A 60,948-nucleotide genomic window follows, 5' to 3' on the forward strand; every position below is an offset into this window, starting at 1 on the left:
GCGTAAGCCGTACATTTCGCAACAAGCATCAACATCATGTTGATCTACAATCTTTCCATAATTGTGTCCACCAAATTATTCCGACAGAAAGTAAATTAAATCGCATTTACCATTTGGTATCTCAGGACTCTTTTGTTTATGTATGGTTAGTAGGTTTCAATTCACCGCTATTCTGTTAATCTCGGCCTGAACCAAGTGAATGAAACATAATTTCAATCATTCACATCACCATACTCGTGACTGTCTTTTTTCATCTCTGAAAAAAAGAAAATCCACAATTGAATTCATTGACGCCGTGTGGTTCCCCTCCAGATCTCTATTCATTGAAACGTTTTTTTTCCCGGAAATACAACTTCTATAGGATTCGACATATTATTTGTACCACTGTACCTTTAACATAACGGAGTATTTGTGTAGCAATGCTAAGCGTCTCCAGTGCTTCAAGATAATACATGGCGATGACTGCAAAGGTTGTTGTTACTTTGTGACACTTCAAGTCTTAGTATCCTAATAGCACCGTGTATGCAAAAGTCATATGTTTTCACTTTATTGTGACCATCTTCGTGTTATACATTACTTGAACCCTTTATTATTGCGTCTTTTCATTATGTGGGCTTTCCAGTAATAATTCAATCAGGATCAATGGTTTTCTTACAAGATTGAACTCTGAACCTATGTTCATTTATCAAGCGTTTCTACATTGAACGATAGCCATTAGCCAAAGCATTGATCGCTTGTCACAATTCCATTGGAAATATAATCAAGAATAAAATTGTAATAGGGTGTGTATCCAGTTCGACGTCATACGTATGTAATGTATTAAAACGCTGCTGTATAATCTATCTTATGAAATTTATAGTAGTTTCGTTTTTGTTTAAATGAAGCCAATTTAGTTGCTAGAATATGGAACGCCATAGCTGTCTCATGTTGTTACATTTCGCTTTATTTTCCCCGAAAAGCGTCTTATTATGTATAATAGTGGTGTTGGCTTGCCATCGTTTTATGAGAACCTGTCTTAACGAAGTCTTATTAGGTCAAATATTCGTGTTATCTTGTCAAAACGTAGTGCTGACTTGTCTAAACACAGTCTTGTTATTTCAAAACGTCATGTTATCATGTCCAAATCAGGTGTTAACATGCCCAATGGAAGTCTTAATATGTCTAACATGCACGCCATCTTTTCGAATTAAGATTTCAACATGTGTAAACACTGCCTTGCTAAATGTGGTGTTGAAATGTCTTGAAATTGTCTTATTATGTGAAACAGAAGTGTAATCTTGTCGGAACTTGGTGTCATCTTGTCCAAATATAATCCTGGTTTGTTATGACACTGTTGTGTTATGTTATACCGTCGTTTTTTCTTGTCCAAATGTGGTATTGACTTGTCTAAACACCGTCACATTTTGTCAGACTGCCATGACATTATGTTCAAATTCGGCGTTATCTTGCCTAAAGAATGTCTTTTATGTCAAAATAGAATGCTGTCTTGTCCAACTGTGGTGGTAAATTGTCTAGAAATTGTCTTATTATGTGAAACAGAAGTGTTACCTTGTCGGAGCTTGGTGCCAACTTGTCAAACTCATGTCTTATCATGTCAGCTAGCAGTGATATCTTGTTCAACATTTATATTGACTTGTCTGAGTATTGTCCTGTTTTGTCAAACTGTTATGTTGCTTTGTACGAGTTGGTGTAATTCTGTCTTATTGTGCCAAAAAATCATGCTGTCTTGTCTAAAACTGTTGTTATCCTGTCTAAAAACACACTTACTATGTGAAATACTAGTGTTGACATGCCAATACATTATGTTTGTTTGTGTAAACGTTATTTTATTTAACATAAGGCAGCTATGGCGTTCCATACTATGAGATGAAAGCTTTAACGTAGACGGAGTTTGGTTTGCATAGAGCAATATCGGCTACTTTGTTGGTATGATGGTAGAATACTAGTATATAGCTATCTTGTTGCTGAGGAAGCCAATTACGTTGTATCTTAATTAAAATGTAACTAAACCTAAGTATTTAATTATGACTAGATATATTCAAATAAATATTCAACTAAGAATTTAAGATTTTTGTTTTGTTTTGTTGTAGTTAAGGGCAATTGCACAGTATTTCAGTCATATGACTAGTGTCTCTGGATTCTGTACCAGTACTAATATCTTCTCCACAAGCTAAGCGAGCGGAAAATAAGTAACAAGATGTCTGTTTAAAGAACAAGAGCACCAAAAACAGGCCCAGAACACTTAAAATTACTTAATACTTTTAAAAGAAGTTAAAAGAGGCATAACTCTATAAAGGCATCAATGGAATCAAAGTTCCAAGTTGTTATGCATACAATTATGTCATAAAGTTTTGGAAAAAAAATGAAACAAATGCGAGGAGGAGTTACGTTAACAAAGTAAAGTATTTCACAAAATCAGGCGTCTCGTTAAAACATTCTTTTGCAAGCCTGTACAGTAGTTGTCATTTCATAAACAATATAATTATGTAAGACTGTTCACAATTCAACACTTACCAAAGAAAACTTCTTTTCTCACTTTTTCTACCCCTTCTGTACGCCGCAATGGCTGCACGTAATGAAACTGGTCTAATTGCCGCCTTTTTTAGTTTACATCTGACATTAGTCATAAGGCATAAGACAGAACTCATAATACATAAGTCATCAGTCATAAGACAAAATGGCACTAATGGGCTTCCGTAACTACATATACTGTTGAACTATCAAGAATTTATTTGATAAAATATCATCGTTCGGCACATTTGGCTTTGTACTTGTCTGATAAATCATAAATCAATTTCTTGTATTTTCTTTTGTAAAGAGAGTCACAGGTAGAAGATGAATGTCCAATATGTTTACCATCAATGGATCTCCATAAGTTAATCTTTGTCGTATAGCTGGTTACACAGGCTAATGAGTCATACACGTTATATTCAAAAAGAATGACAAGTCAACATGTATATACATATAATAAGGTTTTTATTTCTTAATGTGCACTATGGAACATGACATGATTTATGAGTATTATAGTGCAGGATGCATATGGACTGACCTTATGTCAGGATGATTAATATATGTAACTCTAAAACGTGTGTATTTATATACATTATAAAATGTCCTTAGGACAGGTTGATATTATATATACTATTCTCAAATGTCAGAGGGGGAGTTCGACTTTGGTATTCCACTCGTTCACTTGTGTGTTTGTATTTGTATATTAAAAGTATGTAACATCCGTGAGTTCTTCCTCCGTTATACGACAACGGTTGATTTGGTGCCGTGACCAGGATGTCGAAGCGACGATTTTGCACAGCGGGACACAACGAAGTACCTGAAATAGAAAATTAAAGGTGAGTGATCGTTTATATACCTGTAGTTTGCTAATTTTGAAGATGTCAGATCAAGATATAGCTACAATTTTTGAAAATTTGTCAGATAAATTGAACAATATTTCAACTATCATAGGTACACAGGGTTTATCAGAAATAGTACAAAATTTTGATGGAAATTCTAAATATTTTAATGACTGGATAAAATCTATAGAAAAATATGCTATTTTAAAAGGTTTGGATGATAATAAAATAAAATTAGTCGCATTTCAATCAAGTAAAGGGACTGTAAGCGATTTTATATGTAGATATTTGCGTGATAATCACCGTAATTCGTGGGAACAATTAAAAGAAGAAATAAGTACTAGATTTGGGGAAATTAAAGATTTACATCATGAATTTTATCTTTTGAGAAATTTAAAACAAGATTTGGGAGAAAGTGTTCAAATTTTTGGGGAAAAATTTATTAATTGTGCTGAAACCGCTTATGAAAATTATAAACTAGGAAATAATAGTTTTATTGAACTTCAGTTAGTAGAATTGTTTACGGATAATTTAGCGCATAATTATTTAAAACTTAAACTTATGAGAGAAAAGCCAAAAACTTTACAAGAAGCAATTACTTGCGCAATGAATGAACAGAATTTCAGAGCTAGATTTTCTGCCAGAGTAAAATTTTCTAATTCTCAAAATCACGCAAAATACAATAATTACAGAGCAAATAATTCTAATCATTATTATACAAGAAATTTTTGCGTGTACTGTAAGAGACCAGGTCACCATGTTCGTAGTTGTAGATTTAGGAAAAATGAAATATATTCTGTATTTCACCGACAAAATTTTTCACGATTTAGGAAAAATAATAGCAATAATAGTTTGAAATCAAAGATTAAGTGCTGGAAATGTAATAATTTTGGTCATATTATGCGTGAATGTCGTAAACAAAATTTTTACGACAGAAACAAAATAAATTTTCAGGAAAACTAGCAAGTTCCTGTCACAAAGGGGTCATTGACAGGAACGATAAAATACCAAAATTTAGTATAGCATTAGCTGGAAGCCCTAATTCGTGTTTGATTAAAATAGAAAACTATAAATACAGATCGTTAGTAGATTCAGGTGCTGAAGTTTGTCTTCTGCATCGCAGAATATATAGAAAATTGAAGAATCCCCCTCAACTTATAAAACAGAAAATAAATTTATGTTCAGTTGACGGAAATTATTTACATATAGATGGTTATATAAATCTAAATTTTCAAATAGGGAAACAGAAACAACTCAAAAATTCTATGTTGTTTCTAAAATGAATAGAAATATTATTTTAGGCCGTGATTGGTTAACACAAAATGGCGTTAGATTATATTTTGATTTAGGCTGCTTAAGAGTTAATAATACATATGTACCCCTCGAAGAAGATATTCATATTGCATCAATTGTTAGATTAAAACAGGATGTTATTCTGAAACCTCAAACAGTTAATGTGTGCACTGCTAAGTTAAAACAAAATCCAGGCTTGGAAAATGATAGATTATATGAATTAAAAAGTATAGAAACTGGAATGATTGCTTCTGAACCAGGTCTTATGATAACAAATTCTGTTATGAAACTTTCGGCTGATAGAAGATTTCCTATTATGATTGTCAACAATACGCATAAAACTATAAGATTAAAACGAGATTCAGTAGTTGCTAAAGTTTCAGAAGTTGAGAGCATTAACTCGGTCACAGAGGCTCTTCAAACAACTTCCCCTCTTAACAACGATTTCGAACGTGATATTCATACACCTTCAGAGCATTTTAATATTGTTAGAGATTTATTAAGGAAAAATAGAAATATTTTCGCCAATAAAGATTCTGAATTATCACAGACAGATACTGTAACCATGAAAATACCAACAGGTAATCATCCTCCAATCAAATTACGCCCATATCGCACACCTTTAAACAATAGAAAATTTATGAGTGACGCAATCGATGAGATGTTAGATGCTAATATTATAAGAAGAAGTCATAGCCCTTATTCATTTCCTGTTGTTATTGTCGGAAAACGTGACGGCAGTAAACGGTTTTGTGTTGATTTTAGACAATTGAATAAAATTACAAAGCCAACATCATATCCTCTCCCATTAATTGACGATATTTTAACACTACTAGGGTCTTCAAAATATTTTACAACACTAGACATGCGCTCAGGGTTTTGGCAGATACCCGTACATGAATCAGACAAGGAAAAAACGGCTTTTACGACATTCAAAGGACTTTTCGAATATAATGTGGTTCCATTTGGCCTAGTTTCTGCCCCTGGAGTTTTCCAAGAACTCATGTCACATGTCTTACAAGGTTTAGAGGCATTTGCTGTCAGTTATCTTGACGACATTCTAATATTTTCGAAGTCATTAAATGAACATTTATCACATATACAGACAGTATTTTCAAAGCTTAAAGAGCATAAATTAAAACTTAAACTGAAAAAGTGCAGTTTTATTCAGCAACAAACAAAGTACCTTGGTTTTATAATTGATCATGAAGGTATAAAACCAGACCCAGAAAAAGTAAAAGCTATTAGGTCACTTCCGGTACCAAAATGTGTTAAAGATGTCAGATCTTTACTTGGTGCTGCTGGTTTTTATAGAAGATTTTGCCCTAAATATTCTAAAATTGTTGAACCTCTAATCAATCTTACAAGAAAACGTGTTTTGTTTAAATGGACAAAAGAATGTCAAGAAAGTTTTGAACAATTAAAGAAAATGTTAACACGTATTCCACTTTTAGCATTCCCAGACCCAAATAAGCCTTATATTCTATACACGGACTCCTCAGATTTAGTGGTCGGAGCATGTTTAAGTCAGACATGTAACAAAAAAAAAAAAAAAAAAGTATTGAACAAGTTATTATTTAATATCAAACATTTCAAACTCGTTCTAACAAATTATAAAAATCTAAAATCTAAAATCAACTTGACATCTGTTTTACCCTTAAGGTAATATCCGGTCAGAGATGTCCGGTCAGAGATGTTATCTAATGACTTTTTATTACTTTATCTTTAAAAGAAAAAATCACCTTAAGTCATATAATCTCTGATTGGTCAATTGTATATCGTGCGTAACCTTTTCATGTTTGAATTCATTTTAATAGAAAAATTTGGATAGATACAATGTAGCACAGGTAAGTTTACTTTTGATATTAGTTTTAAAAAGTTTGAATAAGTAAAATAATAATTATTGTTAAATGTTCGATTAATCTTTATGCAAAAAAATACAAAAATAATATGTTAAAGTAACATAAGGTAAATATTGTAGCTTTATAAGTTTTTCAATAAATATTAAATTTCCTTTATTTCAGACAGGTTGATATTATATATACTATTCTCAAATGTCAGAGGGGTAGTTCGACTTTGGTATTCCACTCGTTCACTTGTGTGTTTGTATTTGTATATTAAAAGTATGTAACATCCGTGAGTTCTTCCTCCGTTATACGACATCTTTTTCAATGTTTTCTGGGTCTTTTTTCTTCTTAGTGACCTATGTTCTGAACTAGTGCATGAATACGTTTACTACTCGTATTGTTTACTACTCGCATTTACCTGAAGGAGAAATAATTTATATTTTATACAGAATAAAGTTTCACACATGTTTTAAAAATGTGTCAGTCTTGCAAATATCTTGATACTTAAACTTTAACAGTTAATACGATTGTTGTGCCCCGTCACCTATTTTTTCATCTGAGTACGAAACCTAACCTTGTATGGGAGATAATGATTCAAGTTAGGAAAAATACAGTACTGTCATACTTTTCAAATCGTCTTCTGTTTCACTATCAGATTTACCTCCAACGTCCAAGAAGGGTGCATGTGATGAAACTTGCCCTTTTGCCGCTTTTTTGTCAAGTCATAATACATAAGACAAAAGTCATAATACGCAAGTCATTAGTCATAAGACAAAACTCCTAAGACAAAATGGCACTTATGGGCTTCCGTACTTATGTGCATAAGGCATTTAATTACGAATGGAAACTGAAAGAGTAGAGTTGAGAATAAAAAACTGTTAAAGTCAATATTTATTGTCTTCAACATTGAGATAATACGCATTTAAAAAATATTCAAAGGACCTAAATGATCGTGCTATCTGATAAATATGATAACTTTTTGTTACACTAAAACATTAAAGCAGCACGCCTCCAGACTCACGCTAATTTTCATGAAAAACTTGAAAATGTATTTGAATGTATAATATTGTGAAATAACCAAAAGGAAGCAATTTGCGCATTATCAATGGCACTTACACCCACGTAAATTACCAAAAAGTGGTCAAAATATGCATAAATAGTCCTTACTACGTTAGTAACGCAGTAGAAATATAGTTGTAAACAATGAAAAATCAGTCATTAACCGCATAGAACATGTAAAATATTACTTGAATCTTGAAACTTTTTGCTTTTCCTAAAATCGTAATACATATTTCTCAAGTTTGATTTTAATGAAATTATTTTGACTCATCTGGAGGCATGCAGCTTTAAAGCTGTTGTGTTTTGTATTATCGTCATACAGATAATTTTAAAGCATATTTTCCTTGATTACATCTCATGTTAAGCTATGATGAAACAAAAGAAAAATAACAAAGAAAACACTTGTTAAACATTTTTTAATAACAATTGAGACACCTGGCTATGTTTTGTTTTTCTAATAATTAATAACTTTTGAACGTTTTAAAACATTGTCAATGTTAGACTTCGTGCAATTTCTCTTACATTCAATACATGTACTTAGTGTTATTTTCATAACTATAGATACAGACAATAGAAGAACAATTAGCTTAGATATCCCCTAAACCCCTTGTTATATAAGTCTCTGGCGGCCCTTCGGTCAAAGACCTGCACTCGGCGTACACTCAAAATAAGCCAAGGTACGACCCTGTGACGTTTGTAGTCAAATCTCAATAAATGTTTAAATCAGGATTTGTCTGAATGTTAAGCATCGGTCTGTAGTGAGATTTCGTAAAATCTCTGGGTTTTTTGAGTCCGTTTAGTGACATTTTCTTAGTACGCATTGTATGTTTTGGACACACCAGAACCCACGACGGAAAGAATATCTCGATGAAGACTGCATAGAAATCCACATCAAAAATGGGTAATATAGAGGAGAGCCAGGAGGGTAGAATCACATTTCGATTTTCTAAAAAAAAAAAGATTGAATTTTATACAACTGTTTAAAAAGTTGAAAACTTACCCAGCGATTGACCTAATTTTACAGTCACATCTGGTGTTATGCTTCACATCTGGAACAGCGGAAATTCACATATACTTTTTTACGATGCTCATTTTTGAGATACATATGGGGTTCCACCCCCGTGATATAGCTAGCTGTGAAGGTCCCTTAGACATTGGTTAATTATATCTGGGGGTTCCCTTTGAAACAAAAGTAAAAAGGCACAAGAGAGGGAAATGCACATGGATTTTTTACTGATTAATGAAATTGCGATATAACAGTTATACTTTATGAAACTCGTAAGTTAAGGGGGTATAACAGTGCCCGGGGCGACATCTCGGGATGTTTCTACAAAAACGTTGTCTCGGCCTGACGGCCTCGACATTTTTTTTTTTTTTTGGGGGGGGGGGGGGGGGGTGGCAGAAACATCCCTCGATGCCGCCCCAGCCACTTTTATACCCCTGTAACTAACTCGTTTCATGTACCATAACTATTACATACTACAAAAAAGTTTTGTTTTTTGTGGGTTCTATTTTTATTGTGACATTATAGTACTTGCTCTTTACTATTTCAACTGTGGCAAATATATCATTAGTTAGATCAAATGAGTAAGAACGAATTGTTCTCAAAACATCACCATTTTTGAAAAGTAATATTCATACATGTATGTGCAGGAGTCTTTTCTGATGGTAGCTGTAACCAAACCTTGTGACACTGGCATATACGGAAGATGCCATAACCTGGCTGCAACGTCTATCACATTTCTGATGACCCTTATGGTAAGATACATGGCATGGTAATATTATTTTGGCACAGTATTCACACAATAAAATTAGAAAAAAACATGGAAAATATTGTTTTCCTTTTTTCATTAAATTATATATTATTTGTACAACATTTATTGTTAAAAACTTTTTTAATTTCATCTAATTTGTAAGTATATTACATAATTATGTAAAGAATATTTTATATTATATTCGTTATGCACAGGAATCTTAAGATCAAATAAAAAAGCGTATAAGAGTGTAGCATTTTCTGTCCTAGGACTAAAGCTTTGTATAACTAAAAGTGCAAATGGACATGAAATGTTTAGCTGGAATATCATAAGTTCAAAAGTTTCCTGATTTTAAAACGGTTATATAAACCCTTCAAAATTTTATAAGAAGTGCCAATTAGAGCCAGTTAGTGCTGTCCCTATTAACAAATTTTACAAATCTATATTGACAATTTTACTGTCAAAAACATACCTTTTTTGCATTATTTTATGTATAAGCCAGTCAACTATGATGTAAAACACAAATTTACAACAGTTTTTCTATTATTTTTTAAAATTTGAAATATGTCCCTAAAATTTATGTTACTCCTGAAACATAATCAGTAAAAGTAATAAACGATCCCTAGCTAATAAAAAGAAAACAAAGCCTCTAATATAAAGAGAACAATTTGTTACAGTACAGGCGTGTAGTATCAAAGAAAATTGTTAGTAAGTGATTTTATTTCCTTTTAAATGATACTTTTATGGGGGATTTAACTTCTGCTATCATTATAATTTTTATCTTTATAATTGTAATTCAAAATTTGACAATAATTTCAGATTTTTAAAATATTTGTTTTATAATTTATAAGTGGTATAGATTTCTTTTACCTTATCTATCAATTACACTATTGTGTTTAAGTATCAATTGAAGCCTTTAGAAATAGAATCGCTAAAAATATTTAAAACCACGAAATTGAAAGTATTGCAGGCTCAGATTGAAAGAGAAATAACTTTTACTTTCCTTATAGTGGTCTTACCCACGGCAGAGAAACGTACGCACTCCACGGTCCTTTAAAGTGCAAGCTACTGTCCACGCCTCTCCAGTGGAGATAGAATATGTTAAGTCAGCAGATAATTCTAAATCAGATGGAAATTGTATGTCAGTAGAAAAGAGGTAAGTCAGCAGAAAGTAGTATGTGTAAGATGACAGTAGTCGTTGTAGGTTAGATAGTAATTAAGATGAAAGTTGTCGGTCAGTAGAAAGTTGCTAGTCGGTACAAAAATGTACCTAAACTCAGTCAATAGTTTTATGTCCGCAGAATGCAGTAAGTTAAGTTGGAGTTGAAAAAATGTGAAAATCGTGAGTCAGTAGTTAGTCATTAGAAAGTTGTAGCAGAAATTCATGTCAGAATGTTATAAGCTGTAAGTCTGAAAATGTAGTTAGTCAGTTGACAGTAGGTAAGTAAGATACAATTAGTTAGAAAGGTGTAATTCTTTTAAAGTCTGGAGATGTTGTAAGCCAGCAGAAAGAAGCAAGTCATTTCAGCGTTAAGTCGTCATTACAGCAGAAAGTCAGCAGAAAGAAGTAAGCCATTACAGCAGAAAGTCAGCAGAAAGAAGTAGTAAGACAGCAAAAAGAAGTGGAAAGGCAGTAGAAAGAAGAAAGGCAAAAGAAAGTAGTAAGTCAGCAGAAAGTAGTAAGATAGCAGAAAGAATTAAGGCAGAAGAAGGTATAGTAAGGCAGTCAAAGAAACATGATCGATTTATAAGAGTGATGCCTATGTAAAAGTTCAATGTTGTCTGCTAAATTAGAAATACAGTGAATATAAGTGGGTCCTGGCATCTTAAGATTGTTGATGACTATCAAAAAGTACAAAATTGATTTAGAAGACTTTGATAATCATTTAGTGTTTGAAAGTATTTTGTTTAATGTGATTGTTCCATTTTTCAAAATTCTTTCAGTTTGGTACATTTAATCGGCACCAAATTATCATTGAATACTGTCCAGGTAAATCAGGGTTCCAAACCCACACTATTAAAGCTGACTAACAAACACTAACCTATTCTTTATACCTTTTGTGCAATGTGATGTTCTAAATTTCAACATTCATGAATGCCTTTCCCCATAAACTTTCTCCAGCAATCTTATTTAACCATGCATTCAATCATTTATTAGCATTTAAGATCAATCATTTATTAGCATTTAAGAAATACTTATTAATATAAAACTAGGTGAGAATAACTGTGACAGTATACTTGGATTTTGTCACAAGATGAATGTCTTACATTTAGTATCTTCTTGTATTAATGAATTTAATATAAGTTTGATGAAATTGTAAAGAACCATGCATGCATATTTTTGTCACTGCTGTAACAGAAATGTCTTTCCTGTAACTCATGTAACAAGATGTAAATGACATTATTATTTAACCACGGTCTTGTCAGATAATAATCAAACACTACATACTAGTCATAGCTTCCAGACGACATTTTATCTTAAGATAAAGTAAAATGGAATTCAATAAAAGTTTGGTAAAATAACGAAGTACCATGCATGCTTATTTTTTGGCACTGCTGTAACAGAAGCGTATTTCCTGTAACAGTACCTGTCACTCATGTAACAGCACATAAAAATGTAGTTTTTATTTTACTAAGGTCTTATCAGATGGTAATGAAGTAACAGCCCATAACATTTCGATTATTTTTACATCTTAAGGCAATAAAAATTTACATAAAATGCACTAATTTAGAATTATATAAACTCAAAAACTCTAAATATTTACGTTGTAAAAATCCATGTGTATTTATCATCTAAAATTTATATTTGGTGCCTTTTTGATATGATTTAATTGTTCTTTGAAAGAATAATACCAAGCCTGTTGAATGATACATGTGTATGATTTGTAGAGACTGTAGATCGCTGATAAATGAGCCGCGTCATGACAAAACCAACATAGTGGGTTTGCGACCAGCATGGATCCAGACCAGCCTGCGCATCCGCGCAGTCTGATCAGGATCCATGCTGGTCGCTATCAGTTTCTCTACTTGTTATAGGGATTGTAAGCGAACAGCATGGATCCTGATCAGACTGTGCGGATGCGCAGGCTGGTCTGGATCCATGCTGGTCGCAAACCAATTATGTTGGTTTTGTCATGACGCGGCTCAAATATAAAAGTGTTACAGGATCATTGTCGATGCTTTTCGGCATTTTAAGCTTGCAAATATATTTTTTCATCATTGGGAAATATTGCTTATCACACCACAAAAAAATTCATCCCTCATAGATCATCTAAAAATCAAAGATATTCAAACTGAAAATGTTACGAAATATAGAATGGCTCATATAATTCATTCATCGTACGAGTGGGTTTTTTTAACGACGTCACTTGTATTGGCCTAATTATCAATTTGAAATAAGAAAAGAAACACTTTATATTCTTCGGTCTTACAAGAAAAGGGTGAGTTACATAAATATGCGATAGCGTTTCAAAATAAGAGAGGCCTTTTTCAATTATATTTGAGTAAGGGAAATAAATCTTCAAAGCATATTTTGAAAGAAATATCAAGAGTTACCAATATTTGTACATCACTACCCCTTGGTTCTTTTACATGCCCAGTGTATAGCACTGATACATGTGAGGATTACCTGGATTTCTTACCAGTACACCTCTAGGTAGGTGGGAAACACTGAAAGTGTCTCTGAAAAATCCCAAGGGTGTCACCCAGGATCGAACCCGGGACCTCAGGAGTGATAATCAGTGGTTGATATATCAACTTTCCAATATTTCAATTCAGATATTACTGATATCAATTTTCCAATATTTAAATTCACGTCAATTATATAATATCAAAGTATTTTACGCAGTGGTTACATTGTAGTGCCTGCGGAGGTCGTGCGTTCAATCACTGACCAGGTCATACTAAATTAAGTATACCATGAAAAAGTCACAAGGAGCTTTCTTACATTGCGCTCAACATGAGAGGCATCATTTTAGGACAAATGGCCGTATATATTGTAACGAAATGAGATGTCTCGTTCATTTTTCTATGACCAGATAATTTTGAGAAGCTGTACTATAATTAATACAGTGAGACATTGTTCTAAGTCATGTGTTTTTATTACTTTTTTATTTTCAAGGCGTTTACTTTGAATACCTGGTTATCATGTTCAGATACAAATTTGTTATCTGTTTTTTATTGTTAATTCCAAAGAAGTCATTAAGATATTTATTTCTGGTGCTTTAAACATTCTGTTCGCTTACTTGTGGTTCATCCCTTTACAACTTTTGCTTAATCTCTCTCTAAAAAGATTATTTCATCCCGTGCAAGAAAGTATGCGTTTCCTCATAACTTAAGAATAAACGAACCCACAACAGTGATATGATGTGACCAAAGCTGGTGTCAAATGTTACGTGTCGACCGTAGCAGGTGTTGTATGGAGGGCGATCGTTGCCAAAATTCCAGACATGTAATGTGTTCCTTTTGAAAACTACTTTTGAAAATGCGAACATGTATGTCTAGCATTTTTTATTGCATTCGTGCACAGCAAATGATATGCCTCTTAATCCAATCTTTTAATTGAAGGCACCCGCTTTTAAATAACACGTTTACATGTAAATCTTAACAACTGACCTAACATGGAGAACAACAACACATTTTACAAGTTCGTATCTACCATTGCATATAACACATAAGCATGTTTACACACTTGTAGATATATATCTGTACCCTGAAAACACAAATGAAATGTAAAACTCGAATGCAGAAATATAATTTAATAAAAACGTGTTCCAGTCGTAAACTACAACAGTACGTTTACACAGTTACATGTTTAAAATGACAAAAGTAGACGATTTCTAAGTCATGCATGACGCCCCGCCTCTCTCTGAGTATTTGCGATCTTCTATCACGGAAATGTACGGACAGGTATAATACCCGTCGCCTCACTCCATTTCTCAATAAAGTGAAGGAAAACACGGCGTCCATTCTAACTTTTTTATTTCTATAAAAAGTCCAATATTATTGTATCAAATGAAAGATTACTCCATAAGCTTTCTATGAATGCCTCGGAAATAAAAATGAATTAAATAGATGTATGGAATTTTTAGGTTTTTTTACTCTGAAAATAACAACTCTCGAATTGGTAAGAAAACACGGCGTTCCCTCCAAACTTTTTTTTAAGTTCGTAATATATTTTGATAATTTTGGATTGAAATAAAAGTGTGCTTCATACGATTTATGATATATAATTATAAAATGCCTAAAAATAAAAATGAATTAAATCAAACTGAATTAACTTTCGTTAAAAAGTTTATCATGTTACTTTTTGTAAAATAGAGAAAATAAGAATCCCTAAAGAACGCTCAAAACGACAAAATTGAGAATGTTGCAGGCCCGGTTTGATTGAGCCTGCTCATGGACGGTAATGGAAGAGCAAGTTATCGTCCACGCCCCCTAGCACCGGCTTAAGCAAAATTCAACATGAACTGGTACAATTTTTAAACATCGCAGATGTGTTAATATGGCGATTATCATGGAACCTTCAATGTGACACGTAAGTGCCATACCATGAAAAACGGCATTGATCCCCAAGTAAAAAAAAAACACAACTCTGAACTTCAGTAAGAAAAAAAAAACAGGCGCCCCCTACTTACTTTTTTTATTTTTCTGGTCAATTTTGATAATAAACAAGATAATCAAGGAAAGGCGGGCGGAAAATTACATAAGAATTGCAGATTCGGTTTGATTGAGTCTGCACATGAGGGATAATGAATAAGTGACGATTATCATGGAACCTTCAATGTGACACGTAAGTGACACGCCCCCCTAGCACCGGCTTGAACGGTACTCAATTCTAAACACTTAATAGCGCTGGCATCAATGATCCCGAAAATGAACCAGAAAAACACTGAAGTGAAGTACGGGGCAAACTATTTACAACTGCACTTGTGAAGTATTAAAATCTGGAAACAAAATGATCCCTCGGAAGCATTAATCACTACAAAATTACATAAGAATTGCAGCACTCTGTTTGTTTGAGTCTGTACATGAGGGATAATGAACAAGTGCAAAAAGTTTTTTTATTCATACTGAAAAACCGTATTAAAGATTGTACATATGTGCTACGGATAAGTATTTTCTTGATTTCGGAAAGGAAATTTCGGTGCCGCTTTTAAAAATCCTATTTTTGCAAATACTTGCATAGTTTTTGTTGAAAGTTGAAAATTTGTGCCAATACATTTTTCAATGATACCAATAAAGAGTATTGGATGTTTTTACATTATCAATAAAATTACTCCCTTGAAGTTGGTCATTGTTTCCCCCTAAAAAAATTCCAAATCGCCGATGTTTCTCAGGAATATATGATAAACAAGATCAACAAAGGAAAGGCGGCGGCGCTCAATGAACGCAAACCCTACATGACCCAGCAACAAGAACAAGTGGCAAGAAGCCAAGGCGGTCCCCAAACAAAACACATGGCCAGGGCACTAGGCATAGCACGGACAGGTTATTCACTAAAATGATAAATAATTTGTAACTGATAAGAAACACGATGTTAAATAATAAGGTAATGCACAAGTTATCTTCATCATAAATGGTAAAATCAGCAATTTTCAAGTGATGTTGCTAGTGACAAAAACTTTTATAACAAATGCAACATATATATGTTAGTTGAAAAATGCCGTATGTTGCCCTTCAGTTTTATATTTAAAAATATGGGAGAGGCGCCGTTTTATACCTGTCCGCAAATAGAAGGTCGTAAATACTCCGAGAGGGGGGGCGTTATGCTTGACTTAAAATCGTTTAACTGTTTGTGAATCTACTTTTGTCCTTTTAAACATGTTACTGTGTTAACGTTCTCTCTGCAGTTTTAGACAACTGGACAGTTTTCTTAAACTCTATTTTTCCGTATTTCGAGTTTTACATTCAATTTGTAATATTTACAGATCTATATAAGTGTGCAAACATGCGTATGTATTGATGCAATGGAAGAATACGAACTTGTAAAATTGTTGCGTTTTTGATGTTTGTCATTCTTCGATAAATTAACTTTTTAAAAAGGCGGGAACCTTTTATTAAAAATTGAATTAAAGGGAAAAATAAAAAGGGAGGCATACAAGTTCGCATTTTCAAAAGTCATTTTAAAAAGTAACACTTTACATGTCTGGAATTTTGGCAACGAACGCCCTCCATAGTGTTGTACGTGAGGTGTCGATCAGTACGTAAGTCAAGTGCAAGTGGTATATGGCACTCGCAGGGTGTGGCGATCTTTGCTTGGGTAAAGAGGGACGGCCGCAATGTCAATTGCAAGTGGCTTATATACATGTATATTATTATTGCAAGTTTTTTTTTTAATGGGGATTGAGTATTTATTGCATAATTACTTCCATGAAATCTAATCACGCAACTTAAATGGTGAACCTTGGTCTGATTTTAACGAGCATTTCTAGTGTTCAACAAAGTAATTTGATTTTTTTATATTGTTTTATACTGCTTAATTAAGCCGGCTGACACGAAACTGTCTTTTTGTTGGTACTTTTTTTTTAGTTTCGTAGAATCTTGACAATAATAGGATCTGTACTTTGACCAAATGAGGAGTGTTTCGATTCTGTTTCTTTTTTTCAAAAACATTGTAAGCAAACAATTTCTTTTTTTTTTTCAATTACGGTCAATGAGGAAGTTCAATTGCTCCTCCAAGCTGCAGCGTAACAGTATACCATATATTTGTATAAAAAGTGTAATGCTATGGAACATGTTGTTTTAATGCAATAAAATATTTGTAGTTGTAGTTGTATATAGTTGATCATTGACCACGGACACTATATGGTGCTCTAAACGTCTTAAAATCAAAGGCAATTGTATACTTTGTCAATCCCAGCACATAAACTTATCATATAATTATATCAATAAAATCTAATATACGTTGTTCATAAAAAAAACCTACATGTATGTCGACGTTTATAAATATGTAAATAACACGTTTTGAGCTCTACGTGCAATTTTATTCACCGAGCAAACTGAAAATTATTTTTAATATATAGTGTTTGGAGAGTTATCTGAATTAATTGTCTAATGTTATATATTTACATGTATAGTAACTAGTTTAAACTTGTTTTTATTTTTATTTTCATCTAAACAGCCTTGTCAGGTAGAATTTAGTAATAAAAGTGGTCCAATAAAAAAACCTAAAGTCCGCGTTTGATCGAATAAATACCGAAAGACTTTCATAATTATTTAAAGTATATGTCGTTTTTAGATACTTTCATGTAAAACTGAAAGTGTAGAAGTCAATAGATATGAAAACAACAAAGTCATGGTGATGCTATCAAATGTACTAAAACAATATTGTTCATAAACAAAAATATCCGGTGGCGTCATCTCCAAAGCCAATCCCGGATGTAGGGAATCCAAAAGTGTGCCAGTTTAAATTCTTTGTTCACTTGCACCTGACCGGGAATGAGGCAGAGATAAAAAATATCAAGATCATGAGTAATAGTAGTATAGTTTAACTTATAAATCCGTCTTTAAAGATGTACTAAATAACTTTAATAATATTTCTTTTTTTTTCATATATATGTACTTTTATTTTATTTTGTTTTATTAATTTTTTTTCTACTTTTGTCCTTCAACGCACGAACCTGCTTCAAATCTAAGGAAACTGTTAAATGCCAGTTTATATGTACACGTACATTGCAATGTGCACGTACATGTACATATTTCATGAACGTGCAGAAATGAATCAAATAATGTTGAGATGATCCTTTAACTTGATTCCACTTGACCGTAAAGACCATTTTGTTTAAAATTCCGTCTGCTTAATTGTCATAATTATCATATGTATGGTCACAAAAACGCATAACTAATTTATATGTTGCCCGTATGAAGTTTTCTTTTCAAAATTGTGACATTTCTAAGAAATTTGTTATGATTTTCGAAAATCAGGACACAAGCAAACAATACACAAACAAAAACAAAGTAGTTTATTTCAGAGAAAATCATTTATGACATCTGAAATATTTATAAAATGACTTTGTCGTCTTCTTTCATATAATAAGCGGGAAAGGGTATACTAATTATCACCTAACGCCACTCTACACGTATTATAAGCGGATTCCTCATTCTAATATAAAAATTCTTCTCCTGATCCCTCCCGAGGCGTGCACGTCGCGGAGAAAACACACGCCAAATCAAGGTCAAGTCGTCACAAGTACCAGAGACGATTGGTTGACCTGTCGTGACTTACTCGGGAGGGTGGCGCTAACAAAAGCGGTTCCTCAAGAAACATGATGCCTTGGCAGCATTGTCGTACCTCCACCAACCACCAACGAATGAACAATTTAATAGGTTAAGGAAGATCAGCATGAAAAAGACGTCCCCGATACGACTTCAAGAGTGGACCAACATGGACGCTAAGATCTCGGACATATGGAATTTCGGCGTTGATCTAAAATAAAAATAAAACACACATAATATAAAAAATATGCCAGCCCGCATAGCTCAATCAAGACTGGTAATCTCAACATTGTGAGTTCGATTCCCAGGCTGGCCAACTTCAATTACTATTCAGTCTTTCGGATGATAGTTTAAATCGAGGTGCTTAAACACTTGGCACGTTAAATAACCAGGGCATCTATCTATATCTATCTTGCGCTATCCTCCAAAATAATTATAGAATGACTATAATTATAATACTCTTCTGGAGGACTCGCCCATATAGGCAACCGATGGCGAGTATAAATAAAGTCAAATAAACAGGATATGAACCGTGTTGCATTGAGTCTTGAGCCTAATCAACTATAGAAATCACCTGAGTGAATTTTAATGTCTAAATATCACGAATTCTTGACAGGGAACTCAATATAAAACTGACCGAGCAGATACCGTGTTACACTTAGATGTGTCAACCGAGGAGGCTGTTGCTTTATTTTGATACTTACTAATTACACTGTGTATATCGTACCCTTTTTGTGGAATCTATCTGTCGCCCTGCCTATTTTACAGGGACAGGTAAACAAGACTCCTCTGTTGAAGGACACCTATCCAGAAAATGGTGATTCTACTAATAAAATGAAAGAAGAACTATACCACGGGACACTTAAATGTTTCATTGGAAATGTGCAAAAGGGACCCTCCACTATTTCTGTACATTTTGCATAAAGAGTTTATTAAATTTGATTATGATAATGTAGATCCTGTGAAGTATGATGACGTCAGAATGGGTCACGTTATAATGATATAACTCGTATTCCTAAAAAAGGCTTTTTCAGTACAAAGGGTTTAAATTTGATATCAAATAATCTTTTAAAAAGAGACGTTGTCATGCTACAAAACTTTTAAATATTATGATATACAATATGATTATTCATGATTGATGTTATCTCGGAAAACAGAGTGCATTCTGATTATTAATTCTGACGGATATTCAAAGCTATGCAGAGAGAAGATCATGTATCACATATCGCACGATTTACAGGAAATATGGGTGTTTTTTTTTCTTTCAAATATTAGTAATATCATGAACAAAATGATTACATCGTAATATTTTACTATAAATAATGCATTATTTTTTGTTTCTTTGTTGTTGGTTAAAATTTTTTTTATGTTAGATGTTGATATTTTCCTTCTTTCTTTTTATTCAGTCATTATTTTGTTTATACTATATTGACATTAAAACTGATTTTTTAACATGTATTAACTTTACTAACTTGTATAATATAATATGAAAATACCCGAAAAATTACGTACAAGGTCTTCCCCCAACAGTACCGTTGGGATGACGCCAAATATCACTTCTACAGTGTATGTTGTGTTACACACTGTTTATTTGTTATTCAAACTTACGTAATGGTATAGTTATACAAAACTTTTAAATAAACTGACAAGGCAAGGTCATTTTGCGGTTGTTTATAATCGTATTATCGTATAAACTCACCGCACCTTATTTTCTAGGACATTATTACTATTTGTCGTAAATACAGTTTGAAAATGATATCGTTCTAAAGATCCAGAAACTATCGGCTGGGACTGGGCTTAATTAGTTTGTAACAACAAAACTCTTCCCTTGCTTACAAGGGGTCTCGAAGTCCTCCGCTGGAAAAAATATCAAATATGCATGCTCCCCAGGCATTTTATGTGCACTTTTAAAAAAATACAAGTGTCTACATATTTTTGACAAAATTTCAGACTTGAATTTAATGTTAGCAAGCAAGCAAGCGGAAAAATACGTTCTGGTGCATGTTCACGGACAGATTTTAAAAATCCTGTTTCCACAATTTCCCAGAAACATTTCAGTCCAGCAAAATAGAGCGTTAATTATGACTAATTCATATATATTTGATGGGGAGATGGTGGGGTTAAATGGCTCAGGCTATATATTTTTCTCATCGTGTATCTAGTACAAGTCCAAAGTTCGTGATAAAACAAATAAAATGTATTATTCTTTATATAGTCATTTAAGGCATTATTTGTTTTAGTATCTCAAATAAGGAATTTAAAAACATAAAACTGACTTGATTTATACAAGGCTGTTTCTAAATTAGTGACTAATGGGAAAGAAATTTTTATTTTATTCAGGTTAAAAAAAATAATAGTAGTTAAAAATATGACTGTCATTTTCATGAGAAATCTGTTTAAACTAATGTCAAAATTTTTAACACAATTAAACAATGTTTTATTTTGGTTGGCCTTATATAAATTTGCATTTTTTTTATTTATAGACATGATTTGTTTCTTCCATTTACGGATTCGGTTTTCCATGACGTGTTTTGACCTAATTCAAGGTATGTGGTGTATATATATACGTTTTTGGAGACTTAGCGGTCAAACGCTGATCTCGGACCACGAAGATCTAATCAAATCTGAATATTTCATCAAGAGCAATACTGTTGATTGAAAGATTTAACGCTTTTAATATAATTTAAAATAAAAATAAACTTCATTTAAATAAACACGTGTTTACTGCTGGAAGTCGTGCTGACACAGACAATGACCAAAAAGGGGAAATTAACAGTTCGGCGCATCGGCGAACGAAAGCAACCTTACATGTAAGTAGCAGCATACATTATTTAGATACTTTTTCATTGTAATGTCAAACACTGCAGTATGTCCTAATTTTTAATTATTTTAATTCATTTTTTAGGTAATCTGTTAACTACCTAATTGATTGATTGATTGATCGATTAATTAATTGATTGATTTTGTGAATAAGTAAAGCTTTTAAATTATATTGACGTTGTACACTTTACCACGCCATCGTTCAGATATAAGTAAGTAAAGTATTGGGTTTTCCCCCGTCAATTTTGCTGTATTTATCTCATGTACACAAAGATAAAAATAGAAAATATGTTTATATTAATTTTTTTTCTCCATAGATTTTGTGTAGCGGTATATGTGGCATTTTGCAGTATTGAGGCGATAGCCGCTCCAAATGGCAAGTTACTTTTTTGAAGTACTTTTTTAGCATTTCGTTCTGTTTTAAAAAGCTTTAAATCAATGTACCATTAAATTACTTGTGTGTCCCAGATAAAATCAAGGCCAAACATTGTACAATATACGTGTTATCGATGAATGTATACATATGTATATATATACCACTATAAATTTATTTACTAGTATTAGGTACATGTACACCAAACGTGTTCAATCACAATATTTATTTTTTACCCTTTCCATAACTGCAGAGTTTGTGTTAATGTAAATGCCAGAGTAATTAAATGTACTTTCTCGCTCTGGACGAGTGCTGTAAAATAAGACAAACAAAAATATTAAGTCATTGCAGAAAATCAAGTACTAATAGTACAGATATGAACTTGTATACTTTGTGCAATATATTAGACCTGACGGGCTTATTATGATGGTCAAAAAATGTGCCAAAATACCTCATAGCAACGTCAAAGTTGTAGGGCTATTGTATACTATTTAATTATACTTATCTTTAATAAATAAATAAATAAATAAATAAAAAAAATGAATGAAATAAAAAATAAATAAATAAACAAACAAAAACTGCCTTTTTTAGGGACACTACAGTAAACATATATATATTCATATTGTGTTCAAAGTTAAAAACATAACATATACTTACTATGTGTGAAGCCAAAACACGTTTATTATATATTTAAAGAGAGACTGTGTAGCAATTATGAGTAATTTCAAATATAATAATTATAAAATGGAGCTAGTATATCTTTTAATGTTATTGTTAAATAGCAACATGATAATAATAATTAAGCGATTCGTAAGTTTCTATGGTGGTTGATTTATGCTATTCGCCCCCCCCCCCCCCGCGCTCATTTAGGGTGTTTTCGTCCCGCGACCCCGTCAAAAGTTGAGAATTAACAAGTTCAAATGGCGGGGCGCGGAGCGAAAACGCGCTAATTATGAGCAAGAGCGAGTGGCGAAGTTTAATTAATAAATCTTCACCCCTCGGGGCGCGGAGCGAGATTTAAAAAAAAAAATGGGGGCGAAGTTTAATAAATAAAACTTCGTCGCGCGCCCCCGCTTAGTAGCATGTTTTCTTCTCAAGCGGAAAGTCGATAAGTAACAAGTTGGCGAGACACGTTAATCTTTGTAATATAATTTAGCAGACCAAGTCAAGTTGCCTCCCTTGGTTTTAATCCGCCATTTGTATTTTACGGGATTATAACACTACACGTACCTGGTCAATTAACAGTGTCCAGTTGTTTAGCGTCATGTTTCTATAATAGTTATCCCGCCATGTATAAGGGACCAGTTAATTTTGTTTTTATGTGTGTTTTTTTAGCTCACCTGTCACAAAGTGACATGGTGAGCTTTTGTGGTCGCTTTTCGTCCGGCGTCCGTCGGACTTTTTACTTTAAACTACATCTCCTCATAAACCGCTAAGCCAATTTCATCCAAACTTCACAGGATTGTTCCTTTGGTAATCAACTTTGGAATATAACTTTGGAATTGTTCAAAGAACTAAATTCCAAGCAGAACTCTGGTTGCCATGGCAACTGAAAGAAAAAACTTATAATCTCTTCATTTAAAAACTACGGAATGCCGTTAGGGCCATTGCCTATTAATGTGTTGATCTGAAACGCGATAGTCGATAGTGAAAACGTGAAATCACGAAACTACGATGGTGAAAACGCGAAAGTACGATGATGAAAACGCGAAAGTACGATGATGAAAACGCGACAGTACGATACTACGATGATGGAAAAGCGATAAACTATCGTGTTTTCACCATCGTACTGTCGTGTTTTCACCATCGTGGTTTCGTGATTTCGCGTTTTCATCATCGTACTGTCGTGTTTTCATCATCGTACTATCGCGTTTTAACCATCGCACTATCGCTTTTCATCATCGTACTGTCGTGTTTTCATCATCGTACTATCGCGTTTTCACCATCGTACTGTCGTGTTTTCATCATCGTACTATCGCGTTTTCATCATCGTACTATCGCGTTTTCATCATCGTACTATCGTGTTTTCACCATCATAGTTTCGTGATTTCGTGTTTTCACCATCGTACTATCGACTATCGCGTTTCAGATTAACACATTCATAGGCGATGGCCCTAACGGCATTCCAGAATGCCGTTAGGGCCATTGCCTATGAATGGTTTGACCTGAAACGCGATACTCGACAGTACGATGATGAAAACGCGAAATCACGAAACTACAATGGTGAAAACGCGACAGTACGATGGTGAAAACACGATACTTTATCGCGTTTTCATCATCGTAGTATCGTACTGTCGCGTTTTCATCATCGTACTTTCGCGTTTTCATCATCGTACTTTCGCGTTTTCACCATCGTAGTTTCGTGATTTCGCGTTTTCATCATCGTGTTATCGACTATCGCGTTTCAGATCAACACATTCATAGGCGATGGCCCTAACGGCATTCCGTAAAAAACCGTTAGAAAACCGTAAGAGCTAGAACTTATATATTTGGCATAACATCATTGTCTACCAAGTTTGTTCAAATAAATGTCCTGGGGTCAAAATTGGCCCCTCCCCCGGGTAAAAACTTAAATAATCTTCTTTACCAAAAAACCCAAATAGCTAGAGCTTAGCTATTAAGCATGAAGCATCTTCTAGTGGTTGTCTACAAAGTTTGTTTAAATAAAAGCCCTTATGTCAAAATTGGCCCCGCCCCAGAGGGTCATTGTTTTTCCCTTTATGTATATAGTAAAAACTTAAAAAATCTTCTTTTAAAGAACCTTAAGAGCTACAGCTAAGATATCAAGCATGAAACATCTTCTAAAAGGTGTCTACCATTTTCGTTCAAATAAGGGCCATGGTATTTAATTGACCCGGCCCTATGGATCATTGATTTTCCTTAAATGTATATAGTAAAAACTTAAAAAATCTTCTGTTAAAAACCCAAAGAGCTAAAATTTAGATATTAAGCATGAATTATCTACTAGTGAGTGTCTACCAAGTTTGCTCAAATAAAAGCCCTGGGGACAAAATTGGCCCACCCAGAGGGGGGGGGGGGGTTATTGTTTTTTCCTTTATGTGTATGTGTAAAAACTTAAAAAATCTTCTTAGAGCTAGAACTAAGATATTTATCATGAAACATCTTCAAATGAGTGTCTACCAAGTTTGTTCAAATAAAACCCAAAGAGCTAGAATTTAGATATTAAGCATGAGTTATGTTCAAGTGAGTGTCTACCAAGCTTGTTCAAATAAAAGCCCCTGGGTAAAAATGTATACCGGGAGCCTATATACAGGTGAGCGATTTCAGGGCCATCACGGCCCTCTTGTTTTATTTTGTTGTTTTTCCTGCTAAGGACTAGATTTTTTTTGCCAAAATATTGGTACACCAAGACACAGGATCCACCCGACCATCGACGACAACCCTGTACATGTACTAATTTCTTATTTAATGCGTCTTTCTGATGTATCTACCAGTTGATTGCCTTTAGCATGAAAGAAGTAACCTGAATTTACAGCTCAGATTGTCAGCTCTCAAAAACTGACATCATTTGTTCGAGTCACTTGACTGATAGCTATGTTTTCATTGTCTTTCTATTTGAAAGACCCTCTAGTACTGTTTCAATTCCAGTAAAGAGACTTGAGAGACTTTTGTCACAATCATGCCAAAATTGATATGTTTGTATGTTTATAATTGAAATCCTCAACAAAGGTTATTTGTTTTGAGGGTACATTTAGATCAGTATGTCTACTCATTGGTAAATGATAATAGTCAGTACTGCATATTTAAGCATTATGGGTTAACATTGTTGAATAGTGTGTATAAAAAAATCAAATTTAAAATGAAATTTTTTTCAGTTTTGGAGATATCTGTCAGAGTCACTGTCACTGGTATCCATAATGTATCAACTGTCAGCTGCTTTATTTTGTAGATTTCCCCAGGTGTTTCAATGGTACAGCAATGGTCACAATAGATAAATCAAAACAAATCTGCTGCAATGGCATTTATGATAAAACTGATAAACATGGCGTCCAACAGAGTTGCTGTGGTCTACAAGGTAGTAAGATGATTTTTCTTCTCTTCTGTTTATTGTTTTTCATATATTAATAATAACTCAATTAGATTCTTTATTTTGGGTCCAGATTGTCATGATCGTCAGATGACTGCTGTCTGGATGTCAGGCAGAGTACCAGTACCACACCAGTGACGATTGGCAATTTCTAACTTCTTAGTATAATCCGAACCAATAATACCTGGTGCTCTATTTATTTCTTTAAAAAAAAAGGAAATCAACCTATGGAATTGTCAGTCACCAGTAAATAGCTGGAAAAAAAGATGCCGTAACTTCAGATTCAGAGATTTTACAAATTATCAGTCAGTCTGTCAATGCAGACAAAAACACAACATTGATATTTGTGTTTTATTTGTTTGATTATACTAAATTAAAAGTTCTGAACATTACTTTTTCATTATTTGAATATAAAAGGTTTTCATTAAGTTTAATGAACTTTTTAAAATAAAAAGCAACTTTTTAGTTTTTCGGGGGGGGGGGGGGGGGGGGGGGTATGGGTTTCTTATGGGTTTCTTGTATTGCAATACATGTATATCACAATATGGATTTCACCATATTGTTGCACCTGTATAAAAAGCGTAGTCATTCTGAATATTTGTGCAATCTGACTTGGTTCTATACTGGTAGCTGATTATTTATCATGATATCCCAAAAATTTATAAATGGAATGTTCCAGATATTGAGACTGAAAAGTCCATTTAGATAAACAGCAGGGTTCAGACTATTATTTAATGACATTTATAAGAATTACTGAATTATTATTTCTATTTCTAATGGATAGATTTACTTAACATTTCAGAAAGGAACCAATCAATTACACATGTAGTTTTCTCAACAAACGAAAAGATTTGTTGTGGAGGGAAGCTGATCGATTTATCAAAATCTCGCCTCCCTAATTCCACTGCTCCAACTTGTTGTGGTCAAGATTATTTCTACTCAGATAAGCATATATGCTGCAATAATAAGATTTATAATAAGGCAGAAAAAGGTAAGTGCACTTTGCGTTCAATAATGAATGTCTTTACATTAGGGTTGCTTAGTATTTTCTTTTTACGAGCCCTTAAATTTATTACACATAAGTAACATTCATGGAAAAAATGGAATGATTATGCTGACAGCATCCAGCCCGGAAGTCAACAATTAGGGAAGGGCAATGCTAGGTATGGAGGATAGGGCAGGGAAGGGGTGATTTTAATTAATGATTGCAAATTACGTTTTTTTCAATGGAGAATAAAAAATGCATTTGACTGTGGGATATACAACAAAGATGACCTCAAGACATGCCAGACATATCCATTGTATCTGGGACATACGATAACGTATGTCCCAGATTGTATATATGAATGCTGTTTGACAGAGGCCCTTTAATATTTGTTTTTGATTTCCAGAAACTTGGATAAAATTCAACAATTAAGCTAGTAACATTTTAGCACATAACAATTTTTTCCAGTATGCAAAGGGTTAATTCAAAGCATTATATTAATTAAATGCCAACAGCTATAATGGTATGCCAGTTTCACCATGTTATACATTGAAATTGACCTTTAACCAAAAGTGAACCAAAAGTGTTGAGCCTTTGCCACCAGTATAGAGCCAGGCCAGCTCCAACATCAATGCAGTCGATCCAGGCTCTAATCTGTTGCCTGACAAACCTTAAATATTTAAATTGATATCCCTAAAATTGATAATGGACAGTCCCAAAAATGGAAGGGGGACAAGTCCATTTAAAATATTCAGCAAGTTAAGGGTTCAGATGAAGACACAGAATATTATAATAATTTTGAAATATTCTGAGCTGAACAAGGACATATAATTATAAGCCCAGAACAATTTCAGCAGAGATAGGTTATAATTGAAATAATACTTAAACCTAAGCCTGCTACCTGTGTGACCAGTGGAGGCCATGATCAACTAGATCATCTGTGCCATCGGACCAGGGTCTGCACTGTTCGCTATTCACTCAATATATGAGCCGCGTCATGACAAAACCAACATAGTGGGTTTGCGACCAGCATGGATCCAGACCAGCCTGCGCATCCCCGCAGTGTGATCAGGATCCATGCTGTTCACTTACAAACCCAATTACAAGTAGAGAAACTGATAGAGAACAGCATGGATCCTGATCAGACTGCTGGGATGCGCAGGCGGGTCTGGATCCATGCTGGTGGCAAACCCATTATGTTTGTTTTGTCATGACGCGGCTCTTTTTTTTTTTCCAAATTTTCTATAAAAATGATTAAGTGAAATCCAAATTGAAGGATGGACAAGTCCATTTAAGTTATTGAGCCTTGTTAATGCTTAATGTTGATCTTTACTAGCTTGCAGTAAATATGATTGTGGAGAAGTTGTATATGGTCGTGATGAGGTATGCTGTGGATATTATACATCAGGAGGTTATTGTGCTAATGTACATAGAAGACGAGATGGCTACAAGTGCTGTGGTCCTTATCTGATAAATAGAGCCACTCATAAATGCTTCAAAAGACAACCTAGGCCAAAAGGCGAACTTACAGGTGAATGTGGCAGTGATCTTTTTGACCAGTCAAAGTTTATTTGCTGTGAAGGACGTGAAAAAGGTAGGGGTTAATATTCAATTGGTGTATTAATACAAGTCTTAACAATATAAGCATATATGTACATGTCAAATTATATTTGATGTATCAAATGTAAATGCTAGAAAGAAACAGATTAAGCTTGGTTTTTTAGGGTAATAACTCAATCCTATTTATAAATATAGTATATTTGCTTTTGATCTTATTTGGACTGACTAATTTCAAAAACTGTTTTTAGACTAGTAGACTAGTATTCTATCATGTGTTTGTAATTGGTTACAATCAATATTGAATGTACATGTATGGTATGTTGGATATATTGGTTACAATATTACATGTACATTGTATGGTATCTTGGATATATTGGTTTCAATATTAAATGTAATGCATTGTATGGTATGTTGGGTACATTGGTTACAATATTAAATGTACATATTGTATGGTATCTTGGATATATTGGTTTCAATATTAAATGTAATGCATTGTATGGTATGTTGGGTACATTGGTTACAATATTAAATGTACATGTACATTGTACAGTATGTTGGATATATTGGTTACAATATTAAATGTACATGCATATTATATTGGATATATTGGTTACAATATTGAATGTACATGTATGGTATGTTGGATATATTGGTTACAATATTAAATGTACATGCATATTATATTGGATATATTGGTTACAATATTGAATGTACATGTATGGTATGTTGGATATATTGGTTACAATATTGAATGTAATGTATTGTGTGTTGGATATATGCCTTTCCCTGTTATCCCAAAAGTGAGAGCTCAAGTTCAATGACTGTGTACAGCACATGTGTTTTTTAATAGCTCAATTTTGTTTTAGACTCTTGCTGAAATTGAGTACACCTATGCCTACAAACATGTAACTACTTAATTTACGTAAATACATGTCAGAACATGTACACAATTCAAAAGATGAAATTAAGTAACTATTTAGTTTACACATCACAATGACATGACAAACTTTGACTTGAAAACTTAAGCAAACTAAGTGATATTTAAGTAATTCCTTCATGTCATTCCTGAGTAATACCTTGAATATATTTTTATTTTGATTGTCACCAAATTTCAGAGACATACGAGCTTATGCCAAAACCTTCACCAAATGAGACTATTGTGAAGTACATAGGTATAACCCCTGACTATTCTTGCTTGGGAGATCAGGTAATTGATAATGATATAGAGCATATCACTGAATCTGGGAACAGCAAGCACGTGGTTCCTAACAACTTCCTACCATGTGGCAATTGTAAGTATTGCTTATAACACTGCATGTTTGTAATGTTACTTTTCATTGGATAATAGTTATTTATATAAAACATATACACAGCTCCTGTCGATTTATGAAGTCATTTCATATTCACCTTAAATCATAAACAGGAAGTTTGCAGTATTGTAAATTGGTTAAAAAATTTGTTGAAAGGTTATATGCCCTGAAAGGTTATATGCCCATGTATTTAGATTATACAATTCTGTTTTACAGTAACTATTCCTTTTCATAAAATATAATTCATTAATTCCTTACAACAATGTAATGTATAACTATTTTACTGCCTAATCTAATGGAACATTTATCTCAAAAAATTATTTCTACACCACACATGTCAAAAAATCCTGAGTGGAGTTCCTTTAATGATTGCAGTCAAAAATCTGATAATTTCAAAAAACAATTGAGCCGCGTCATGACAAAACCAACATAATGGGTTTGCGACCAGCATGGATCCAGACCAGCCTGCGCATCTGCGCATTCTGATCAGGATCCATGTTGTTCGCTATCAGTTTCTCTACTTGTAATAGAGTTGGTAAGCGAACAGCATGGATCCTGATCAGACTGTGCGGATGCTCAGGCTGGGTGGATCCATGCTGGTCGCAAACCCATTATGTTGGTTTTGTAGTGACGCAGCTCAAATAACGAATTTTTCAGCCATCTATGATCCACACAATAAAAGAACTCAATCAGAATGTTGTGAGGGTGTAGTCAACCATGCCCATCCAAACATGAATGTCATGTGCTGCGGGAAAGAGTTTATTGACCTCAATAAACATGTGTGTTGTAACAATAAGAAGATTGAGTCCTCTATGTTGTGCTGTGGTGGCAATCGTAAGTTTAAACAATATATATTTATACAATATATAATAATACTGTATTCCTGGAAATTACATCGTACTTTCTAAGTTGGTGCTTTTAAGGCTAGGTACATTTCTGCGAATATTTGTATCAGCAAAAAAGTTGTATTTTACAAATCCGCGAACATTTAAAGCTTCGACTACATAGATTATCATTATGATGTAGTTATGCATAACTTTTACCTGTGCTTAAATGATACACATTTTAAGGTAAAATTTCCCTTTTGAAATTGGTCTTGCTGATTAAAAGTATTCATTATTTACAGATGGAATAAAAACATACATGTATAATACATGTTATTTACAGTTGACAATTTTACTTTAAATGGATGTTATTTAACTCCTTTAAAAGGAAGGTGTTATTTTTTGTTAAAAGTACAATAGCTAATAAAAGAAGAAGAAATTTTTTATTTAACTTATACATTTACATATGACATCAAGACTACTATAGTAATATCTATATGGATAAACATTTACTTTTTATTTGTTACATTTAAAATTTATTTATTAATTTAAACAATGAACTTGTTTTCAGATAGTAAGGTCAATCATTAATCACACAATTCTTTAACTCTATGTATGTTTTTAAATGCAAATAACATTATTTGCAAAGAAATAAGTCACCAGAATGAATTTCTGTTTTTTAAGTTTGTCTCCCCGAAAATGCCATCCTTATGAAAAACGCGAAACATTTTGAGATTAAACATGCATACCAAGTTTAATGTAAATAGTGTTGATAGTTTCTGTGAAAATTGACCTTAACAAAAGTTTAGTGAAAGCCAACAAGTCGGCCAAGTTACACTAGCTCCCTGTCGAAAAGTGGAGAAAAAATTGAAAAAAGATTTAAGCTTTTCAGCAGTTTTTTTTTTTTTACCTAATTAGAAATGGGTCCTGTATCCACCTTATTAGGAATTTTTAAGTTGTAATGTTTTATACTTTTCACAGAAATTTATAGCCGGTATAGCGGATTAGAATGTTGCGGGACACAGCTGATCAACAACTCATATATCTGCTGCAATATACAGTCATCTAGGTATGTACCAGTGAGGAAAGAACCAGGTCACAACAAGTGTTGTGGTTGGAAGACATATAACTCCCATAGCAACAAGGTCTGCTGTGCAGGGAAGATCATTGAAACAGAACAAAACCAGGTATTTATGATTTATATGTGATTATAATTTAAGTGATAAGCCACTTTTTAAGATTACTTTTATGTTGATCACTTCTTATTGCATTTTGGATGCAAATTTTCTATGTTATATTTGAAGAAGCTTGGAAATAATTAATGATTTCCTGACAATTGTATAGAGCAGAGGTACAGTGCAAATGACCATAGAAAGGATTTCATGATCACAATGAAAGTGAACCTGTCCAGGAATCGTACCCTGATCACCAGATTCACAGTCCTACGCTCTGCCTATTGAGCTAACTGGTGTTTCACATCCTGATACAGTGTTTAGTTTAGGATATATAATCATAATTATTATCATTACAACAAAATGGATTCAATTTCATGAAATACAATTACCATTTTATGGCTTTTATCAACTCATTCATAACACTTTCTCATCAGCTAATTGATTTTGATAATGTTTTATTGGTCCCTTAATTTATTACAGTCATGTTGAAATTCTTATTCAATTTCAGACTTGTATCAGTGGTCATATAGTAACATTAACTTCTACAAGTACAAAGCAAGTTAAAGAAAGAGTGAAGTCATTGACAAAGACAAATCAACAATTAAGGGAAATAAAAGGGCATGCTTGCCCATCATGTGCCACTTACATGAAGCCTCCGGAAAAATGTGTAAAAAAATTTGGTGAGTCATTTTTTTAAACAATTACCTGGCCATTTTTTGTTCTAAATATTTACATACTTGACATGCTTTCAGTTTGCTTAAATTAAAGTGTTACTTTGCCAATCGAAGAGTATATAGTGAGTGAACAGATGAAAGTGAAAATAAGTTTACATTTGTAATTATTCCTTTCAATTTTATAATTTACTTCGCATGAAAGATAAATAACTCACATGGACTAAGGGAACTTCTGTAAATATCCATTAGAATTTACCTGCAACATTCAATTTATCTTTTAATATTTTAGGCAGATTATATTTTATCTTTAACATTTTTTCAATATCAACTGTTGGTCAATCACCATTATAACAGTCAATCTGTTTCCTTGAAATATATTTTTATTGTATTACGTTGTTATGTTTTAGGACTTGATTTTATTCAGACATTAAGTCCTAGACTTGATAAATCTTGCACTTGACACTTGACTAAAGCCACCAAGGAAAGCTTGCCCACATGAAAGAATCCAAAGTCCCTAGCTGGATAAACCCACAGCAGTGAGGGGCACATGAGCTTAACCTCTAAGCCTTTCTATGACAATTATATTGTTTTGATGCTAACTTTTACTGTGCTGCTTGATTAAATTCATTGGTACTAACATTTATTTGTACATTTTATTTTGCAGAAAATGTGCTCTTCATCAGAGATGTAGCTATCAATGGGAACAACACTATTTTTGATGTCCTTTTTCTGGACCCTTCTGCCTTGAGGGGGGCAAAAATGAAACTTTACACTAAAGGCCACTGTGGGTGTATTCAGGAAGATAAACTGTACATGTTTCAAACCAACAGAAATATACTTGCTAAATTGAAGGCAGGGAAAAATAAGCTAAGGTTCTCTCAGAAAGATATATTTTATATTATAAAGGGAGGATTAAAGGTGTATAAAAAGCTAGGTCAGAGGTGTAAAATTGATAGGTATTTGAGAAAGCCTGTTGGGTCTTGATGAAATTTTATTTCTAGGAATTTAGATATTTTACTGACAGTCAACTATTTTGTAGTTTTGTATGTTTTCTACCTTAAGAAACAACTATTAGAAAACAGTATTTTGCAGTATTTGATGGTTTAACCATGACAAGGAAGGAATGATTTTATTTGCACATACTTTTATATAATTGAATGGTATGATGTAATATTTACAGCTTTTTTGATATTTTACTTGTATCTTAATGAAGATATCAGATATTTTGTCAGACACATGCAACTGCCATGTTAATTGGTTTGTAAAAAGTAACCAAGAGTTATGCAAACAATCCAAAGAGAACTTTTTATCTAAAACAGGGTAAAAAAAACCCAATGATAACATAAAACATGTATATAATATGCATTAATTAAAACAGGGTTAATCACACAAAAATTGCCAGGTGTTATTAACAGATGTAAAAATATGTATACATTTTTGTATTTTTTAATATCATCACTCTGTCTGAGAGAAGGTGTTTTTTTTTCATATTTATAATTATTTATGTGGGATACAAAAGAAATGTATGAAATATAGAGAAAAGCAGTTTGTCAGGTAAACATTTCACTCATTTTTACTTTAGACCTCTTCTAACCTGCTGATTTTCTAGAATGATTTTATCCTACTTCCATTTTGGGGGATAAAAATTTGAAAATTTAGTTAGTTACCTAAGAGTATAGAGCCTCAGGTCAGACTACCAGCATTTTTGTAAAAAATGATTATTTAATGTCATGTTGGAAATATTTTCATGGAATACATGCCCTTTACATTGATCATTATACTCATAATTATTTAAGGCATTATTTTTGTACATTTTGATGTTGCCATTATTTGTGTGTAGCTTGTATTGTTAACTAAATCTCGCATTGACATGAAAACATGACACTAAATCACTATTGTTATTCTATCTCTTTTTACTCAATGTTAAATGTATGTCACCTATTCTTTAAAGTTATATTTATATACATTTAATTATCTTTTCAAAATGACAAAACACTTTAATCAAATTTATTTTAATGCTGTAATTGCTGGTTTACTTCTTTTTTCGTCTGCCTATTTTATTCTGTCATATTGCTTATATGACCTCCTCTTATAGTGCCTACATTCACAGACTCTTATAGTAATGATATTAATAAAGACTTTACTTACAGAGCAAGTCCAGTCTTCCCTATGAGCCTTTTTAAAAATCATACATATATACAGTTCCAAACAAAAGATTTATATAAACAACGAAAACTTTATGTATATAAGAAAAGTAGAGTTATTGAAAAATGCATTAAGAAAATGAATATATATATAAACATTTCAAAGTATGAAATTGTACATTTTATGAGACATACATGTATATATGTGATATTAAAACATTGCTAGATTGTTTGATGCACACTAGAGAACCACCATTTCAGATAATTAGTTTTGAATGCTTGTAATTTGAAAGAATTTCTTATGTTTAAAGGGAGGGAGTTCCAAAATTTTGAGCCTGAATAGGGAGTTAGTTGGAACTGTGTTAATTGTATTGATATAGGGAGTGAGTTAATTTTATAAATAACTGGAGCATTAGTTCATATAGGGAAAGATAAGTTTATTAATGCTCAAGTATTGTCTAGTCTAGTCACAGTAAAATATATACCAGTAAATATCACAGTATATATTTAACCTTTAGCCTGCTGGCAGTAATTTTAGCCTGCTGGCAGTAATTTTAGCCTGCTGGCAATCGTCTGCATTGTTTGATATTTATATTCAATTAGTACTTATTATGGAACCTTCTCTAAAAGATGATAAGTGGTTTTGTCCAGACTGAAAGATGGATGAGTCAATTTTAGATATTTAGTGTGGTAAGGGTTAACATTAACAGTCCATCAATGAGTTATGTTTCTAACCATAAATTAATTAGAAACATTATTAAAGGGACTCCACTGAGGTTTTAATTTTAAAAGCCAAAAAAAACTACATTTGAATTTCTTAAATAAATGAGCTGGGGCACTTTAAACAGAAATATATGCAAAGATAGTTAAGAAATATACTTTGAAATAAATTGAAAATCATATTTTATGCTTTTCTTAGCCCGATTTGAGTGAAATGTGTTTACACGATTTTCATTTAGGGTTAATTTTTACAATTTGAATAATTATTCTGTAAAAACGAAATGGGTAAATGATCTGAAATTTTGCACAAAGATTAGTGGTCTAAACCTACATCAAATGGTACATTTATCTGGAAAAAAATATTTTCAGTCCCATCATGTCAAAAAACCTCAGTGGAGTCTCTTTAACACTTAGTTTATCATAAACTTTTATAACAATATTTCACAAATATGAATGAATGATAAAACCGCCATTTGATATACCTTAAGTTTGTATTTATAGATAATGTAAAAAAGATGTTTCTTGGAAATCCAGTGAATAAATAAAGTTGTTTTTTATATGATTATAAACGAAACTGAATTTATTTACTGAATTTCACAGAAAGTGTTTTTACATAAGGATTTAAATTTCTTTTGTTTTACAGATAATTATATACTGTATGCTAATAAGGCACACTTATCAACCACATCTATTTGATAATTTTTTTTTTTTAAAGTAATGATTAAATGCACAGTGTCATTACTCAACTTGATGCATAAATTTAATTTCTAACTATAAAAGTTAGATTGATTATATTAAGAAGAAATAAACCAAACAAACTTGTACATTAGTACCAATTGCAATCAAATGGCAAACATTTTTTGTTCATATTTCCGTACTATAACCATTATGTATTAATTATGTAAGACAGATTTTTCCATCATGCAATCTGGATTAAACCATTTATCATTTTAAGAGAAAATTTCAAAACACAGCTTACAGTGCAGACCATGATCCGAGATGTGCCAACTGATTTTGGTCTGCACTGGTTACATAGATGTAAAATCAGTTGGCATGAGCAGACTTTAACTGTCAAAGTATTTGATATTCAATTTTTTGTATTTAACTAAAACAAGTGTCATAATTATGTTATGCATGCAATTAGTACACTGAAATGTATTATAAGTGTAAATAAGAACAATGTCAATACTCTTACATTTGTGATTCACATGACTACTATAGTGAGTAGGTTGGTAGATAATTGCATTGTTATATTAAAATTTACAAGGTTTAAAATGTGTGTATTTAAAACCAGTAGAGCCCTGGCTTTCCTTGTTAAATGTATTAATCAAATATTGACAGGTTATAAAGGTGTATCAGTATAGATAATGGGTGAAATAGAATACGCCACTTCACAATCAACCCCTGAACATTTACCTTATAATAATACTAAAATGACATATGACATTTTTGAAATATATTTTTATATTAGTGATAGCAGAGGGCATGCTTTTTATACTTATATTCATATGGAAAGTCAATTGGTTTTTGTAAAATTAAAGCAGATTACTGATTGTTCAGCTTCAAAGAATTTTTTTTTAAACCTTACCAAACTAAATATTTTGTCCATTTTTCAATCTGAACAAAACCATTCATCAATGTTAAGAAAAATATTCAAAATATATATATTGACTGAATAGCAAACAGTGCAGACCATGATCGGAATACTTGTTGTGGTTGATATTGGTCTGCACTGGTGACATGGGTAGAATCAGTCGTAGCCAGCATGCCTAAGGGTCAAAAGATTTAGCTAAAAAGAAATGGATTCATTTTATAATTTTTAACAATCATTAATTTTGTAAATAGGTCAAATTTATTTATTTTTACTTTCATATTGTATATAAATGCATTATGATACATGTAGCTGTATTGTGTATTGTTTTATTATGTTATATCAATGTAATGTAATTATTGTATGAAAAATCATTGCATCTTCACATTTTTATTTTTGCATCTTCACAATTTTTTAAACAAGAAATAGGGCAGTTATATTGTTTTTAAAATAAGTTATAGGGCAGATGATATAAATTGGCAAAACCTGTTGAAATCCCTTATTTTTACACATATTTTATCACTTAGAAGCATTATTTAACAATCATTGGACAGTTTTACAAAAAACCTTAGGATGCATTATTTCAGGTTTAGAGAAGTATACATATTGTGTAATATTATTTTTATTAATGCATGTATGTTGTGTTGTTTCTTGCCTATAGCTTTACAAACATGTAACACAATTTTACAAATATTTTATTATATTGCATTCATTTTATCACTACCTAAAAATTATCCATTAAATAACTTGAAATAAAGAAATTTCAAAAAGTTTTGCATAGCATATTGGTATAAATAGTTGTTTGTGTTGAACAAAATGATGAAATTCATAGTAATTTAACCTCATTTTAGATATCATACTTTAGTTTACATGGTTTGGAATTCGTATGAACTGGTCACAGTGTTGTTTGTTGAACTATTTGAAAATCATTAATATGAGTTCATCACAAAGACCCTATCACAGGTATTTGTGGACAAACCACTTCACTCTGTGTTTTCTAACTTGATAAGCATCAATCAAAAAACAGTTAAATTATATTACTTTTTTTTACAGTCAAACATTTTAGTTTTGACCAGCCATAATGCTTTTTTTCACAACCATTCAGAGAATATTGTTACAGGCAAAACCGGACATTGTTAAAATCATACATACATACATACATTACATACATACATTATATTAATTTCAAGTTTAACCTGTTTTATAAACCTCTCATGAGATATGTATATTGTCAATTAGTACATACTGTACATCATATTCTATTACATCTTTACAAAGACAAAAATCTGTGTTCATAAGGTTTAAAGAAGTTAGCAAATCTATCATAATAAATGAAATGTAAAACATTAAAGCAATTAATATTTCACAGTAAAGTTTATTTGTTGTGGTTACTCTTCAGGAAGAGATGCATTGACCCAATTGAGGAATGTATTTTTATTCAATAAAAAGTAAAACCTCAGTATGATAATTTGATTTTTGCAATTACTTAAAAAGTCAACAACAAAAAATATGGAAAATGTTTATGATTATCTAATTACAAATACAAGTGTTAAGTGTCTTACATTATAAATCTACTTTATAAACCTGACACCACAGCAAATTATCTATTCATATTGTCTTTTGTTTATTGGTCTTTAATCTATATTACCTTTTGGTATCAAAGGCTTTAACTGTCTGTAATCAGTAGAATATTTGTTAAATAAATCTAAGTACATGTACCTAAATAGAAAGAGTTCAGAATAAATGGGTGCTGCATCCATGAAATCTTTGTTAAACATACTTAAAATGGAGTTTAGATTTGTTGTATTTTCATACAAAAGTTTTATCCTTCTTCATCTATGTTTTGAAAAAAATATATAGTATATTTTGTGTAATTCTTATTGTAGATTGTCAAGTTACATAAATTAGGCAGTATCATGTAACTATAAAGGTGACTACAATATTGTGCATTTTATTATGTTAATTATTGAAACAATTAAACAATAAGACATTTTATTTCTTGTAATGACAGATTATTTCTTGTTAATTTTAACCCTTAACTTGATGAGTATGTATTAATGGATTTAATTGTCCTGTTTTGAGTTTTGAACAGTTGATTAAAAATTTTAACAAAAATTCAGCTGCCAAGTCAGTCTGTAAAGTCTCATGTTTGAACTGGCCTGGCTCTTATACTTTTGGCAAAGGTTAAACACTATGGGTTTCAGCCGATTTACAAGGGTTTAAACATGGATATGTTTTTCTTTTCAAATTTTCAATTCATTTCTACTGTTGTGCACATTTTATCTAAAAATAGATAATTTATCACCTTTTCAGAATAGGTAAAGTCCCGAATCATTTTAAAGTGTCATAATAATTTGTTATTTTGTAAGTATTCTGCTACTACATGTAAATATAAGTTGTTTTGGTTTGAATGAAGATAGATGAGTAAGCAAGTACTGTACTAGTCTTTATCAGGAAGTTCAAGTGTGTTAAACTTAATTGAACCAAATCTGTCCTACTTATATATTTGTTATTATGTTGAAAGATATTTGATCATTTGTTTGTTTGTTTATTGTTTTTACAGATATATTATATAATGTCTTCCATAAATTACCATGTTTTGATCTTTTTTTGTGTCATTCAACCATTATTGATAAATTAATTGGCAAAAGTGAAACATTAGTAAAAAATATGAACCACCTTGTTATTATTCAAAATAAGTACAGAGCCTGGTTTGAATGCATGTGAAGTCTGTGCAGTTAGGCCAAAGTCTTCACACTGACCGCTTTAAATATAAAATCCCTCCAGCTTACAATGGATCTTTCCAAATTCAAATAAGGACAAGTTTATTTCACCAAAATAGGGGTTAAAATGTAGTCACTTAAATCTAAATGTTTCTTCCCCACAGCCTGCATCAAAGACAGGTTTAAAATTATATAGATAACACAGTTTTATGAGTAACAGTAAAAATATCATCATGAGGAAAATACTGTTACCCTTGGCTAACGCCTTGGGCATCCTTGGCTTGAGATTTATGTGTGAAAAAGTAACACCCACCTATGTAACAGTACAAAATTTTCAGTCACATGTTACCCTTGAATTAACAGTGAGAATAACTCACATTGGCCTATGGTAAATTAACATTACAAAATTAGTAAGGGGTAATAACATTTGAGCTGTGTCATGACAAAACCAACATCATGGGTTTGCGACCAGCATGGATCCAGACCAGCCTGCACATCCGGGCAGTCTGATCAGGATCCATGCTGTTTGCTTTCCAACCCTATTACAAGTAGAGAAACTGATAACGAACACCATGGATCCTGATCAGACTGCATGGATGCGCAGGCTGGTCTGGATCCATGCTGGTCGCAAACCAATTCTGTTGGTTTTTGTCGTGACGCGGCTCTAATGTTGTCTGAATCTATGGTCTGTGTTACAATGTAAATATAACATGCAATATTTGAGACAGAAATGCCATCTAGAAAGTTTTTAAAGACAGTTTATGACACACTAGTTAGTTATATTATTATTATGTTCAACCTAACTCTTGTTACCTATTATGAGTCAAGGGAACTTTCTGTGCTCTGTGTTTGGGGTCTGATAAGGTTACTGTTTCAATTATAGTTTGAGGTAAGTATCTGAATTGGAGTCTGAAGAAACAGTCAATCATGAGTTTAAAGATTAGTCTTACAGGAAACTGTCAGTTATTAGACAAGCTCAAAGGGACTGCATGTATGAGTTTTAGGGATTTTAATGTTGAAATATAATAATGTTGGGGAGATTACAAAACCAACATAATGGGTTTGCGACCAGTATTGATCCAGACCAGCCTGCGCATCCGCACAGTCTGATCAAAATCCATGCTGTTCGTTTACAAACCCTATAACGAGTAGAGACACTGATAGCGAACAGTATGGATCCTGATCAGACTGTGCGGCTGTGCAGGCTGGTCTGGATCCATGCTGGTTGCAAACCCATTACGTTGGTTTTGTCGTGACACGGCTCATATAATAATGTTGGGGGAGACTACAGATTAGAATCTGGGCAGACTTCATAATAAAGCAGCAAGCTGGCTTACTTTGTAACAGTAGCATCATCAAGCCATTTTATTTGCTAGTACTGTGGAGAGGCTAATTTAGATGTACAATGTACAAAACTTACAAATTTAATGTAATAAGATGTAATTGTTTTACTAAGTGCCTTCATTAGCATTTGCTATATCAGAAAATCTTCATGAAAATGTCTTAATTAATACTGGTATTCTGAAAAAAAACCTCAACTTATTTTATTAATTGTACAGTATTTATTAGTAAAAATTGAAAAAAAAATAGATTGTTTTCTATTTCTTTCATTATCTTCTCATATCATATACATTAATAAATGTTAGATTTGTGAATTTAACAATAAATATTTTACAATTTCTCAGAAGTGCTTGTGTAATGCACAAATCACTTGGAACTCTGACTTATCCCCAAGCCCAGAATAGCAGGGACTTTACATGAAGACATTATTATGGGGTGGAATACAGTTAATCGCTATTGACCCACCATTAGCGGTAGGTACATTACGGGGACACCGGTGAGAAGAGGTTTCGGTAGAAACCGTAAGGTTACGGTAAAACCCGTAACTCCGCCCTTATGATGAGAAGGTGTAATGTTATTAAATTTTTTCATTCCTGTCACGATTAGAAACTTTAGACACATTCAGTCATGATTACGGTGGAATACATGCACCTAGAAAACTGATTGTGGTCTATGCATTTTGCAGATATATGGTTTGTAAAAAAACTGCTAGACTGTGTGGCATCATTTAGATTCATAGCAATTCAACGGATTAGAATGTTGCGGGACACAGCTGATCAACAACTCATATATCTGCTGCAATATACAGTCATCTAGGTATGTGCAGTGAGGAAAGAACCAGGTCACAACATGTGTTGTGGTTTGAAGACATTTAACTCCCATAGCAACAAGGTCTGCTGTGAAGGGAAGATCATTGAAGTGGAACAAAACCAGGTATTCATGATTTTTCAATATCAATAAAATAGAAATATTTTAAGTGATTAGCCACTTTTTTAGATTACTTTTATGTTGATCACTTCTTATTGCATTTTAGATGTAAATTTTCTATCTTATATTTGAAGATGCTTGGAAATAAGTAATGATCTGCTGACAGTTTTATATCACAATGAAAGTGAACTGCACTGTCCAGGAATCATACCCAGATCACCAGATTCACATACCTACGCTCTGCCTATTGAGCTAACTGGTGTTTCACATCCTGATACAGTGTTTAGTTTAGGATATATAATCATAATTATTATCATTACAACAAAATGGATTCAATTTCATGAAATACAATTACCATTTTATGGCTTTTATCAACTCATTCATAACACTTTCTCATCAGCTAATTTATTTTGATAATGTTTTATTGGTCTCTTAATTTATTACCTGTTGAACATCTTATTGAATTTCAGACTTGTATAAGCGGTCATATAGTAACATTAGATTCTACAAATCCAAAGCAAGTTAAAGAAATAGTAAAGTCATTGGCAAAGACAAATCAACAATTAAGGGAAATAAAAGGGCATGCTTGCCCATCATGTGCCACTTTCATGAAGCCTCCAAAAAAATGTGTCAAAAAATTTGGTGAGTCATTTTTTTAAACCATTACCTGGCTATTTCTTTCTAGATATTTATATACTTGACATGCTTTCAGTTTGCTTTAATTAAAGTGTTACTTTGCCAATCGAAGAGTATATAGTGAGTGAACAGATGAAAGTGAAAATAAGTTTACATTTGTAATTATTCCTTTCAATTTTATAATTTACTTCGCATGAAAGATAAATAACTCACATGGACTAAGGGAACTTCTGTAAATATCCATTAGAATTTACCTGTAAGGTTCAATTTATAAAAAGAGTAGGGCTGTCTTTTAATATTTTAGGCAGATTATATTTTATCTTTAACATTTTTTCAATATCAACTGTTGGTCAATCACCATTATAACAGTCAATCTGTTTCCTTGAAATATATTTTTATTGTATTACGTTGTTATGTTTTAGGACTTGATTTTATTCAGACATTAAGTCCTAGACTTGATAAATCTTGCACTTGACACTTGACTAAAGCCACCAAGGAAAGCTTGCCCACATGAAAGAATCCAAATTCCCTAGCAGTGAGGGGCATATGAGCTTAACCTCTAAGCCTTTCTATGACAATTATATTGTTTTGATGCTAACTTTTCCTGTGCTGCTTGATTAAATTCATTGGTACTTACATTTATTCGTACATTTTATTTTGCAGAAAATGTGCTCTACATCAGAGACGTAGCTATCAATGGGAACAACACTATTTTTGATGTCCTTTTTCTGGACCCTTCTGTCTTGAGGGGGGCAAAAATGAAACTTTTCACTAAAGGACACTGTGGATGTCTTCAGGAAGATAAACTGTACATGTTTCAAACCAACAGAAATATACTTGCTAAATTGAAGGCAGGGAAAAATAAGCTAAGGTTCTCTAAGAAGGATATATGTTATATTATAAAGGGAGGATTACAGGTGTATAAAAAGCTAGGTCAGAGGTGTAAAATTGATAGGTATTTGAGAAAGCCTGTTGGGTCTTGATGAAATTTTATTTCTAGGAATTTAGATATTTTACTGACAGTCAACTATTTTGTAGTTTTGTATGTTTTCTACCTTAAGAAAACAACTATTAGAAAACAGTATTTTGCAGTATTTGATGGTTTAACCATGACAAGGAAGGAATGATTTTATTTGCACATACTTTTATATAATTGAATGGTATGATGTAATATTTACAGCTTTTTTGATATTTTACTTGTATCTTAATGAAGATATCAGATATTTTGTCAGACACATGCAACTGCCATGTTAATTGGTTTGTAAAAAGTAACCAAGAGTTATGCAAACAATCCAAAGAGAACTTTTATCTAAAACAGGGTAAAAAAAACCCAATGATAACATAAACATGTATATAATATGCATTAATTAAAACAGGGTTAATCACACAAAAATTGCCAGGTGTTATTAACAGATGTAAAAATATGTATACATTTTGTATTTTTTAATATCATCACTCTGTCTGAGAGAAGGTTTTTTTTTTTCATATTTATAATTATTTATGTGGGATACAAAAGAAATGTATGAAATATAGAGAAAAGCAGTTTGTCAGGTAAACATTTCACTCATTTTTACTTTAGACCTCTTCTAACCTGCTGATTTTCTAGAATGATTTTATCCTACTTCCATTTTGGGGGAAAAATTTGAAAATTTAGTTAGTTACCTAAGAGTATAGAGCCTCAGGTCAGACTACCAGCATTTTTGTAAAAAATGATTATTTAATGTCATGTTGGAAATATTTTCATGGAATACATGCCCTTTACATTGATCATTATACTCATAATTTATTTAAGGCATTATTTTTGTACATTTTTATGTTGCCATTATTTGTGTGTAGCTTGTATTGTTAACTAAATCTCGCATTGACATGAAAACATGACACTAAATCACTAATTGTTATTCTATCTCTTTTTACTCAATGTTAAATGTATGTCACCTATTCTTTAAAGTTATATTTATATACATTTAATTATCTTTTCAAAATGACAAAACACTTTAATCAAATTTATTTTAATGCTGTAATTGCTGTTTACTTCTTTTTTCGTCTGCCTATTTTATTCTGTCATATTGCTTATATGACCTCCTCTTATAGTGCCTACATTCACAGACTCTTATAGTAATGATATTAATAAAGACTTTACTTACAGAGCAAGTCCAGTCTTCCCTATGAGCCTTTTTAAAAATCATACATATATACAGTTCCAAACAAAAAGATTTATATAAACAACGAAAACTTTATGTATATAAGAAAAGTAGAGTTATAGAAAAATGCGTTAAGAAAAATGAATATAAACATTTGAAAATATGAAATTGTACATTTTATGAGACATACATGTATATGTGTGATATTAAAATTGATATTGCTAGATTGTTTGATGCCCACCAGAGAACCACCATTCTAGATAATTAGTTTTGAATGCTTGTAATTTCAAGAATTTTATATGTTTTAAAGGGAGGGAGTTCCAAAATTTTGAGCCTGAATAGGGAGTTAGTTGGAACTGTGTTAATTGTATTGATATAGGGAGTGAGTTTAATTTTATAAATAACTGGAGCATTAGTTCATATAGGGAAAGATAAGTTTATTAATGCTCAAGTATTGTCTAGTCTAGTCACAGTAAAATATATACCAGTAAATATCACAATTATTATTTAACCTTTAGCCTGCTGGCAGTAAATTTTAGCCTGCTGGCAGTAATTTTAGCCTGCTGGCAATCGTCTGCATTGTTTGATATTTTATATTCAATTAGTACTTATTATGGAACCTTCTCTAAAAGATGATAAGTGGTTTTGTCCAGACTGAAAGATGGATGAGTCAATTTTAGATATTTAGTGTGGTAAGGGTTAACATTAACAGTCCATCAATGAGTTATGTTTCTAACCATAAATTAATTAGAAACATTATTAAAGGGACTCCACTGAGGTTTTAATTTTAAAAGCCAAAAAAAACTACATTTGAATTTCTTAAATAAATGAGCTGGGGCACTTTAAACAGAAATATATGCAAAGATAGTTAAGAAATATACTTTGAAATAAATTGAAAATCATATTTTATGCTTTTCTTAGCCCGATTTGAGTGAAATGTGTTTACACGATTTTCATTTAGGGTTAATTTTTACAATTTGAATAATTATTCTGTAAAAACGAAATGGGTAAATGATCTGAAATTTTGCACAAAGATTAGTGGTCTAAACCTACATCAAATGGTACATTTATCTGGAAAAAAATATTTTCAGTCCCATCATGTCAAAAAACCTCAGTGGAGTCTCTTTAACACTTAGTTTATCATAAACTTTTATAACAATATTTCACAAATATGAATGAATGATAAAACCGCCATTTGATATACCTTAAGTTTGTATTTATAGATAATGTAAAAAAGATGTTTCTTGGAAGTCAAGTAAATAAATAAAGTTCTTTTTTATATGTTTATAAACGGAACTGTATTTATTAACTGAATTTCACAGAAAGTTTTTTTTTACATAAGGATTTAAATTTCTTTTGTTTTATAGATAATTATATACTTTATGCTAATAATACACACTTATCAACCACAGCTATTTGATAAACTGACTTTTTTTTCTTAAAAAGTAATGATTAAATACACAGTGTCATTTCTCAACTTGATGCATAAATTTAATTTCTGATTTTAAAATTTAGATTGATCACATTAAGAAGAAATAAAGTTAACAAACTTGTACAAGTACCAATAATTACTTATTATTAAACTGCAATCAAATGGCAAACATGTGTTGTTCATATTTCCGTACTATAACCATTATGTATTAATTATGTAAGACAGATTTTTCCATCATGCAATCTGGATTAAACCATTTATCATTTTAAGAGAAAATTTCAAAACACAGCTTACAGTGCAGACCATGATCCGAGATGTGCCAACTGATTTTGGTCTGCACTGGTTACATAGATGTAAAATCAGTTGGCATGAGCAGACTTTAACTGTCAAAGTATTTGATATTCAATTTTTTGTATTTAACTAAAACAAGTGTCATAATTATGTTATGCATGCAATTAGTACACTGAAATGTATTATAAGTGTAAATAAGAACAATGTCAATACTCATACATTTGTGATTCACATGACTACAATAGTGTGTAGGTTGGTAGAAAATTTGCATTGTTTTCTTTGAAATTTACAAAGTTTAAAATGTGTGTATTTATAACCAGTAGTGCCCAGGCTTTCCTTGTTAAATGTATTAATCAAATATTGACAAGTTATAAAGGTGTATCAGTATAGATAATGGGCGAAATAGAATACACCACTTCACAATCAACCCCTGAACATTTACCTATGATACTAAAATGACATTTTTGATATATCTTTTTATATAAGTGATAGCAGAGGGCATGCTTTTTATACTTATATTCATATGGAAAGTCAATTGGTTTTTGTAAAATTAAAGCAGATTACTGATTGTTCAGCTTCAAAGAATTTTTTTTTAAACCTTACCAAACTAAATATTTTGTCCATTTTTCAATCTGAACAAAACCATTCATCAATGTTAAGAAAAATATTCAAAATATATATATTGACTGAATAGCAAACAGTGCAGACCATGATCGGAATACTTGTTGTGGTTGATATTGGTCTGCACTGGTGACATGGGTAGAATCAGTCGTAGCCAGCATGCCTAAGGGTCAAAAGATTTAGCTAAAAAGAAATGGATTCATTTTATAATTTTTAACAATCATTAATTTTGTAAATAGGTCAAATTTATTTATTTTTACTTTCATATTGTATATAAATGCATTATGATACATGTAGCTGTATTGTGTATTGTTTTATTATGTTATATCAATGTAATGTAATTATTGTATGAAAAATCATTGCATCTTCACATTTTTATTTTTGCATCTTCACAATTTTTTAAACAAGAAATAGGGCAGTTATATTGTTTTTAAAATAAGTTATAGGGCAGATGATATAAATTGGCAAAACCTGTTGAAATCCCTTATTTTTTACACATATTTTATCACTTAGAAGCATTATTTAACAATCATTGGACAGTTTTACAAAAAACCTTAGGATGCATTATTTCAGGTTTAGAGAAGTATACATATTGTGTAATATTATTTTTATTAATGCATGTATGTTGTGTTGTTTCTTGCCTATAGCTTTACAAACATGTAACACAATTTTACAAATATTTTATTATATTGCATTCATTTTATCACTACCTAAAAAATTATCCATTAAATAACTTGAAATAAAGAAATTTCAAAAAGTTTTGCATAGCATATTGGTATAAATAGTTGTTTGTGTTGAACAAAATGATGAAATTCATAGTAATTTAACCTCATTTTAGATATCATACTTTAGTTTACATGGTTTGGAATTCGTATGAACTGGTCACAGTGTTGTTTGTTGAACTATTTTGAAAATCATTAATATGAGTTCATCACAAAGACCCTATCACAGGTATTTGTGGACAAACCACTTCACTCTGTGTTTTCTAACTTGATAAGCATCAATCAAAAAACAGTTAAATTATATTACTTTTTTTTACAGTCAAACATTTTAGTTTTGACCAGCCATAATGCTTTTTTTCACAACCATTCAGAGAATATTGTTACAGGCAAAACCGGACATTGTTAAAATCATACATACATACATACATTACATACATACATTATATTAATTTCAAGTTTAACCTGTTTTATAAACCTCTCATGAGATATGTATATTGTCAATTAGTACATACTGTACATCATATTCTATTACATCTTTACAAAGACAAAAATCTGTGTTCATAAGGTTTAAAGAAGTTAGCAAATCTATCATAAAAAAATGAAGTGTAAAACATTAAAGCAATTAATATTTCACAGTAAAGCTTATTTTTTTGTGGTAACTCGTGAAAACTATTTTCAGGCAGAGATGCATTGACCCTATTGAGGAATGTATTTTTATTCAATAAAAAGTAAAACCTCAGTATGATAATTTGATTTTTGCAGTTACTTAAAAAGTCAACGAAAAAAAATATGGAAAATGTTTATGATTACCTGATTACAAAATACAAGTGTCAAGTGTCTTTTAACTTTATAAATCTACTTTATAAACCTGACACCACAGCAAATTATCTATTCATATTGTCTTTTGTTTATTGGTCTTTAATCTATATTACCTTTTGGTATCAAAGGCTTTAACTGTCTGTAATCAGTAGAATATTTGTTAAATAAATCTAAGTACATGTACCTAAATAGAAAGAGTTCAGAATAAATGGGTGCTGCCTGCATGAAATCTTTGTTAAACATACTGAAAATACAGTTGAAATTTGTTGTATTTTTATACAAAAGTTTTATCCTTCTTTATCTATGTTTTGAAAAAAAAATGTATATTTTGTATATTCTTATTGTAGATGTCAAGTTACATAAATTAGGCAGTATCATGTTACTATATAGGTGACTACAATATTGTGCATTTGATAATGTTGATTATTGAAACAATTAGACACTTTTAATAACTTGACAGATTATTTCTTGTATTGACAGATTATTTCTTGTTAATTTTAACTCTTAACTTGAGGAGTATGTAATAATGGATTTAATTGTTCTGCTTTGAGTTTTAAACAGTTGATTAAAATTTTTAACAAAAATTCAGCTGCCAAGTCAGTATGTACAGTCTCATGTATGAACTGACCTGGCTCTGTACTGTTGGCAAAGGTTAAACACTATGGGTTTCACCAGATTTACAAGGGTTAATACATGGGTATGTTTTTCTTTTCAAATTTTCAATTCATTTCTACTGTAGTGCATATTTTATCTAAAAATAGATAATTTATCACCTTTTCAGAATAGGTAAAGTCCCGGATCATTTTAAAGTGTCATTATAATTAGTTATTTTGTAAATGTTCTGCTACTACATGTAAATATAAGTTGTTTTGCTTTGAATGAAGATAGATGAGTAAGCAAGTACTGTACTAGCCTTTATCAGGAAGTTCAAGTGTGTTATTTAACCTTAAATCTGTCCTACTTATATATGTTATTATGTTGAAAGATATTTGATCATTTGTTTGTTTGTTTGTTTGTTTGTTTATTGTTTTTACAGATATATTATATAATGTCTTCCATAAATTATCATGTTTTGATCTTTTTTTGTGTCATTCAACCATTATTGATAAATTAATTGGCAAAAGTGAAACATTAGTAAAAAATATGAACCACCTTGTTATTATTCAAAATAAGTACAGAGCCTGGTTTGAATGCATGTGAAGTCTGTGCAGTTAGGCCAAAGTCTTCACACTGACCGCTTTAAATATAAAATCCCTTCAGCTAACAATGGATATTTTCAAATTCAAATATTTCACCAAAATAGGAGTTAAAATGTAATTAATCACTTAAATCTAAATGTTTGTTCCCCACAGCCTGCATCAAAACAGGTTTAAAATTATATAAATAACACAGTTTTATGAGCAACAATAAAAATATCATCATGAGGAAAATACTGTAACTCTTGGCTAATGCCTTGGGCATCCTTGACTTGAGATTTTCGTGCGAAAAAGTAACACTTACCTATGTAACAGTACAAATTTTCAGTCACATGTTACCCTTGAATTAACAGTGAGAATAACTCCCATTGGCCTTTACAAAATTAGTAAGGGGTAATAACATTTGAGCCGTGTCACGACAAAACCAACATATTGGGTTTGCGACCAGTAGGATTCAGACCAGCCTGTGCATCCGCGCAGTCTGATCAGGATCCATGCTGTTTGCTTTCCAACCCTATTACAAGTAGAGAAACTGATAGCGAACAGCATGGATCCTGATCAGACTGCATGGATGCGCAGGCTGGTCTGGATCCATGCTGGTCGCAAACCAATTCTGTTGGTTTTGTCGTGACGCGGCTCTAATGTTGTCTGAATCTATGGTCTGTGTTACAATGTAAATATAACATGCAATATTTGAGACAGAAATGCCATCTAGAAAGTTTTTAAAGACAGTTTATGACACTAGTAGTTATATTATTATTATGTTCAACCTAACTCTTGTTACCTATTATGAGTCAAAGGGAACTTTCTGTGCTCTGTGTTTGGGGTCTGATAAGGTTACTGTTTCAATTATAGTTTGAGGTAAGTATCTGAATTGGAGTCTGAAGAAACAGTCAATCATGAGTTTAAAGATTAGTCTTACAGGAAACTGTCAGTTATTAGACAAGCTCAAAGGGACTGCATGTATGAGTTTTAGGGATTTTAATGTTGAAATATAATAATGTTGGGGAGATTACAAAACCAACATAATGGGTTTGCGACCAGTATTGATCCAGACCAGCCTGCGCATCCGCACAGTCTGATCAAAATCCATGCTGTTCGTTTACAAACCCTATAACGAGTAGAGACACTGATAGCGAACAGTATGGATCCTGATCAGACTGTGCGGCTGTGCAGGCTGGTCTGGATCCATGCTGGTTGCAAACCCATTACGTTGGTTTTGTCGTGACACGGCTCATATAATAATGTTGGGGGAGACTACAGATTAGAATCTGGGCAGACTTCATAATAAAGCAGGCAAGCTGGCTTACTTTGTAACAGTAGCATCATCAAGCCATTTTATTTGCTAGTACTGTGGAGAGGCTAATTTAGATGTACAATGTACAAAACTTACAAATTTAATGTAATAAGATGTAATTGTTTTACTAAGTGCCTTCATTAGCATTTGCTATATCAGAAAATCTTCATGAAAATGTCTTAATTAATACTGGTATTCTGAAAAAAAACCTCAACTTATTTTATTAATTGTACAGTATTTATTAGTAAAAATTGAAAAAAAAATAGATTGTTTTCTATTTCTTTCATTATCTTCTCATATCATATACATTAATAAATGTTAGATTTGTGAATTTAACAATAAATATTTTACAATTTCTCAGAAGTGCTTGTGTAATGCACAAATCACTTGGAACTCTGACTTATCCCCAAGCCCAGAATAGCAGGGACTTTACATGAAGACATTATTATGGGGTGGAATACAGTTAATCGCTATTGACCCACCATTAGCGGTAGGTACATTACGGGGACACCGGTGAGAAGAGGTTTCGGTAGAAACCGTAAGGTTACGGTAAAACCCGTAACTCCGCCCTTATGATGAGAAGGTGTAATGTTATTAAATTTTTTCATTCCTGTCACGATTAGAAACTTTAGACACATTCAGTCATGATTACGGTGGAATACATGCACCTAGAAAACTGATTGTGGTCTATGCATTTTGCAGATATATGGTTTGTAAAAAAACTGCTAGACTGTGTGGCATCATTTAGATTCATAGCAATTCAACCATTTGACGACTGTTTTAAGATCTACTTGATATTTATTACATGCTTTTCATTGGTTTATAGAAATATAACAGTTAAATATAAAACTGATATTTCACTGTCTGAAACAGTGAAATTATCAGTTTGATACTTTTCAATGTTTTGAATAATATTTAAGCCTGTGAAATACCAGCGTGCACAGTACTGGAAACCAATTTAATGATGTCACGTCGTAAATGACATCACATATTATTATTTGCACACTTTTCATTTAGTATAAGTTAAAAGGTCTTTTTAAATGTTTCTTCGCATATAATGAAAAGAAATTTTGTTTAGTTTAGTGTAAGATCAAAATATATTTCACTTTTTGAACACCAAAAAGTCATATTTATATAATAATATACCTTTTCACACTGGCCATAGCTTTCGCAGAAGCGGTGGGTCTACCGCCGCGACGGTGGAGTATTCGTCGCAGAAGCGGTGGATAAAATATGGCCGTTTGTTGTTTTCAGTAAGTATATGACTGAATTTTGTTTTATATTTTAATGTTTTACTGGAAACACTCAGTGAGACTGGAGCCCACACATGTACTCTTTCAACCTATTACACGGGCACGGTGCAATTCATTGCCGTTTATGCAAACACTTCTGTACAGTTTGATGAGGGGACGCCACTTTTGCATAATTTTGGTTAAAACACATACAAATGTGTGCAAAACGACCCATAATGCATCGGCATCACATCGAATCAATGATACTTTCACAAATTAACCATAATTTGGAAAATTGGGAAATTAGTATTGCCTGTTTATAAAATAAATGACAAAAAAATGTTTTCGTCGCAGACGGCGGTGGATTCGATTGCAACGCAGTGCGGTGGGCCCGATACCATTTTTTTATATTTTAAGAATTTAACTTGACGTACGGCATTTTTCAATTGAGAACAGCCCTTTTCTTACTTTGACATATGAGAAACGTGTTTATTTGATGTTTAAAACGATATTAATTACTATATATACGCTCGTACAAATATATGTCCGAGGCCCGCTTTCATTTTCCTTCCATTGAAAATTACTTCAGCCATAATTATCATGGAATAATTCACGTTCAACCTTGGACTTAAAAAGACCGTAAGTTCATTTTTTGTCATACAGACATACATGTATAAGAGATACTCGTAAAGATAAACAGAACATGCTTCTTGAATACGAAAATTTAATGTCACTGTGTTATATAACCATATATAGTGAGAACACCAATATAAATAAATTGTATGTTTACAGCGTAAGAGTTATTTCAGGAAAAGTTTTTCTCTATTACTTTTTAGTAAAGACCTACGCGTTTAATAGCTTTAGTTTATCTTCTTTTTCTTAAATTGTGACATTTATAAAAAAAATGGTTTCAAATATGGTATATGTTTAAAAATTTTAAAGTATGAAATGAAATAAAAAAAAAAGGTAATAGAAGTATTTTATGGAATTAAGTCTTTCTCTAATAATGTACACACATATAGTAAAAAACGTAATATGCGGGAGAAAAAAAATTTTTCAGACTTACATTTAAGTCATATTACCTTGAAATAACCACAATTAAGGAAAAAATCAAATTCACGTACAGGAAATGAGATCGGTGAACCCTAAGTTTTTTTCCCGCTCTAAAATGTTTATGTTATCATATTCTGGCATCATGCTTAATTTAAAGAATATAATTTTATCGAACCTCCTTAATTTTGCGTGTATGTGTTTATAATACTGCACGTTTGTTGGATAATCGTGACGTTTATATACATACAATGTACTTTTTAAATACATGGCTGCCGTCAATTTATGAAATTATTTCATTTTTTTAACAAAAAATGCTTGATGTATTATGAGTTCGTTATAAATAAATCCAACAGGTTATATGGTCGTTTATTATATGATCTAAAAATAGCTGCAATCTCATTGGTCCAAACTGTAGTCAACATAACTTTTTATAAAATCATATTCACTGGGTGTAGTATCATATTAACTGGCTAAATTGGATTTTCCAAGTCTAAATATAGATTGAGACTCATATTCAATGACCATACACCGTAGACTGTTAATTACGTGTGTTAATTAAAAAATAATTGTTGCGTTTTGTTCTTTATGGCATATTTCTCGATTGAAATAACATTACTTTACTGTTATACTTAAAGGCTAAACCGCATCGATGAGTATAAACTTGAATTACTTTTGTATGCGCAGCGTTCTCGTAGTCGTTGCACGCCTAACACGTGCGTCTTTTTCCCCGCGCTTCAACGAGGCAAAATTTGTACATGTATATAAGGTTGTACTTTTTCGTGATTTTTTTTTTAATTCTTAGCCTATTCATAAAATAAAACAATTATTGACTAGTGAGCCATTGAATATGATGTGATATTCACCGGCAAAAAGTCATATTGACCTCGGCTATCGCCTCGGTCAATATGTCTTCTGCCTGTGAATATCACATCATATTCAATGGCTCACTAGTCAATAATTGTATAATATAAACGGTTGTTCGCAATATTAATAGCTATCGAAGTTCTTTATTATACTTGTACATGTGTGTAAAAATCAGAAAATAAAGTTACAAATAAACCAAAAATCTCTATAATTAAATAAATGTCTCGATTTTCCAATGAAAAATTACGTTACAAACATGCAGTATTATAAAGTTTATATATTTATATACACGACTGCTGTTTATTTAATAAGAAATTGTATGTTTATGTATTATACATGTATTTTCAAACAACCGTTTATATACGGCCATATTGCATAGCCTTTCAAAATCTTTATAACTAATATGATACCCTCGAAAATGCCATGAATATGTGTTAACTTTATGTATTTATAACTCATATGCCGCAATGCAAAACTATATGCTTATATATATATATATATATATATATATATATATATATATATATATATATATATATATATATATATATATATATATATATATATATATATATATATATATATATATATATATATATATATATACCTGCCATGCCGCTTTTAATAAGTCAGAAATCGGCATTGGTTATAAGGGATAACACGTCTGACAAATGTGATATTTTGGCTGGATTCATCACATTTGTGGACTTCCCTGCACATCGCTAAATTTCCTTTCGGTTGTGCATCAAGGTCAAATATTATGACTCTTAGTTTTCGCCGTTTCCTCTACGGTCCAGGTTGTCAAATGCATGATCCCTAATATGAACTTGGAAATACAAATATGATAAAGGGCACTACATTATGTTCTTACATACCTGCGCTTTTCAACTGGAATGGTACATTCACACTCAAAAATACATGATACCTAGTAATAACCCGCAATAAATAGTTGAACGTGGATTATTCTATGATAATTATGGCTGAAGTAATTTTCAATAGCGGACCTCGGACATATTTTGTACAAGAGTATATATAATAATCAATATCGTTTTAAACATCAAATAAACACGTTTCTCAGATGTCAAAGTAAGAAAAGGGCTGTACTCAATTGAAAAATGCCTTACGTCAAGTTAAATTCTTAAAATATACAAAAATGGTATCGGGCCCACCGCACTGCGTTGCAATCGAATCCACCGCCGTCTGCGACGAAAACATTTTTTGTCATTTATTTTATAAACAGGCAATACTAATTTCCCAATTTTCCAAATTATGGTTAATTTGTGAAAGTGTCATTGATTCGATGTGATGCCGATGTATTATGGGGTCGTTTTGCACACATTTGTATGTGTTTTAACCAAAATTAGGTAAAAGTGGCGTCCCCTCATCAAACTGTACAGAAGTGTTTGCATAAACGGCAGTGAATTGCACCGTGCCCGTGTAATAGGTTGAAAGAGTACATATGTGGGCTCCAGTCTCACTGAGTGTTTCCAGTAAAACATTAAAACATAAAACAAAATTCAGTCATATACTTACCGAAAACAACAAACGGCCATATTTTATCCACCGCTTCTGCGACGAATACTCCACCGTCGCTGCGGTAGACCCACCGCTTCTGCGAAAGCTATGGCCAGTGTGCTTTTGGTGCTAATTCGGTGAAATATATTCAGATCTTACACTGAACTAAACAGATATCCTCTATTTAATTTTATTTGAGATACACAGATGAATTTCATTGAATATCTGACTTTTAATAAATATTTTGTTGAGAAATATTGTTCATTTTTACACTTTGAACTTTGTCCGGGACATATTATTTACTCTGACACTATAAGAGATATGAACAGAAACTTTGTAGGTAGAGAGATCTCATTGGGGTAGATGAGCATTGCAAAGAACAGTAACTCTGTCTTGCGTAAGTTTGGAATTCTTGCACTTTGAACTCTGTCCAGGACATAACTGAAGCTACAAGAGATTATCACAGACGCTTGGGGTTATGTGCGTGGCTCCCCTCCTTGATCCGCACTTGTATACACCTTGTGTATTTTTATCGTGCAAACCGTACGTCCAAATATTTTTGCATATTATTACGACCTGGTCACATGTCTTGAACATAAAACTTGTTTTCCGCTATTTTAACAACGTTTAAAAAAGTCCCTAAAATATCATAATTATATGAAGATAACAACGTACGCTTTCCTTTGATGTGAGACGACTGGAATGAGTTTCGGCACTGTTTTGCGCTTTCATTTTCATGCCGAGAACCAAAACCCCGCAGCGGTTACTTCCCCTAATCAGTAGAGAAACCAAATCAAGAAGACTGACGGAAAGGGCCGAGTAGTTGCGATTGAATTTCTTTTTCCCAGCGATTTTCCCGCTGTAATTTACGGGAAACATTCCAGTCGTCATGAATTCGGAAAGAAGCATGTGACACGGTTAGGAAAATGTAATTAAAAGTGCAAAGCTTGGAAGAAAGGTACGATCTGAAAATAACATGCATTTATTTATGAAAGGAATATATGCATAGACTGATTTACACCAAAAATAAATGGCATGCGATAACATAAATACTTGAAATATATGTAGGTCAGTTGTGTTTACATTTCGAAGCTTGGTATCTTCAGGAAATTGAAGCGTTGGTGAAAAATTGACTTTTTTAAAACGTTATGAAATTCGGTTGAAACTTGTTCACGTGTTAGACACTTAACCGTCTCAAAGTAATATAAGCAAAAATTTAAAACTTATTCTTGTAATAGATAATACTTTTACTTTTTTATATTCAGGGGCGGAGAAGGGCGGGGTCTATACTCCAAGTGTCTGTGGAGATTATACTTTTCTTTGTCCAAAACCTATTTGGGGAGCATCACCTGGTTCAAACTGCTCTTGTTTTTTAATGTCCCAAGTTCTCTAAGTTAACTTTAAACAACAGGAAAAACTTCAAAACATATAAATCTCTGTACAATTTTAACTCAATAACTGCCGTGTTGCATAGAAAACAAATGTCTCATTGATTTGATGAAGAAACATAGATGCCTTACTGGTAAAAATAGACTACAAGGCGAAAGTGATAAAGGGCCGGAAAACTGCTAGGGGCAAGAAACTGCTAGGAAACCAGTAACAAAAACTTTCCTTATTTTTCCTATTGTTTACATGTACAACTATGGTATGTGTTATTTATATGAATACCAATAAGCAAATTGTTGATGTGGAATTATTTTTTCTTATTTAATTTCTTAAATGACATTACTTCAGTTAGCTGGCTAAGCACCATTATAACTACACATGAAAAATTTCAGAGTACAAGACAAGATTCATAAACCAATGGGGTGTATGTCATCAGAGAAGGTCATTTAAGTTTGTCCTACAAAGTAAAGAATGCACAGAGTGCATTTTTCTTTTAAAAAAAAATCTTGATATTCAGACCATCCTTAAAATTATTTAAACGTGTAGTAAAGAGGGTGAGTCACTTAAAATTCCCGTTTGGAAAATCAAACAAACTAAAATTTAGAATTAATACTCAAGACATGACACTTATTTTGAATAACCACAATCAGGTCACATGATTGACATGTGATTTTCTATTTGAAAAGCAGTTGAAATAACCTAGTTTTCAGATAAAGATCTGCTCTTGTTCCAAGTTTCTTTTCTGACTAGTTGTTTTTTGTGTTTTAATTTTAACACATAAATTGTAATATAATTAAACATCATAAAACAATTACTTTTGTAGTCCGATATTTTTTTTCAACAAATATACCTGTTTTGAACACATATTAACTTGTTATGCCCTTACATGCTATATTTGTGTAATGAAATTTCCCACCTATGCATTTGGAACAGTCCATTCAAAGTTTCAGGGTTTTCAGCATCAAGAAGCAGAAATTGAGCTACAAACAGTATAAAACCTGCTCTGACGCTGGCCTGGCCCTTATAATACTGGTGGCATAGACTTAAAACACTTCCGGTCCAGTTACAGGTTAAATTGGTAAGTAAGTTCAGGTTTAATATAACAATTCTTTTCATACCATGATATATGTTTTTAAACCTTAAACTTTCTTAAGCAGCAACTAATTCTACCTATGTGTTAGCATACATCTATGGCCATTGATCATGGTCTGCACTGCCTACAATTAAGTTTAAAGTAGTAAAATGTAAGCCATGCATTTTTTTTGTCAATTTAAGTACCTTAAATGATAATGCTATATTTTGGGCGATGGGTTTTACTCCTCACAAATACAGCAGAGGTCATATAGCGAGCGACATGCAAGCTTAACTGGAGGAGAAAGACCTTGGGTGCCCCTCCATGCATTATTTTCGATTTGGGTTCAAACCAATAGCAGTGATGGGCAAGAGGTTTGAAGTAGACCACCTTAACCATTCAGCCATGGATGCACCCAAAACTGAAACCAAATGATAAATATGCAAAGGTAAGTTAAAGAGCCCTAACTAGTGACATGTGATAGTTTTTCCACTCAAACTGCTGGAAAACAGACCGGGTAGTTAGGAGAGTTTTTAGCATTAATAGACCTTGGATAAGCAAGTTTGAATCCTCAAGAGACCCTGCATGTTATTCAGTGACATAAAGCTGACAGACAGTATGGTAAACATACTTCAACCAGCTTTGGTGTTTCATCATGTGGAGAAGTTAACTGTTACTTGTGGAAACCCAAGCTTAAGTTAAAAAAACGGGGCAAACTACACAATGAACAAACAATATTTAACAGGAAATGCATTAAAGATAACAATAAGGATCAAGTTCAGTTGGATTAGATAAAACACCCACTATTAAATAACTCAGCATGTTTACAGTTATGCATGGATTAAGAAGTTATATAATTTATAATCTTATCTTTATTAATTATGCACCTATGTTTGGAATGTATTAGTAATACTATTACTGTGTATATCAATAGACAAATAACAACTACATGTACCCTAAAAATTGGAAATTTTAAGAAAACTCCCGGTTACAAAATTTTATGTATTAAAAAACTTAATTACGTCAGCAAAAAAGTAGGGAAAGTACAACACGTAAATCAAATGTAAATTATTGAACTTGGTTAATGCATGAAAAAAGTGTCACATTATATAAGTGTGTCATCTCCACAAACTAACTGATTTTTATCTCCTTTAAGTACAACTATACTGTATACTATATGGCTTAACTGTCACGTATAGTGAATTCAAACTTTTATCAGACATGGGAATGAATACCCTGCCATTATGTTTAAGTAATATAATATATTGATATATAATATTAACCTGAAAACAGTCCAAATATAAGTTCACATACTTTACCATTGGAGCACAGAGTACCAAAGGAAGTTCAATATTTTAAAATTTGGAATCTTAAATTGATTTAAATATCACTAAAAATCACTTGTTTTGATCTTTGTGAAACAAAAAATTGTTGTTTTCTAAGTTTTAACAATATATTATATTGATTATTATATCTTTAGAGCATGATTAACCGATATTCCGAACTGACTGCTTGTCAATGCAAGATGTCCATTAATAATTACATAGGACAACAATGCAGCAATTCTAAATGTCACTAATTTAACATTTAAGCTCCTTACTATAGAAATTAAATTTACAAAATGAACTTGCACTGCTAATTTGAAACAGTTTTTTTGGTACTTTAAGGGAGTTTTAAGAGCAGTAAAACAAATAAAGCAACCAACATTCATTATTATATAGACCCTTAAGTAGGACTATAAGGAAGTGCAAGCTGGCCTTACTGGCTCTAATGGTGGCATATTTATGGTATTATCTCTGCCACAGACAAATGGGATGTGGAGGAGCTCAAGTAAAATGCCTTTAAATCTAAATAAACTGTATAATTATCAATTTCGTCAATCCCAGCACATATACAGTGTCCTATCAAAAAACCTGATTTATGCTCTTATGGAAAAAATATCAAATTTAAATGTCTATAATATTATGCTAACCCTCAACCTGTTTTTATTTTCCTTTCAAAACAATACATTACAATGTCAAGTTTTAATTTGTATGGATTTATCATATGAAGTTTAAGTGCTTAAACCATCATATGATCTTTATAGTGGAATATTATATTTTAGGCCAAGAAGTACAAAATGATTGGAATATTTGAACTTCTACCAACTTTTTTTTTAAAACAGCATAAAAAGTTCACAGTTTTTATCATATTCTTCTTTAAACATAAACTATATGCAAATAGATCCAACAACCATTGTGAGAAAACTGTAATTTTATACATGTGACTTTTCATTCTTAAGATCTGATGATGAATTCTGAAGCTGAATAATTTGTAACATTGCAATTAATATTTGATACTAAGGCCAAAATAAAATAGTGCAGGACAGTCCCAACCCCCTTTTTTACCCCCCAAATTTTTTTTACACTCAACATCAGCTGTTCAGTGAAATTGAATGTGCAGGTAGATTCTTATACAATTGGCCTAAAAAAATATTATTTTCTTACTTACTTTTACTACATTTTTTTAAACAGGTTACAAAAACCTCATTTATCATTAATTTTGCCCTGATAAACGGACCATTAAAATCAGCAATTATAAAATTAGACATGTACCATTTGGGGAGATACCCAACAAGAATACCTAACCTACATTTTCATTCATAAATCAATATGACTAATTTCTATCTTGTCTACAAGTGGTAAATAGTTATTCATAAAAAACATAAACTTCTTATATACAATTATTTACATTTTGTACTTGTTTGATAGTGACAAAATACACTGATTAAAGTTCTGAATTGTTTTCAAGTTGACTAAAAAACCCTTAGAGAAATAATTACTACCTGGCAAATCTTTTTTTTTCACATACAAACCATGTTATGACCTAAACATTTCCCACATTTTAGAAATTATGCAAGTATTATTTGATAAAATATTTTTCAGGTAGCCTTTAATA

General features: G+C 32.1%; 1 protein-coding gene across 3 annotated transcripts; it reads left to right on the top strand.

The window, feature by feature from the left end:
* The first annotated feature begins 21,059 nt into the window (after positions 1–21,059).
* Positions 21,060–49,470, top strand: LOC132740332 (uncharacterized). Of its 3 annotated transcripts, XR_009627141.1 has the most exons (11): positions 21,063–21,329; positions 21,657–21,715; positions 25,623–25,751; positions 26,563–26,751; positions 28,082–28,339; positions 29,421–29,597; positions 30,273–30,449; positions 31,421–31,626; positions 32,123–32,294; positions 32,953–38,673; positions 48,787–49,470. XR_009627141.1 is itself a non-coding variant. In XM_060728206.1 (10 exons), the coding sequence occupies exons 1-10, from the start codon at positions 21,271–21,273 to the stop codon at positions 43,351–43,353; spliced, it is 1,746 nt and encodes a 581-aa protein (XP_060584189.1). In that variant the 5' UTR covers positions 21,060–21,270; the 3' UTR covers positions 43,354–43,686. The 3 variants fall into 3 exon arrangements, 2 of the variants coding, with proteins under 2 accessions (XP_060584189.1, XP_060584190.1); XM_060728206.1 differs by lacking the exons at positions 32,123–32,294; positions 32,953–38,673; positions 48,787–49,470 and adding exons at positions 42,205–42,376; positions 43,034–43,686 and having other exon boundaries at positions 21,060–21,329; XM_060728207.1 differs by lacking the exons at positions 32,123–32,294; positions 32,953–38,673; positions 48,787–49,470 and adding exons at positions 42,205–42,376; positions 43,034–43,685 and having other exon boundaries at positions 21,066–21,329; positions 25,623–25,748.
* The last annotated feature ends 11,478 nt before the right edge of the window (positions 49,471–60,948 follow it).

This window comes from Ruditapes philippinarum, unplaced genomic scaffold (genome assembly GCF_026571515.1).
Source record: "Ruditapes philippinarum isolate M1 unplaced genomic scaffold, ASM2657151v2 ctg3087_1_1_1_1, whole genome shotgun sequence".
In the NCBI taxonomy this organism is placed as follows: domain Eukaryota; kingdom Metazoa; phylum Mollusca; class Bivalvia; order Venerida; family Veneridae; genus Ruditapes; species Ruditapes philippinarum.

Excerpts from the sequence above, each read along its gene's own strand:
- LOC132740332 (XM_060728206.1), top strand. The coding sequence starts at position 21,271 with ATGACCAAAAAGGGGAAATTAACAGTTCGGCGCATCGGCGAACGAAAG. Across the intron at positions 21,330-21,656 it reads GAACGAAAGCAACCTTACAT|ATTTTGTGTAGCGGTATATG; the intron begins GTAAGTAGCAGC and ends TTTTCTCCATAG. Across the intron at positions 29,598-30,272 it reads CTTCCTACCATGTGGCAATT|CCATCTATGATCCACACAAT; the intron begins GTAAGTATTGCT and ends CGAATTTTTCAG.